Raw genomic sequence first — 72,089 nt, forward strand, 5'->3', positions numbered from 1 at the left:
CCATTTTTTATATGGTATTTCACCTTTCGGTTGGGGCTTCGACTTACCAAGCCGACCCATCGTTCAGTTGATTTTCCAACTCCTTCACGTCGGCCTATGGTGTGGAAGCACATGTGCAGGACCGCCCTCCCATATAAACTCGTCACCCGCCCAACACTTAGCCATTTTTGCAATCGGCTTTCGTTCGGTTGTTTCCTTAGTTCGTTCGGTGAGCTCGTCACGTCCTTGGCTCACCAGTTGAACCGCACCCAACTCGTCTCATCTTCATGTGCCCATGCCAAGTTGCTGATTAAATGCGTTCGGTTGGAGTATCCAACTCACCACATTGCAACAATGACTCATGAGCCTTACAATATTGGTCCTAATAGATATTAATCATCATCATATAACAAATTTCAAATTATATTTTATTCTACAATCATTATTCTTATTTATTACATTAAAGTATTTTTAAATTCTAAACTTTCCCATACTAACTCTAATATCTATAATAAAAAAAATTATAATTAAATTTTAAACCATTTTTTTAATTAAAATTAAATTTTAAATTGTATTGATCCATTTTTATTTTTCTAAATTTTAAAAACATTGTTTTTTATTAAAATTAAATTTTAAATTCTACCTATTAATATAAGAGACTTTTAAATATATAAATTTGAAATAAAATATGTATTTAAATGACTTTTAAATATATAAATTTGAAATAAAATATGTATTTAAATAATTAAAATTTAGATAAATAGGTTTGTAATTCCATAATGTTTGAAAACAAGAAAGCCTAGAGAAAACACACCAAAATATTATATGCTAAGTACGATAACTATTAGTCAATGGTATAAAAATCAATATCAAAAAATACTTGCTCACATACTAGTGAGCTCTGGAGCCATAGGTCCATGCGCCCTTAACTCTTCTCGTTGGTTTTCGGTTGAGCCATAATGACATAGGAGGGCACTAAACACAGAAGACCAGCCATCACAGATCAAAATGGAGAACGGACTTGGCAAATGAAAAAAACAAAAAACGAAATGTAAGCAACCCTTACATGTTACATAGTGATTTATATTGTGTATCCTATTAATCATATCAAGAAGCTATACCCAATCATTATTAGGCCGATAGGCCTTCCTTTGAAAGGGAACGGACGTTTCGTCGTCCTTTTCCTTCTGACGCTGACACCTGGCATTTTTTTTTCATCTTGCAGTTTCGCACTCTAAGGTTGACACTGGCATTTTTTTTCATCTTGCAGTTTCGCATTTAATTCCGGTTCTTCTTTGCAGTTGCAACCGATTACCGAATATCGGGAAACAGTAGTGTGGAGTGGGGTTTCTTTTGAAAATCAACCAAAAATGGCTCTGAGCAGCGCTACTGATTCTGATGGCTCCATACATTCAACCTTTGCCTCCAGATATGTTCAGGAATCCTTGCCTCGGTATGTATAAACTCTGGAGGGAAATCTAGGAACATAAACTGCTCTTATGAAAGCTTATTTCACTGGATGGGTTTGCTTCCGCTATTGTGCAATAGTATTTTCTTGAGGATAAACCCTCCGGACATTGGGATTTCCAATAAAATGGCCCTGAGCAGGGCTTCTGATTCGGTTTCCTTTGAATGTTTGTGTTGGCAGGTTTCAAATTCCGAGTAGGTCGATTCCCAAAGATGCTGCCTATCAGATCATCAGCGACGAGCTCATGTTGGATGGGAACCCCAGACTTAATCTTGCTTCTTTTGTCACCACATGGATGGAACCAGAATGTGATAAGCTCATCATGCAGGCAATCAACAAGAATTATGTCGACATGGATGAGTATCCTGTCACTACAGAATTGCAGGTAATGGCAGGGTTTGGGATACTAGATCTGAAGGCCCTTCTCAGATCCGTTTTGGGCGTTAATTTTATTTATTTTTCTTTGTTTTCTCAATTCTTTATCTGAAAGTGTTCAGTGCTTTCATGTGTCTGGATTTGGAAAAAGAATCGATGCGTGAACATAATAGCCAATCTGTTTAACGCCCCACTTGGCGATGGAGAGGAAGCTGTTGGTGTGGGCACGGTTGGATCTTCAGAGGCGATCATGTTGGCAGGCCTTGCATTCAAACGCAAATGGCAGAACAAGCGCAAGGCAGAGGGGAAGCCGTATGACAAGCCAAACATTGTGACAGGTGCAAATGTCCAGGTAAGATTAACGCAATTCGATTAGCCCAAGCCCATCTAAATTCTGATCTTATGTCAACATGGATTCTGTATATCAATTTGAAGCCCAAATTCATGGATGTTGTATATTAGTTAGATTAAATCAAATCCATCTAGATTCTGGTTTGATATGCATCTTAACCTTAAAACGAGCTTGATGAAGTCGAGGTTACATATCTGGAGTTCATAATCTATGCAAATAGAATCAGGGCTCTCTGTATTTCGCCAAATTCTGAAGAATTTAGATGGGTTTGACCTAGAAATATTCATTGCACCTAGTATTGTAGGGTGTATTGGTGATGGATAGATCGCCCCTGTATTACACCTCGTTTCTGTTTGCAGATGTAGGGAAAATTGGGAATTTTTGCTTAGCTTTGACAATTTTATTTACATAGGACTGTGCGCAACTATTGCAGGTGTGCTGGGAGAAATTTGCTCGTTATTTTGAAGTAGAGCTGAAGGAAGTTAAACTGAAGAAGGATTACTATATCATGGATCCTGTTAAGGCAGTTGAAATGGTGGACGAGAACACTATTTGTGTGGCAGCCATCTTGGGTTCCACTTACAATGGAGAGTTCGAAGATGTCAAGCTGGTGAACGATCTCCTTATCCAGAAAAACAAGGAAACAGGGTGCGTCTTCAAATCTCTTCAGATTTTTCAATATCCTTAGCCAGCAAATGTGTTTTTAACATCCGGACCACGATGACTGATAAAGACATTCGGAATCAATGGTAGATATTTGCAGGTCTTCCATTGAACACAACTGCAGGTAGGAAGGTAAACACAGAGTGATAGATTAAAAACTGCAAAGTAAGAATAATTAATTAATTGTTTATAGAATGAAGTGTATTTTTATGAAAAAAATATTTAGAATTATAAGCATAATTATAATGAGTTGCAGCTTTGAAATCCATTCCATCCTCAAACTGACAGGTGAACTAAAATTGTTAACATGTGTGTTGCACAAGCACTTTGCCTCTATAATCACGTAAACAGACAACAAGATAAGAAATGAAATTAAAGCAGAGCTTAGTCTTTTTGAACTCCAACCTGCAATTAAATTAGTGGTTGATATTTGAAAATGGAACCACAGAGTTAAATGTGATTGATTAAGCAATTACTATGGTCTTCAACATCCATCAAGAAGTAATATCACGAGTTTGTTGGTATCAACTCTTGGAAATAGCACATGTTATTCGATCAAAGGTAGTGATCGAAAAATAGTTGAAACATCGTACAAGTTCATTATTCCATGCAAATTTTGCAGTACTTCATTGCTTTTTTGTCAGGTAAATTTTTGTATAAACTAATTTTATATATTCAAAATCCTGAAAGAATAACATACAAATTTTGATCCTAATTTCACTATCTTAAACTATCTTACACATAGTTTGCAAAATTAAATTTTCTTTTCATCTTATTTTTCATACAATCCAAAATGCAATCACTTAACTTTTGATGTTTCAATCAAAACATTGTTTGTAACTTTGTACTTCACAATCCCTCTCTTCAAAAGCAAAGAGGAACACAGTAAATCATCCTTCAACCAAGGATATAGAGCTAGAGATTACCATCTCAAAGAAGCAAATGGTGGCTGTCATTCCGTTTTTCCATACAATCAAGTGGAGGATGTCATATTACACAAAAACCATGCATTAAATAGCAATCTTAAAACTCAAAGAAAGGGCTGGAAATGCAATTTGAGGCTTGAACAAAAAGCTGAAATTTTAAATTCAGGTGAGCTAGAACTATCTATTCAAGTTTGAGGAAAAGGAAGTTATAAATTAGATTCCCACATCAAGTCAAAATAGACTGGGAGATACAGTCTCAATATTGCACGTATGGGCTAAACTTTTCATTAATAACAACCTAAAGAAAAAATAAAATTGTACTCTTCAATAAGTGTGAAATTACATCCATGGATTTACAGGAGAATTGAAAATGCACTTTTAAGCCAAACTAAAATATATTTGTTTGAGCTTGGAGAAAAAAGTTTTCATTGCCAAGCATGCCCAAAAAAACAGCAAAAACCACCTTGCTGAGACTTAGAAAAGAGAGCTGAAAATGCATTCTAAATATCCAAATAGGGCAGCAAGCAATGAAGAATATTGAACAAGGCGAAAGAGGCGAAAAAATTTCACTTAGCAAACCCAACCTTATGGGCAAAGAATCCAGTGCCCACCCGAAAATTAAGGCTTATTTTTCTATAAAATCAATCATGCAGTCACTTCACTTTTAATGTGTCAATCAAAGCATAATTGGTATTTCACAGTCCCTCTTTTCAAAAACAAAAAAGAAGACGGTAACTCATCCTTCAAGTAAGCATATAGAGCTAGATATTACCATATCAAAGAAGCTAAATGGTGGTTGTAGTTTCGTTTTTATATACAATCAAATGGAGGATTTAATATTACACAAAAACTATTAAATAACAATGGTAAAACTCAAACAGAGAGCTGGAAATGCAATTTGAGGCTTGCAAAAGAAAGCGGTAATTTTAATATCAAGTGAGCTGGGAAAAAAACAAAAAAAAGATAAATTAAATGCAGTCAAACTCATAATATTTAAATAAATAAATAAACTTATGCAAATAATTATATGCAACCACTGCAAAAGTACATCCATTATACAATAAAAAAATTCGTCATACACCACTAAATAAGAAAAAAACAAATTTATAAAAAATATTAATTAGGCCGATAGGCCTTCCTTTGAAAGGGACCTTTCGTCGTCCTTCTCCTTCTCACGCTAACACCTGGTTATATGTTCTCATTGACAACTGTTCAGGGTAACTATCTCAGACTATTTCTCCTTCACCAAAACTGGTTATATGTTCTCATTGACAACTGTTCAGGGTAACTATCTCAGACTATTTCTCCTTCACCAAAACTTCTTTCCGATTTCTGCTCCTCGTGCTTTCCGCGTTCTGCTCTTCCACGACCTGCTGCCATAATGCTTCCCGTTCCACGACCTGCTGCCATAATACTTCCGGTTTCTGCTGTGCACGACCTGCCTTGCTGCCATAACAATGAATTTTGCTCTCCGTTATTCAGTGCTGATTCACTATCCTGCTATACCTGTTCTATTCTGCTATACCCTGTTCAGGTGCTCAGAGTTCTGTTCAAAGTTCAGTTCAGTGGTTAGTGCTTTCAAGACTGCGTTTTCTTTTGGGTTTAATTTATTCTGTGTGTGTTTTTAGTTTTTTTGGATGGCTTGTTCTCTTTTGGCTCTGGGTCAGACGTTGGCTGGTCGTTTTGAAACATAAAATAGGACGGAGGATGTTGTGGGTGGGTGGGTAATGGTAGAGGTGGACGGCTGTATTTGTTATTTAAAACTTTAAATGAGGATGTAAGTTATTAGTTGATGATTGTATTTGTATTTTTTATGTTAATTTTATTCTATTTTGTTGATGTTGATATTCTCAGTTGTTCGGTGGGTGAGTGCAGGCAGATTCACAGCTCCAGATGCTGCTCACCATAACCGCTGCAGCCAGTTTGGATTTCCATAATTAGAGGTGAGTTTTATGTTTGATTTTTTGTTTGGGGCTTCTTTCAGTTTTAGGTTCTATTTGTGTTTGGGTTATTTTTTTAATGTTAATATTCTAAGTTTTTTAGTCCTGGAATGCAGGCAGAATCACAGCTCCACGGGCTCCTCTGGCCAAATGACGGTTTGAGTTGCTTGAGTTTTGATGGCTTCGTATATGAACATGGTTAGAATTTTGGATAGCTGCTTTCTAGATTCATGAATTTGGTTATAATTGTAAAGTTGTAAAATCATGGGTTCAATATGTTGTATTTGCATCATATAGAAATTCATGACAAATTTCTTAATTTGAAGCATATAATTATTTAAGATATAAGTCATTTCTTTAAGTCATTTCTTAATTTGAAGCATATCATTATTTAAGATATAAGTCATTTCTTAATTTGAAGCATATCATTATTTAAGATGCCTAAAATTGACTGCTGGAATTAAGACCTTATAATCTGAAATTCTTGAAGAGGACAATGAATAGGTGTCCTTATGGTCGATATAAGAATAGGGTCAAACTGGAAATCACTTCTGATCAATGTAGTGACAAGCTTGTTAATGCTTTCACATATTGGAGCTTCTCCTTAATTATTTATTTCCAATCCTATAGACTATTATAGCAGCAAGGGAGCATGTAGTAGGAGTGATTAGAGACTCTAATGGATTGGTTAAAGAATAAGTCGAGTTATTGGAGACTCTAATGGATTGGTTAAAGAATAAGCCTTCCGAAGATATGTTCCAGGACATACTCCATTGTAGCATTCCGAAATTGAGTTTGAGGGAAATGTTAGCATAAGAAGACATTCATACAGATCTATTTATCCACATTATTTCCTGGCAGCATTATTCCCAAATCTCATGAAGTAAACGGGCCCACTACTTTTAATTTTTCTCATATTAAAGAAAGATCAAATCTAAATTTTGAATCCGGTGAAGGGACATTGCATAGTTAGTAACTTAGTACTTCCTGTAGTGAAGAGGATACTCTAAATGCTTTCCCAGTTCATTATCAACCTTTTATGCACTTAGATCTAACAATTGTTTGTCCTGTTTAAAGAACGCCCTGCCAAAAGGGATGGCAAGCAGTGCATTGGACATTGGCGGAAGAGAATTCAACTTTGAGGGTACATATGTTGAGGAAGTTTGCCTTGGGTTAAAATTGTGCAATTTTCTATCTTTTAAATGATGAGGAAATTGTAAAATTTCACTAACAAATGTTGTCAGGAACGCCACATAGAATAATCTTGAGTGCGATATTTCTTGAGGTTTGTTGTTTATGGTAACTTTCCCTTACAATACTATTGTTAGTGAAATTATAATTTTGGCCAAGGAATAGTGTTTTGGAACCCAATTAACAAATTTTCCAACAATTTTCCCAAATTTTCCCAGACTGTTTCTTGTTTTTTTTCCTCCCTATGCATTGTTCATACTGACCAAATTATTGGTTTTGTTGTGTCATTGAAAAATTGTAGAATCATGGCCCATGAAAACTGAATTTTTCATTTATATGATATTATGAGTTGAGTTGAGGCAACTCTGTAGCAATAATATATTTTAATTTGTGATATTAATGAAGAATAAGTCAAGATTATACACGATGAGGAACTGGGAACTAGAACCATTCCCTAGAAGGATTTTGAAAAGATACGAGGATACATAAGGAAATTGGACAAAAATTAGATCATTTGTCTAAGGAAGCTTGTCAATAAAATGCACGAGTGGAAGATTTATTGCATCTAATATTACCCTGAAGTAATAGTTTACGATTCCTTGAACCCCAAATTAGAATGCCTTCATTTGAGTTTCACTACAAGTATAGCCAGATCTACAATGAAGAAAGTGGGTTTGGTTTGGGACTCCAACATATGGTATGGTAGGATTGAGTTCTCTGGCCTCCTCCAACTTGCCTTTCTTACCAAAAAAAAAAAAAAACTATCAATAACAGCATTGTATGTGACCACAATGGGGCAAATGTTTTCGTTAGGCATTTCATAGAAGGGCTTCCTAGCCTCTCCCACCTTGCCTTTCTTGACCATCAATAAGCATTTTGGATGTAACAGCACCAAAACAAGCAGTTTGACATCACTGGCCTGAGATCTAAGAGAGGATGAAAAACCTGAACTCAGAATTTGGAGGTCCTCTATGGGATATTTTCCGGAGAGAGGATGTACCCAAATTGTGTGCTTATTTGGAGAAACACAAAAGAGAATTCAGGCACATTAACAATCAGTGTCTTGAAGAGGTTATTCATCTAATTCATGACCAGACTTTTTACCTGAACACTGAGCGTAGGAGGAAGCTGAAAGAGGAATATGGGGTAGAGGCATGGACATTGGAATCTGCCATGAAGGAGCTCGACACCTTGAACATGGTTACTGAGGAATCAACCAATGGAAAGGGTACAGGGTCGTAGAAAATGTGGATTCAAGCTGCTGCTGTAACGTTTTTGAGTAACCCACTTATCTTGATGATGTTTTTTGGTTTTGTCCAGATATTTTCCATGAACAGGATAAAAAGTTGCTATATTAATTTTTTATAAAAAGTTGCTATATTAATTTTTTAAAGAATTGTTAAATAAAATGCTATTGTACTCTATCCACCTGCCATGCACCTTAGTTTTTTAAATCTAACTTGTACTTGGATGTAACAGGCTGTAAATCAGAAGTGGAAGACAAAAGGATAGTGTGTGAAAAACTTGAAATACAGAAAACAGAAAACAAAAATAGAAGTAAATCAATTTTTCACATCATATGTAAAAAAAACTTATATTCAGATTTAATAGGCTGTAAACAGAATTGGAAGACAAAAGAATATTGGATGATGGCTATGATGGCTGTAAGACTGTGATTTGAGTTGGTAGAGGGAGACAGGTGGTATAGACTGTGGGGAATTAGGCCAATAGCATAGTCCTGTTCCCCACATTTCCTTGGAATAGAGGAGTTGCTGTTATGAAAGCTGGAAGATGCTGGACTGCTGGATGGAAAAGGACCTCCTGCAATAAGGTTTCTTTATGGTAAAATTATATTGATAATTTATTGGTTTTACTTTAAAAAGTTTGAAGGAATTTGAAGAGCAGGTATAGAATTGCTTTGTGGGATTTGATTCCAAAATCACTGATTTGTAAATACATACTCAATGAAATGTTAATTGGTTGAAACCCTGCATCTCATTAAACCCATGTCTATGGGTGCTTGAATTACATAGCTTCATGGAAGATGCTATCATCATGAAGGAGAAAGAAGAGGAAAGTGGTAATGAACTTGATGTTAGATGCATCACGGAGTACCATCTCAATGTGGAAAAACCCAGTAAGATTTGCAATGACGTTGTTATAATTATTGATGAATATCTCTTTCCCTCTTCTAGGATGGAGGAATCTACATTTTTCTATGACAATATGTAAGCCCACTCTTTTAGTTGGTTTATGACGTGATTTTCATTTAACTGAATAGGAGTCTTGCAGATTCGGATGCTGAATGCAATTTGTGAAGACAACTTTCAGTGACATATTTATATTGGAAAATATTAATTTAAATTCCATGCTGATCCATATTATTCTTTATTCTAAAAAGAATTTATGCATGTATTTACTGCAAAATGGAAATACCATTTCCTTGCACTGATTTTGTATGACTTCTTTATATTTTAGTAAGGAAAAATTTGATTATTTTGCAGAATTTAGGACATTGAAATGGAAAAGATTATGTATTTTTTTTTTAAGAAAACCATGCTGAAAATGTTTTACAAGTGTAAGACAATCAAGACAGGGTAAAGGAGGTGAATTGGGGCAATGATTGCATGCACTTGCTGAACTCTGTTTATATTCCTAACTCGATGATTTTACTTCTGATTTTATAAAACCTGATAAGGTACACGTGGATGTTTTTAAACCCTTAATTCAACCATAAATGAATGACGAGCACTACTCGATTGATTCCTCGTATCATTGTGTATAAAGTCTTATATGTATTTTATAATCTAATTTATATCTAAATTGTCATTAAAAAAACATTTCAAGAAGAAATTTGTGCTCTTCTAAAAGGAGTTATGAGATTATAGTAGCTCTGAAACCTCTCATACCTTTGGAAGAGAGTTTTAAAGGAAAAGCGTTCAAAAGTTGTTAAAAGTCTCTTATAATACTTATATATAGAGAATTAGGCTATTTATAATTGAATTTGAATAAAGATTGATGTTATTTTGTGTCTCAATTTAAAACAAAAACAAAAAACAGAAATTGCTGTACATATTAGGTTGCAGTTAAATTCATAAATTTCATAGAGTCTTGACTAACCATTGAAATTTAAAGACAAAAGAATAGAGGTATTGATTCCACTTTTTCTGAAATATGGGAAAAGAGGATTTATTAAAGAAATAAATTGTTTTAGGTAGTTTATTTATTTGATTTTTTAAAATTGGTTTAATTTTTACACAATATGTGTAAAAAATAAATATATTTAAAAAAAAACAGAAATTGCTGTACATATTACGTTGCAGTTAAATTCATAAATCTCATATTGAGTCTTGACTAACAATTGAAATTTAAAGACAAAAGAATAGAGGTATTGATTCCACTTTTTCTGAAATATGGGAAAAGAGGATTTATTAAAGAAATAAATTGTTTTGGTAGTTTATTTATTTGATTTTTTAAAATTGGTTTATTTTTTACCCAATATGTGTATTAAATAAATATATTTTTCTTTTGTATTTGTTGAATACAATGCATTTTTATTTCAAAGAGTAAATTATTTTTAATATAAATGTATTTTTATTTAAAATAGTAAAGTATCTTTAATATAATAAGTTTTTAGTTCAGTTTTTATCACTTAGAACTTAATTTTAACATATTTTATATAATTATTTATAGATTAAATTAATTCCCATGTTTTTTTTTGTTTGTTTGTTTGTTTAACACATTCTCTATAATTATTTATAGATTAAATTAATTCCCATGTTTTTTGTTTGTTTGTTTTTTTTATATTTATGGATGACTAAATATTTCTTAGAATTATTCATAGATTAAATTAATTCCCATGTTTGTTTTGTTTGTTATTTTTTTTATATTTATGGATGACTAAATATTTCTTAGAATTTTGTGACTAACTAAATTTAGTTGATGTAGTAATACTAATTGTTTGTTCAATAATTATACTCGGTACATTGATAATTGTTTAACTAATGAAATTAATATTATATTATATGCCCAAAAAATTATTAAACTCATAAATATAATTTTATTTTTTTATTATTTAACATTATAATTTTGAATAAAATGAATTAAAATCTACTAAAAAAAAAAATTGAAAATGACCAGAAATAAAAGAATAACGAAAATGACAAGAAATAAAAGAATTACAATTTTTTTATTCTTGCCTACCTTTTTTTTTTTTTCTCGGCAAAACTAAATCTATTAAGAGAAATCAATATGGTACAAACAGGAAAGGCACAAGACCGTCAGACTGGAAATGATAGATACATCAACCTCGGTCCCGGAAGAGAGATACAATCACAGAGCTACAAGAAAGACAAGAGACCGATAGACCGGAAATGATAAATTCGTCAACCTCGGTCTCGGAAGGAGGAATAACTCTGCTACACCTGAAGATTCGATAGCAAATACAAACTGTCAGGCTGTTACCCCAGCGGGACAGTGATTACACCACAATGTTTTTTCCCTTTCTTTTTGTTAACTTTTGTCCAGCCCTCAGGAGGAGTATGGGCAAGAACAACTTGGAGACTGGAGTTCTCTAGCATTGGGGACTCCTTCTCTGAATCTGAGGAGGAAGTCTCATGGGGACGCTTCTGCGAGTTTGCTGAGACATGGGTGTGCTCCATAATGTTCGTGGGCTGAACCATCGTCTGCGGCATCTGATCTGGTTCTGACTGATTTTCCTCCTTTTCCATACTTGGAACCTTCTCCATACTAGGGGGGCTGGAGCTTCTGGTTGGCGGCGGTGGGCAGGGGGCCCAACGCTTAGGCTTAGTTTGAGCAAAGAGGCCCTTTTTTGCTCTTGCTGACAGTGAAGGGCAAGAGATATGTAGGTGCCCTGTTTGGTTACAATGACGGCATCTGAAGGCAGTGTTCTCGTACTCTATATACTGGGTCCAGATAGCGTCCTTGATCTTGAGATTGATGTACTCTGGCAATCCCTTACTTAAATCAATCTCCACACAAACTCTGGCATATGTATAGAGACCCTGCCTCTCTCTCTCGTAGTCTCCCTTCCAAAAGCTACCCAGGGCATTGCCTATTTGCCTGTATACTTCTGTACGCCACAGGTGAACTGGGAGATTTGGAAGCCTGATCCATACCGGAGCCTTGGTGATGACTGCTGAAGCTGGGTCAAAGTCGGGAAACCAAGGAGTTAGGAAGAGACCAGCCGAACCCATGAACCAAGGGCCTTCGTCTAGGGCATTGTAGCAATGCTCTAGGTCATCGAACAACACTATGAAATACCCTTTAGCACGGAAATATACCTTACAACGATCAGTCCAGTTATCTTTGATCCAGTCATAAAGATCCTGTGAGCGCGGCCAAAGCCCATTGAATCTACAGATGATGGCTTTTTCAGCAAATTTCTGGGTTTCGTCTTCAAGCTCAGGGTAGGAGACTTCAACTGATGGGATCTCCTCCATTTTGTCAACCAAAAAGGGCTTGGGTGAAGTCTGTATTGGTGGCTCTGACTTTTCAGCCTGCTTGCCATGGACTGCATCTTTGTACGAGAAAGCCTTAGCTGAGGAAGACTCCCCCCCAGCTCCTCCTCTAAGACGGAGGGAAAGGATAATAGTTGCGTCTTTCTCAATGCCGTAAAAAGAAATAGGAAAGGGATCCTCAAGATGTTTACCTTGGTAAAGAAGCCGTTGGTCTGCCAAAGGGATTCCCAATTTGAAGTCCAAAGCATGCTTGAGAAGCCGCACTGGATCCGCCGTGCAAACCCATTGAAGCATAGTTTTCCCTGAAAGGAGCCTGATTTGGATCTGGAAAGCTGCGGATGATTCTGCAGGCCTTTTTCCCCAACTGATCTGAGGAGCGGGAAGGCTGATGCCTTGATAGAGTTTCAGATCTGCTGTAGAGGGATTTGTGGATTCTCTGTACAAACACTGCGTCAGCGTGTAAGAGGACCCGATCTGCACCGCCGAGGGCTGAGGAATCCTTGAAAATCGTGGATCAGATCCATGTTCCCTCCCCAAACCTGATCTTCGACCCTGTCATTTGAGATCAATCCTTGCTCGCGTGATCGGATCGTTTTCTTGCTAGGATGGGGCGTGGACATCAAGCACCTCTGTTCTCCATAGATGCAGACGGATCTGCCAGGCCTCTGCAATGCGTTTGCAGAGGGGAGCGCATTAGAACAGGTCTGGGCGATGGTCGGTTGTTTTAGAATGTGATCCCCTGGATGAGAGGCTGGTACTGCCGTGCGGTGTACGATCTGCGTCCAGAAGAATGGGTAGCCCGACGAAATCTTGCTGTGTGCTGAATCTTGTTTGATCGTCTCCTCAGCGAATCCGTCCCAAAGCAAGAGGGAAGATTCAGTCATGGCGTGACCAACATGCAAGCCTCTGGCCGTTCGGGAGCATGGCAGACCTACGGGAGCTGCGGCTGCGCTGTCTGCTGAAACCCTAGTGCTGAAAATCGCCATCCGTCTTCACCTTTCGTCTCTTGGTTATATTTCCGGACTTGCTCTCTTATTACAAAGCATAGAAAATAAATTTTAACTTGTATTCTTGCCTACCTTCACCATATATATAATTATCAATTATAAATAAATAAAATTATACTATGAAACTTAAATTGTGTATTAAAAAACTTTCATTTAATATATTGATTAAAAAAAAAAAAAACCATATTTTCAATTTATCAATCCTAACAGCTCTCTTTACACACGTTATAGGCTTTCTTTACACGTTACTTTTAAGATTACTTACAACATGTATGTGGTTTATAAAGTTTACATTTAATTCAATTATATACAACGGCAGTGATTTATAAAAATTACTTTAATATATTTAAGATCCTAATTCAGAATTCCACAAAAACAATTGTTGAACTTCACACTCTCTCAATCCCCTCTTAAGGTGATATGTGAGGAGATGCCAACCTGAAGGAAATATGCTACATGTCACTACGGGAATTGAAAAATGAAAAATTAGAAATGGAGTTTCTTGAAGAGTTTCATGAATTGATTTTCCCAATCAGTGGTGTAGGCTTCTCTAAATCTATGGATCTCATTTTCGGTGCAGTCAATTTTATGGAAAGACCATGTAAAGTTTATAGCATTTGCTTAAGAATTATTGCCTAGCTGTATGAATTATATAGTTTGTTAGAGCTTCATAGTGACAATGGTTTGCACTGCCCATTGTGAACAAATAATGAGTAGAAATATTAAAAAGATTTATGAATAATTAAGTAAATGAAATATCAAAATTGTATCTTATTGGGACAAGCATAGATAGATTTGATACAAACTGCTCATTTTTAAATAAATTCAAAACATATTAAAAATATATATTTATATATTAGAAAAATTTCTCAACCTTTCTTTAAAATATTTCTTATTGGAGTGCACTGGTGTGGCAGGTTTCACGAAGAATATAAATCAATGTTAGAGAAGAGTTGCAATTGTGGAAATATGTTTGTATAAAAGTTAACTAATACCCAAATTGACAATACAATTGAGATTTTAATTATGTGGTTTCCAATGTTCATTATTTTCTATTTTTAATAATTTTTTTAGAAAAATACCTGTACTTTTTAATCTTTTATAGAAATTCAACAATTCACTTGAGGGGTTATCATTATTAATTAAGGTGGTTTTATATATGGTATAAGTGGACAACAATTTTAGAAATAATTAATGAGTTTACAAGTTGAAGATAGAAATAGATTAGATAACGCGTGGTTATTTTAAAATATTAAATTACAATGTGGAAAAGCATATTACAATTACTTAATGTCTTCGTCGTATGTAAGTGGTTTGTTTTAATATTTGCAAATCACAAATTTCTCCGCTTTTCATTTATCATGTAAAACAGTGTAATTTATTTTTTATTTAAAAAAATAAAGTGTGTTGCCAATAATCTATTGAGTTTTTAGTATGAAGGCGTTTTAATATATTGATATGAATGGTTTGGTTTTGGTTTTGTTGTTTTAGTATGAAATCTGCTGGTACGGGATGGTCATGGTGGTTATTGTCTTGGTCACTAGCAAGCTTTGTATATGCTTGACTATCTGTAGAGGTTTCTTGCTTTTAATAATCCTATCGGCCTCTCTTTGTACCTTTTGGGACAATTGCTAGTAAGATAACAATGGCTAGTGTACGTACTGTGCATGCAAATATAGAAATGCAATCACGATTGTGGTGCATTGCACCTATAATTCCAAAGATATATCTAATTTTACTTTTTAAATTTATTTATTTTTTTATATTAAAATGATATTAATACTATTTATAAAATAAAATAAAATAAATATTTAATATTTTTTATTGGTATGTTAGTTTGAGTAGTGGGGATTTAGGTATATTTAATTAGTGATAGTATTTCGTTTAAACAATATCATTATTTCCTCTAAACAATATTAGGCTTTAGTTCGATTATATTTTTGCTCACAAAAATTTAAAAAATAATATTTTCACCACACAATGTTTTAACACTTTTTCACCACATCATATCTTAACATAACACCTTATTACGATGTATACTATATCTTCTAAACTTTATTCATTAAATTTTTATCAAAATTTTGAAACTAAATAAATTATTAACCTTTAAAAAATATCAAAATATTAAATTATTATTTTTATTAAAAATTATAATTTAATTTAGCTTTTTATTAAAAATATAATGTTGATAGCCATTTTAATAATAAACTGAAAATAACGATTGTAAAATTAATAATCTTACGCGCCTTCTAAACCATTAGAAATCTACATTCCGTAACTGCATTCAATATTTAGTATTTACAAAATGTCCTGAAAATTACACAAACAATATGACTGCAATTATGAAAACTCGATTAATATTTTAAAATATTTGTTAGGTAATGGATAACGTTAAAAAGTTAGAATGAAATAATGTATAATAATAATGATGTTCAAGAAATGTTTTTGGAGTTTTAAGTAATGTTTTTGGAGTTTTAAGTAGGAATTTGATGATTTTATTTTGCTAAGTTTTGATTTGTGTTGTTTAAATTGGGTTAGTGATTATATATAGATTTAGTACTTTGGAAAAAAATTAAAGCACTTGGATTGTGGGGAGTTGATAACTCAAATTTATAATTCCAATAATAAATTGAAAAAAAACTTCCAAAACACTTAAAATAAACTAAAATTATAGGAATTTACTTAACTTATTTCTAGAATAATTTATATTTATATGTAGTTATACTAATAAACTAAATATCTTTAAATCAAACAATACAATTTGTTGAGAAATTGTAATTTCTTTTTTTTTAAATAATTTTTAAATACTCAAATGAATTCAATATAAATGAAGACACTCAATCTATACACTAAAACTAATCTATGAACTAAAAATTATGATTTTTAAAAATCTACGCCATATTTTAGACAAAATTGATTTTAATAAGAAAAAAGTCATTTCATCAATAAAATGTTAAGCTCCATTAAATTTTTCCCAACTGTTGTCTACAATTATTGAAGTAAATTGCAATCATTTTCTTAATTTCTGGAAACCAACTGTAGTAATTTCCTTAAATTAAGAAAATCAACTGCAGTTAATTAATTTTCTTGTTGGGAGCTTCTGAAGTGGTCCATTACTCCATCTGAAGTTCTCTACCATGATCTGTGGAACACCTGACACATAGCCAACAGAAGCTTGACTATATATGTTTCTATTTGGTCCCCAAGTTTGCAACTCAATCCCCTTCAGTTTTACACCATCAAGCTAAAGTGAGCAGAGCTTGGAAGTGCCACACGGGTGAAAGAAAAGTTTGTAGGTTCCTTCTTCTTGGCCTTGTTTTGTTCCAATGCATGTTGCGTTATTGTTGGAGATGAAGAATCTGCTTGCACGAGGGTTTGAAGCTGCTCAATATTATTCACTGAAATATATGTGATTGCATGCCGTGGAAATTTGGTGAAAGAGCGGTTCCGATCAAAAGAATATATATGATAGTGTGCTTACACAGAACCATGTTTTGATTACTGAAACGTAAGCTTTTATATGTGGCGCAAAGAGGGATTTGAACAAAGAAAGAAATCGATTTTCATTATTCTTGAGGCTCAAGACCACCATTCAAAGAGGAACGAGTTTCTTTCCTTTTGGGACTGTGTGTAAGCTGTTTGTGGGTGTTGGATTGTTATTTTACCAACTGAACCTATGAATCTATTGCTGGAGAAAAGGTTACACTACCTCTGTGAGTATTCCTGAAGAATGAGATGAGACTCCATTTCTGGTATGAGCAGAACCAAGGTCGAGTTTACCCACCGTCTGTTATTTATTTAGAAATTCTACGTCAATAAATTATTGTAGAGGTGCATGCAATCATTTATGAGAAGCATCAATGGAGGTATTTATCTTGGGCATTAAAGATTTATTTTAGATTCTTTTTATTGAATTCTGCATATTAAAGAATCATTGTTTTAAGCTAACATTTGGTATCGGAGCAAAATTTTATCTCTGCCTTGGTGTTTTCCATTAAAATGAGGGTTTTCTGGAGTTTCTTAATTTCGTGTGTTTTACTTAATTGTACAATTTGTTTTTACTTAAGTAAAAAGAGGAATTATTACCATTGTTTATAGTAATGCTGACATTTATGAAGTTTATTTAAAATGTCATTTTGACTTATTCCTTTCAGGAAACATTATTTTTACTCTGGTTAAGATTTGTTTATAATTTTATAAGTAAATTTTTAAGTGTTTCGTCAGCGCGGTAATTGTTTCTGCTTTTCATATTTTTAAATTGCTTCATATTAAACCATGTATACGCCATTTCACTTAGCATGAAATGTGAAGTACTGTGTATAGTTTTGTTATGCAATTTATGTAAGAAATAATGTCTAGTGATCCATATAATTTTAATTAATTAAAAAATAACCACAACATCTCTAATTAAATAAAATTATATATTATGATTGGTTAGATCACATAAAGATTATTTAGACATTAAATTGTAATTAATTATACTAAATATAATAAATTTTATCCCACAGGAGTTTTTATTATATTTATGTAATTAATTAGGATAAAATATTCATAACTTACCCACAGGAATTATGAATTAACAGTTTTATCATAAAGTTCAAAACTATGAATAATTGAATCTGCTTGAATTGAAAATTTAGCCCACTGGCAATTTGTATGTCATTAGATTAATTTTTTAGCATGATTTACATTGGTAAAACATGAAATTTTATTTAGGCCTCAATTTTAACATAAGCATGTGATCTTTAATTTTGATGCAGTTGTACAACCTGCAAATTTCTTTGAAATTCGTTGTGATATCCCTGAACTTAAGGGAGATAACTATAAGGTTTGGAAGGAGAGGGTTCTCCTTCATTTGGGGTGGATGGACATAGATTATGCTATTAGGAATATGAACCACCGACACTCACTAATACCAGCACTGCAACAGACATCACGCTTTATGAACGATGGGAGCGATCCAATCGCCTAAGCATGATGTTCATTAAGACTAAAATTTCAGTTGATATTCGTGGTTCCATTGATCAGCATGAAAAGTTCTGAGACTTGCTAAAGGCCATTGATGATCAATTCGTCACTTCAAACAAGGCACTAACAAGCACCCTAATCATGAAGTTCTCATCCCTAAGGCTCACCGGTGTGAAAGGTGTGTGCGAGCACATCATGCAGATGAGGGACACTATGGCTCAATTGAAGAAACTCGAGGTTGAAATATCGGAGTCTTTCCTGGTGCACTACATCCTGAACACCCTTCCACAACAATACGGACCTTTCAAAATCTCATACAACACACATAAGGATAAATGGTCAATTAATGAACTCATGACCATGTGTGTTCAAGAGGAAGAGAGACGGTGATGGAATTGGGAGAAAGTGCAATGTTGGCAACGCGTGGAAAGGGAAAATCTCAAGCCAATCGGAAAGGGAAAGGTAAAGTACCTCCCCAAGCCGATATCAAGAAGGATTCCAAGTGTTTCTTCTGTAAAAAAGAAAAAAAAGAAAAAAGAAAAAAAAGGGACACATGAAGAAAGAATGCGCCAATTTTCAGAAATGGCTTGTGGATAAAGGTAATTTAATCTCGTTTGTTTGTTATGAATCTAATATGGTTAATGTTAATATTAACACATGGTGTATTGATACTGGATCAACAATTCACATTTCGAATTCTTTGCAGGGTTTGCAAAACCTAAGGAAGCCAGTGGGAAGTGAGCAAAGCATCTTATCAGGAAACACGATGGGCTCGCATGTGGAAGCTATAGGAACATGTTATTTAACTTTAAGTAGTGGTTTTGTTTTAGAATTAGAAAAGACTTTTTATGTTCCAAGTTTTTCTAGAAACTTGATTTCAGTTTCAAGGCTTGTACCTTTTGGATATTCCTTTAACTTTTCAGAAAAATCCTTCAGTCTATTTTATAAATCTGATTATGTTGGGAATGGTATTTTGTCTAATGGTCTTTACTGCATTAATTTACAAAAAAATGTCACTTATGATTCAATGCATGTTCACACTAGCACTAAAAGATGTGTTAGGAATGAAGATTCCTCTAAATTATGGCACCGAGACTAGGTCATATCTCCATAGAAAGAATTAAAATATTGGTAAATGAAGGGGTACTTAATACTCTGGATTTTACTGATTTTGAGACTTGTGTGGACTGCATAAAGGGAAAGCAAACCAACAAGTCAAAGATATGTGCCAATAGGAGTTCAGACATATTAGAGATCATACATACTGATATATGTAATCCAAACATGGACTCACATGGTCAGAGATACTTCATCTTCTTTATAGATGATTACTCACGATATATGTATCTCTACATGCTTCATAAAAAGAGAGAAGCATTAGATGCCTTTAAGATCTTTAAGGCTGAAGTAGAGAAACAATGTGCCAAGCAAATTAAGATCGTGAGATCAGATAGAGGTGCAGAATATTATGGTAGATACATAGAAGATGGACAAGCACCTGGGTCATTTGCAAAATTTATTCAAGAGCATGGGATTGTTGCCCAATACACCATGCCTAGTTCACCCAACCAGAATGATGTAGCAGAAAGAAGAAACTGAACATTATTGGACATGGTGCGGAGTATGCTTAGCAGTTCCAATCTTCCTAAATCCTTGTGGACTGAAGCACTTAAGACGACAATGTATATATTAAACCGAGTTGCAACCAAGGCTATTCCTAAAATGCCATTTGAATTATGGAAAGGTTGGAAACCGAGTTTGCGACATATGTGCGTTTGGGGATGCCCGTCTGAAGTGAGAATTTATAATCCACAAGAGAAGAAGCTGGACCCAAGGACCATTAGTGGGTATTCCATTGGATATGCTGAAAGGTCTAAAGGTTCCAAATTTTATTGTCCATCTCATAGCACTAGGATTGTGGAATCAAGAATGCAAAGTTTCTTGAAAATGACTTGATCAGTGGGAGCGATCAAACGAGGAACATAGTTTTTGAGAAGGATCATTTAGAGTTTCAACCTTCCACCTCAAGTGATAGATTGGTTATTGTTCATAGCACCCCTCAAGTACAAACTGGTGTTGAACAACCAATTGTTGAAGTTCCACAAGCTGCTGACGACATTCCAGTAGATCAGGTAGTTTAAGAGTTGCCAAGAACTTTTGAACAAGAAGTTGAACCACATACTTCTCAGGAAGATGATGCTACAACATTAAGAAGATCTACTAGACCAAAGAGATCAGCAATTCCTGATGATTATGTTGTGTATTTGCAAGAATCTGACTACAACATTGGAGCTGAAAATGATCCCGAGTCCTTTTCACAAGCCATAAGTTGCAAAGAATCAGAATTATGGTACAATGTCATGAAGGAAAGATGAATTCTATAAAAAGTAATGAAGTCTGGGATCTTGTTGAGTTTCCGAATGGTGCAAAAGCCATTGGATGTAAATGGGTCTTTAAGACAAAGAAAGACTCATTGGGCAACATTGAGAGATACAAGGCAAGACTTGTTGCTAAGGGATTCACTCAAAAAGAATGAATTGATTACACGGAGACTTTCTCTCCTGTATCTAAGAAAGATTCCTTGCACGTTATTATGGCATTAATAGCCCAATTTGACTTGGAGTTGCAACAAATGGATGTGAAAACGACTTTTCTTAATGGAGATCTAGAGGAGGAGGTTTACATGAAACAACTTGAAGGATTCCTCTCTAGTGATGGTGAGCAATTGGTTTGCAAGCTTAAGAAGTCATTATACGGTTTAAAACAAGCATCCCACCAATGGTATTTGAAATTCCATAATGTAATTTCTTCTTTCAGTTTTGTATAAAACATTATGAATCAATGTATATACCTGAAAGTTAGTGGGAGTAAAATTTGTTTTCTTGTTTTATATGTGGATGACATTTTGCTAGCAACCAATGATAATGGTTTGCTACATGAGGTGAAACAATTCCTCTCTAAAAATTTTGATATGAAGGATATGGGTGAGGCATCTTATGTCATTGGCATTAAAATTCATAGAGACAGATTTCGAGGCATCTTGGGTCTGTCACAGGAAACCTATATTAATAAAATTTTAGAGAGATTTCGGATGAAGGATTGTTCACCAAGTGTAGCTCCCATTGTGAAGGGTGATAGGTTCAATTTGAACCAATGCCTAAAGAATGACTTTGAAGGGGAACAAATGAAGAACATTCCATATGCCTCTGCTGTCGGAAGCCTAATGTATGCTCAAGTCTACACAAGACCTGACATTGCATTCGTTGTGGGAATGTTGGGACGATATCAGAGTAATCCAGGTTTACACCACTAGAGAGCTGCAAAGAAAGTAATGAGGTACCTTCAAGGAACCAAAGATTACATGCTTATGTATAGATGGACGAACAACTTGGAAGTAATTGGCTACCCAGATTCTGACTTTGCTGGATGTGTTGATTCATGCAAATCAACATCAGGATACATTTTTATGATGGCCGGTGGAGCTGTATCATGGAGGAGTCCCAAGCAGACCTTGATTGCCACTTCCACTATGGAAGCCAAGTTCGTCTCTTGTTTTGAGGCTACTTTACATGGTGTATGGCTTAAGAGTTTCATATCTGGGCTTAGAATTATGGATTCTATCTTTAAGCCATTGAGAATATATTGCGATAATTCAGCCGTTGTTTTTATGGCTAAAAACAACAAAAGTGGGAGTCGAAATAAACACATCGACATTAAGTATTTAGCTATAAGGGAACGTGTTAAAGAAAAGAAAGTGGTCATTGAGCACGTCAGCACTGAGTTGATGATTGTTGATCCTTTGACTAAGGGCATGCCACCGTTTAAATTCAAGGATCATGTAATGAATATGGGACTTGGTTCCATAATGTAGTTTCTCATTGTACGGACAATTTTATTTTAATGAAATTCTTAATTATTGTGATGTTTTTCTCATATTTATGTGCACCTTAATTTGATTTGAGAAAACTCGTTTGTGTACCAAGAATAAACATAAGGTTTATTCATTAAGAAATTGTTGCCACATAAATTATAATAAGAATAAATACATAATAATACATGGAAGATAATACTCGTCATTAGAGGACTTATCGCCATGATTCATGTATCTATTATTTAATACATATTATCAATGGGTTTTAAGATGAGACATTAGGTTTGGAAGTATGGACCAAGTGGAAGAATGTTAAGCTCCATTAAATTTTTCCCAACTGCTGCCTACAATTATGGAAGTAAACTGCAGTCATTTCCTTAATTTCTGGAAACCAACTGCAGTAATTTCCTTAAATTATGGAAATCAACTGCAGTTAATTAATTTTTTTGTTGGGAGCTTCTGAAGTGGTCCATTACTCCATCTGAAATTCTCTACCATGATCTGTGGAACACGTGACACATAGCCAACAAAAGCTTGATGGAAGCTTGGCTATATATGTTTATGTTTGGTCCCCAAGCTTGCAACTCAATCCCCTTCAGTTTTACACCATCAAGCTAGAGCAAGCAGAGCTTGGAAGTGCCACACGGGTGAAAGAAAAGTTTGCAGGTTCCTTATTGTTTGCCTTGTTTTGTTCCAGTGCAGGTTGCGTCACTGCTGGAGATGAAGAATCTGCTTGCACGAGGGTTTGAAGCTTCTCGGTATTATTCACTGAAATATATGTGATTGCATGCCGTGGAAATTTGGCAACAGAGCGGTTCCAATCAAACGAATATATATGATAGTGTGCTTACACAGAACCATGTTTTGATTACTGAAACGTAAGATTTTATATGTGGCGCAAAGAGGGATTTGAACAAAGAAAGAAATCGATTTTCATTATTCTTGAGGCTTAAGACCACCATTCAAAGAGGAACGAGTTTCTTTCCTTTTGGGACTGTGTGTAAGTTGTTTGTGGGTGTTGGATTGTTCTTTTACCAACTGAAAATACAAATCTGTTGCTGGAGAAAAGGTTACACTACCTCTGTGCGTATTTCTGAAGAATGAGTTGAGACTCCATTTGAGCAGAACCAAGGTGGAGTTTACCCACCGTCTGTTATTTATTTAGAACCATCTGTTATTTATTTAGAAATTCTAAGTCAATAAATTATTGTAGAGGTGCATGCAATCATTTATGAGAAGCATCAATGGCTGGAAGTATTTATCTTGATCATTAAAGTTTTATTTTAAATTCTTTTTATTGAATTCTGCATATTAAAGAATCATTGTTTTAAGCTAACATAAAATAACTACTAATTTATATTATTTAAATTTCCCATATATCTTATTCAAATTTCTGCAATACTGATGTACCGAAAGGGAGGAATAATACACTGATCTCAAATTATGTAAATGTACACAGATATCCTGAAATAAAGTGATGTAGATGTATTCCCTTCGAGATCTCCACAATGATTCCAAGAAATTGAAATAACCCTCCAATCGTTCCAGGTAATCGTAAATATTACAAAATAAATTGATTGAAATTGTAAAAATTGTGAGAATAATGTAGAAAATGAGTTAGTTATGAACAGTTACACAAGATGCAGTTGTGAGTAGTTAGAGTTGGTTACCAAAATTGGTTGTTAGTTTCCTATATAAATGAATATGTAATCGAGCAGAAGATTAATAAAGTTTTGTGAAGTTTATATTTTAAGTTGGTATCAGAGCTTTCTTTAGTAAACGCCTCTCTTCTTTTCGTGGGCAGGGAGAGACCTCCTGCCATTAGAGTGTGCGTGAAGACTGCTGTTGCTGCGTGTGGTGCAGCGTGAGAGCCGTGAGGCGGAGTGTGTTGCTGCGTGTGGTGCAGCGTGAGAGCCGTGAGGCGGAGTGTGTTGCTGCGTGTGGTGCAGCGTGAGAGACTGAGACCTGCGGGTGTTTCCAAGAAGACGGAGCAGTTAGTGGTGCGTTTGTGGACAGCAAATTGTGGACAGCATACGGTGCAGCAAATTCCACTCGAAGTTTTCAACGGCGTTGCAGCAAGAAGTGCCCTGAATCCGGTGCAGCAGGACGGGTATCGATTTTTTATTCTGAGCAAGAAAATCCGGAATGTGGACAAAACTTCTTACGTCTACAGTTGAGTTTGACCGGTGGTATGTATTACAATTGAATTTGATCGTTGGTGTGTGAGCAGACGGCAGCCCCTACCTGTAGACTTCTCACAAAGACTTGGACCAAACCTGCGGCCCTTTGCTGCATAATGTTCTTTGCCGAGAGCCACCGTTAGACGCCATCTATTTTTTTTTGAAATTCAAGTCATTGTATTCGATAAAGATTTGAAGGATTTTATTAAATTGCCGAATTTCCCAAAGTTATGATTTAAGATTAAGTCGAGTATTGGTCATGTACTTGTGCTGTTTTGGTTTAGTTTGCTGCCGAATCTTGTAATTGATTGATAGCAGAGGTTGTTCTGTGTTTTTAAAAAAAAGGATAGCAGAGTACAGAGATGGCTAATCCCCTTGCAGATTCCTATTTAAATGAGTCTTCAAAACTTGACGGAGACAACTATGTAAATTGGAAATTTAAGATCACCACAGTACTGGAGGCACACAATCTCTGGTCGATTGTAAAAGGTGACGAGACCAAGCCTCAACCTCCTACTAACCCTCAAGATTGGGAGAAGCGTGAAGTAAGAGCAAGGGTGCTGCTTCGTATGTCAGTGAAGGACAATATTATTCCTCACATTCGGGACTGTGACACTTCGAAGGCGACATGGGACACTCTTAAAAGTTTGTATGAGACTTCTAATGCTAATCGTATTTTATTTTTAAAAACAAAGCTGCTATCTATCAAAATGGATGCCAATGAAAGCATTAGTAACTTTGTTTCCCGAATTAAAGACTTTAGTGATAAGCTTGGTGACATTGGTGAAAAGGTTTCTAGTACAGACTTGGTAACTGTTACTTTAAAGGGGTTAGTCCCCGACTATAAAGTCTTTATTTCAGCTCTCTCAGCTAGACCGACACCTCCTACATTTGAAGAATTGGCTGGAATTCTTCTTCAAGAAGAAGAGCGCATGAAAACATTTGAACTGGAGTCAAATGGTTCTGATTTGGCTTTGACTGCAAGAGGCCAAAAACCATTCCGAGGGAGATCATGGGACAGAAACAGAGGCCATTTTCAAGCAAAGCAGAAAGGTAAGGCACCTCCTGATTCTTATGTTAAAAGGAATATTGTATGTCATTATTGTGGAAAACCTGGACATCTGGCAAAAGATTGCTATAGGAGAAAGAATAATGAATCAAATCAAAGACATAACAGGCATAATGGAAACTACATAAACAAAGACACCTCAGTGAATGATGGATTTAAAAATCTTAAGTTATTTCTTTCTGATGCTGCATTGTCTGCTGAAACTGATGATGAGAATACTTGGTTTATCGATTCTGGTGCATCGGCACACATGACTTGTAATAAAGAATGGTTTGATAAATATTTTGAGAAATCTGATGGTACACACATTTACTTAGGAGATGATAGGTCACTTAAAGTTCAAGGCTATGGCATAGTAAATGTGTACTTACCTAATGGACAAATGAGACAGATTCATAATGTGATGTATGTACCTGCTCTTAAAAAGAATCTGCTATCTGTTTCCGCCATCACTGATAATCATTTAAAAGTAGAATTTGGTAAATTGGGGTGTATAGTTAAAGATGTTCAGGACCACTACAAGGTTGTTTCTACAGGTACCAGGGTTGGAGGATTGTACAGATTGGATGTGACAGTCAAGCGCCATGTTGCATTGACATCTCAAGAGACATCGACAGCAGAATTATGGCATCACAGGTATGGGCACCTAAATTACAATGATTTATCGTTGTTACAAAGGAAAACAATGGTTGAAGGTCTTCCTGAGATGAAGTGTGAACATTTACCATGTGAAGCTTGTGCACTTGGTAAGCAGCATAGAGAAGAGTTTCCTACTCATACTGAGAAACGGAAGTATGATATTCTTGAATTAATTCACACTGATGTATGCGGACCTATGCAAACTAGGTCTCTTGGTGGTGCTTTATACTTTGTTATTTTTATTGATGATAGATCTAGATATACCTGGGTCTATTTTGTTAGAAGGAAAAGTGACATATTTGAGTATTTTAAAGAGTTTAGAAATATGGTTGAAAAACAAACAGGAAAGTGCATTAAAATACTCAGATCTGATCAAGGGGGTGAATATAAATCAAAGACATTTAACACCTATTGTAAATCTAATGGAATTCAACAACAGTTCACAGTGCCACATACCCCTCAGCAAAATGGTGTTGCTGAGCGATGGAATAGAACCTTGGTGGAATCTGCTCGTAGTATGCTGCAAGGTAAGAACATCTCTAATGGTTTCTGGGCAGAAGCCATTAACACTGCTGTTTATCTAAAGAATCGATGTCCCACTAAGCAATTAGTTTTTCAGACTCCTTTTGAGGTTCTTTATGGTTCTAAACCTGATGTGAGTCATTTCAAAGTCTTTGGATGTACTGCTTTTGCTCATATTCCTGAAGCTAACAGAAGAAAACTTGATGCCAAGTCCATCAAGTGTATTTTCATTGGATATTGTACGGATCAGAAAGCCTATAAATTGTTTGATCCAAGTTCCCATAAACTATTTGCAAGTCGTGATGTATTGTTTCATGAGCAGACTGATAAAAGTAATACAAAGAATGATACATGGCATATTTCTAATGATGATGCACATATCAAGCTTGATACTATGATTAAACAGGAACAGGAACAGGTCCAGGTACAGGTACAGGATCAGGATGATAGCAGCAGTACGAGCACATCTAGCAGCAGTGAGTCATCACAAGGGGGTGATACACCTCAAAGCCAACGAATCATGGATGGAACACCCACACCAAGAAGGTCATCCCGACAGACTCGGCCTCCTGCAAGGTATAGAGACTATGCCTTAATGTCTAATATAATGAATGTTGAAGAACCAATTGATTATGAGCAGGCTAAACAACATGAACCATGGATTAATGCTATGAATGATGAGTATGCTGCGATTATGAAAAATCAAACATGGGAATTAGTGGAACTTCCTGAAAATAAAGTTCCAATTGGCAGCAAATGGTTGTATAAAACAAAATTTAAAGCAGATGGTACAATTGATAAATTTAAGGCTAGATTAGTAGCAAAAGGATATGCTCAACAGGAGGGCATTGATTATGAAGACACTTTTGCACCAGTAGCTAAGTTGAATACAATTAGATTACTGATTGCCTTAGCCACCAAACATAACTGGAATATACATCAAATGGATGTCAAATCTGCTTTTCTAAATGGTGATTTACAGGAAGAAGTTTATTTGGTTCAACCTGAAGGGTTTGTCAAACAGGGACAGGAGCATCTGGTTTGCAGGTTACGAAAGGCCTTGTATGGTTTGAAACAGGCACCAAGATCATGGTATGTAAAGATTGATACTTTCTTTCTTCAGAATGGGTTTGTGAAAAGCAAAAATGATCCTAACTTGTATGTAAAGAAAGATGAAAAAGGACATGTTGCTTTAATATCTTTATATGTGGATGATCTCATTATAACAGGCAGTGCTCACAGGTTAATTGAAGAAATTAAAGTTCAGTTGTCACAGGTTTTTGAAATGAAAGATTTGGGTGAAATGCATTACTGTTTAGGCATTGAGGTATGGAGAGAAACTGGTAAAACATTGATCACTCAAAGCAAATATACGAAGGAGATTCTTAAAAAGTTCAATATGATAGATTGTAAAGCTATGTCAACTCCATTAGAACAGAATGCAAAGTTGTACAAAGAAGATGATTCGGAAGAGGCAAATGGAATTTTATATCGTCAGTTAGTGGGAAGTTTGAACTATCTCACCACTACCAGGCCAGACATTGCATACTCAGTCAGTATCCTTAGTCAATTCATGGCTAAGCCTTCAGGAAATCACTGGATTGCTGCAAAGAAAGTTCTTCGATACTTAAAGGGAACAGTGAATCTTGGTATTATGTATACTGATGTATCTGATGTTGTACTGACAGGTTTTTCTGATTCAGATTGGGCAGGAAATCCAGATGACAGACGATCTACCTCTGGCTATGCATTCCATATTGGATCAGGGGTCGTATCTTGGAGCAGTAAGAAACAGCCAACTGTTTCTTTATCATCAACAGAATCAGAGTACAAAGCTTTAACCAATGCCACCTGTGAAGCTATTTGGTTGCGGAGAGTTCTTGCTGATCTTGAAGAAGCGCAAAGTGGTGCAACATGTATTAATTGTGATAATCAGAGTGCTATCAAATTAGCACATAATCCAGTTTACCATGCTAGAACAAAACATGTTGAGTTACAGTACCACTTTGTACGTGAAAAAATTGAGTCCAAAGAAATTGAGTTGATATTTTGTAACACCAAGGATAATGTGGCTGATATATTTACTAAGCCCCTTGGTAAAATCAAATTTGAAGTTTTTAGAGATCAGTTAGGTATTGTAGAAAATCCATTTCTCCATTAAGGGAGGATGTGAGAATAATGTAGAAAATGAGTTAGTTATGAACAGTTACACAAGATGCAGTTGTGAGTAGTTAGAGTTGGTTACCAAAATTGGTTGTTAGTTTCCTATATAAATGAATATGTAATCGAGCAGAAGATTAATAAAGTTTTGTGAAGTTTATATTTTAAGTAAAATGACAAAACGATGGTAGTAGAAGAACATCTTCTGAAGAAAACTCACATAATAAAATTACATTACCACAGAATAAAGCGATATTTCAACCGATTTTGACTATCAGAGCAGGCGCTGAAAGCCTTAAACAATTTTCTTGGGAGACCTGAGAAAATCAGAGATTAAAGGTGATTTGTAAAGGGTTTGGAAAAATTGTTTGCGCCATCCCTAAGAAATAATTGTCCATTTAAGGTTTTCGCGGATTCAATGATAAGGATATCAGACCTTAACCATAATCTTTAATAAATAAACTTCCATTATTTAAGTTTTAAAGTGTTCGCCAACTTCCATTATTTAAGTTTTAAAGTGTTCGCCATTATCTAATTTTTTTTTCTTAGATATTTAAGTCTTGTTCTCAATCTTTACTAAAAGTTCTTCCCAAAATCCTGTATTTTGTAATCAAACTGTCAGAATGACCACAGTAAAAGCCAAATAGGAACACATATACAGCTGCAAGCCTAAAAAGGCTTAGTGACTCCTTGGGAAAAAGCATCAGCTAAACACAAAATGCCAGTGAATTTGAATGACATTTTGCGCAACCTTCCAAATATCTATTTCGACAAAAGCTGAATCCTACTGGAGTTCGCTGCCATGGCCATATCCCGCCACTTGTGCATGAAATTGAAATCTTGATTGTTTAAACTAGTTTTTTTTATTGTGTATATGGATTCAACCCCCTGAAAATCCCTTGGAGCATTTTGATTGTGCAGAGTTCACCCATCAAACTTGTGATTTCAATGAATCCTTGTAGGATTCTAAACAAATTAGATTGAAAAATAAACTAGAAAACTTTTCAAAAATTAGCATTGACAACTCGAAAGTTAATTATTTTAGATATTTATTTATTTTTTGCTATCATGATGATGATTAACATCCACTAAGACCATTGTGGTATATCAACCTTAATAAGAGATTAATTGCAATTGTTTAAAATTTTATTTCTATGATAAAAAAGGAGAGAAAGAAACACTCCAAGATCAATATAGTTCTCTTGACTTAACAAGTGAGGAAGCTTGGATTCTTGTCAAATGTTATGGAAATGAGAACAGATGTCTAATCTTTGTAATGTTCATTATCTTATTATACTGGTCAAAACAAAAACAGAGACATAATTTGGGTTAGCAAAAGTCGGATTGATCTCATCTTTATAAAACCTTAACTTCCTTTTCCCCTCTAACTCCTTATCATCCCACAATTTATCCTTAATTTATTTATTACATTTAAATTATTTCAACTATATTAAAAAATATAAAAACATATTCATTAAATTAATAAATTACTATAATTAATATTAATGAATGATCGATCATTACATTCCAACAAAAGGAATATACATTACGTAATTGCATTCGATGTCTATGAAACATTTAAAAATTGGGGGCAAAAAATTACAAATTACATTCCAACAAAAGGAATATACATTACGTAATTGCATTCGATGTCTATGAAACATTTAAAAATTGGGGGCAAAAAATTACAAGGACTTCAAACGGTACATCAAATCGAAAAACGGAAGCAGGGAATTGCAAAAAGTGACTGCAAAAGTCGGTAAAAAGATGAGACTGATTTCCCAGAAGAAAAACAAAGGTCGAAAAGAGCTCTGAATCTCCTGCAAAACAAGGAAAGTCGATCATGGAATGAAATTGAATTACTGTTTAATCTTTACCGAACCTTGTTTCAAAAATGCAGATATATCCTCAAGAACTCCAGGTAATCGTTGCCGAAGCCGTATCATCAGGCATCAGACGCGCAAGACAGGAAGTAAACTACAACGAATCACCGCATAAAATGGTAAATATTCTGAATTTAAGTCAAATTTGAAACGAAAGATCTATAACAACATTATGGCTGCAAAAAAAGATCTTCTGGGCACAAGTCACAAGAAAACTACATTCCGACCAAATGAAGGGATCTTGGCAGTTGAAAATCTTGTCTTTTTTCTTTCCAGTCCAAAAAAATCCATGAATTAGTTAGTTTGACCAGGCTTTATAAAACTAAAGTCGCAAGGTTTAGGTCGAAATCTAGAAGAGCATCGAAGATCTTGGCGAATTCTTTCCGGTACTGATACAGAATTTCAGTCTTTTACCACAATGTTTAATAAATAAACTCGTAGTTAAACAATTTTGTTTAAGCTTTAACGTTTTCGTCAGTTTTGAAGCTTTTTTCCATGACATTTAAGAAATCCACTAGCCGTTAAGGGTTTTTGTCCACAATCTTTGCCAAAACTACTTCAGAAAATCCAGTAATTTTCTCCAACTGTTCAAGGGATCATGGCAAGAGTCGAATCGTAGCGAGAAAGTAGAATTTCTATAACTCTCAAAGTTTGGCCGAAAGGCAGACGGAAGACAATTAGAAGACCCCGGCCTAGCGACTGGCTCGGGAAAAACTCCAGACGAACACAAAACACCTGTGCAATTTAACGCTATTTGCGCAAGCTTTACTAAATATCTGTCTCGAGAAACGCCTTAGCCTCCTGATTTCGCCTCCACAGGCAAACTCCTGGACGAACGCAAAAAGTTGAACCAAAATGCAAAAGGATTGTTGCTCTGAAAAATATAGCTTATGCCGAATTTCGAGCGGAAAAAAGGCACGATGTTGCTCTGAACGCCGCGGAAAAGGCCACACGGGGTCAAAATCTCACCATAATTCCAAAAACGACATCAAAATTTTGGAGAAGTTGCAGCAATCGGCATCCGAATTAGCAAATTACAGGACTAAAAATTCCCGAAGAAAACGATTGCTAGTTTCCCTGCCCCTGAGGTCGTTTTCTTGCGAGGGCATGAGAACAAACATGTCTAAAACCGAGCTCATCCTCCGCATTGGACGACCAAGATCGTCTGAACCGTTACCCGTCGTTCTCTTCCGTACGGTTGCCAACTGTTTGAGGACAAAATTCTTGCTTGGCGGACACGTGTAAAGAAGAAGGCTATGTGGTCCGACAGAGGAATGGACACGCTGGCGGAGTCGACCTCAGCGGGACCTATTCATCGCTTTGAGTTTACTCATGCGCTTAATGTCCTGTGCCTTGAGGAAAATCTGACGCGTCGGGAACAATCCTCGGCAACGAAAATGGATCGTAGCCGTTAGGTGCCTTAAAGTAACGGACGAAGGTGTCACTGTACATAAATCGGTGTAAATCGTTGGTTAAGGGGGCGGATAAGAAAAACAAATATCATTTTATTCTAATTGAAAAGAATCAACGGTCAGTATGGAAAGATTTTAAACATCAGACGGTCTAGATTTCTTCCAAGATCCTCTTCGAATATACGAGCAATGATGAATCATTCTTTCGGAGACCGGTAGAAAGCTGGGAGACTCCGGTTTCGGTGGAATAAATAAATTACATAAAAAAAAATTATATCGGTATCAATTGAACACGTGTAACTTAAACAACCGTTTGATACAATTAGTAGTGAAAGTTGCGGCAAATGAAAAAAGCAGCAATGGGGAAGCGGACTCGAACAAAGAATTTCGATTTCAAACTCTTAATAATGTCTTCACGAGCGTTCAAGACAAACTGAACTGAAATAATTTATTTTTAGCCCTGTTTTTACGAAAGTTGCAAGGGTTCCCTAGATTTATTTATTATTTATTTGTGTCTGTGTTTCAACATTTAGAAAGTATTCGCTGTCTATTTACTCGTCTACACGTGTAAGTATTAAGTATTAAATGTGTTTTGATTTCAATCACATTTATAAATTATTCGATGTCTATCTACTCTACACATGTAAGTATTAAATATTAAATTAGAAAAGAATCTTTGCATTAAGTATTGAAATATTTTTGCACTTTTCAAACTTGTCAGGTGACTTATTTAATCATCTGGAAAGCAATGGGAACAAATCTGTATATTAATGGTTTTTAACTACACATAAGACTCTGGCTTAATATCTGTTGAATAATGCAATGCTCAGGATTCGGACGTTGGCTTGGCCGGCAAACAATAATTGATAATTTCCATTTAGGAAGGAAATTTTTAAAAGGTTTTTAAGTTTTTGGATACGTAAAATATTGTTTTTCATATATATAATATTGATATTAACTTAAATTTTTTTTGTTGTTTTTTTTATATTGAGGTTTTGGGTTACAGTGTATTTGGAAAATAGTTTTGGAAGATTACGCTGATCCAAAAATAATATACAATCTACTACCTCAAGATTAAAGGAAATACTCCTTATCCTATCTTATTAGTTGAAGCTAGTCTTTCTTCATTGAAAGCATGGCTATGACTAGGTATCTCATGTATAATAAAAAGTTTTACGACATGGAAGCCAAGGGGTTCACTATTTCTAACTCCAGCCAAAACCCCTACCTCCATCTCAAGCTGGGATGACATAAAGATGTCTAGTGAGGCTAGACTATTGGGGGCTAAATGAGGAGATCATCTTGAAGAATTAGGATAATATTAAAGGTATTATCACTTTCAAATTTAAGGATAAATTGTGGGAAGATAGAGAGTTAGAGGGAAAAAGGAAGTTTGGGTATTATAAGGAGGTGATCAACCCCAATTTAGAAAACCATAATTATCTTTTTGTCTTGACCATTCTAAGAAAAAAATGATCATTTTTAAGATAATAACTAATTCTCATGAACTTCAAAGTGAAACCGAAGTTGGAAAAAAATGAACATTGTTAAGATAATAATTAATTCTCATGAATTTCAAAGTGAAATCGGAGTTGGCCTTGGATTTCCAAGTTTACTCACATCCATTCTAATTTTCAAAATTGTGATCTAGGAACACTTCTCTCCCTTCTTTTTTACTATAAAAATAAAATGCTAAAGAATCTTAAGTAATCTCTCACTTTCTTATGGTCTGCTAAACCAGATTGATCCTAGTACACATTAATCATCATCATCATATAACAAATTTCAAAAATATATTTTATTCTAAAATCATTATTCTTATTTACAAATATATTTTATTCTAAAATCATTATTCTTATTTATTACATTAAAATATTTTTAATTTCTAAACTTTCTCATACTAACTTTAACATTTCTAAAAAAACAAAACAAAAACAAAAAGAATTTTTAAACATTTTTTTAGTTAAAATTAAATTTTATTGATCAATTTTTATATCTCTTAATTTTAAAAATACTGTTTTTTTATTAAAATTATATTTTAAATTTTATCTATTAATAATAAATATTAATATAAGAGACTTTTAATTATATAAATTCAAAATAAAATATGTATTTAAATAATTATATCTGTAATTCCATAATGTTGGAAAGCAAGAAAGGCCAAGGAAAACACACCAAAATATTATATGCTAATTAAGATAACTATTAGTCAATGTTATAAAAATCAATATCAAAAAATGCTTGCTCACATACTAGTGAACTCTAGAGCCATAGGTCCCATGCACCCTTAATCAACCCCTCTCGTTGGTTTTCCGTTGAGCCATAATGACACAGGTGGGCACTAAATGCAGAAGACCAACCAGCACAGATCAAAATGGAGAATGGACTTAGGCAAATGAGAGAAACAAAAAACGAAATTGAAATAACCCTTACATGTTACAAAGTCATTTATATTATGTATCTTATTAATAATATCAAGAAACTATACCAATCATTATAGGATAGCAAATTGAAGCAATCCTTACATGTTACAAAGTCATTTATATTGTGTATCCTATTAATAATATCAAGAAGCTATACCCAATCATTATATGATAACAATGGCTAGTGTACTTATTGTGCATGCAAATATAGAAATGCAATCACGATTGTGGTGCAAGGAGGTGTTGCACAATCCTAATTTTAATTTGATGTCAATTTGAATAATAAACTGAAAATGATGATGGTAAAATTAATAACCTTACCCGACATCTAAACCATTAGAAATCTACATTCCTTAACTGCATTCAATATTTAGTATTTACAAAATGTTTTCAAAATTACACAAACAAATATCACTGAAATTATGAAAACTCGATTAATATTTTAAAATAATTTATTAGGTAATGGATTATGTTTTTTTTTTGTAAGCTACTGCATTTCTATTATCTGCATCAAATTTAAAAATACAAACTTAGGAACCTCAATCCGCCCAACTGGGAAACCGGATCTGTTGGTTCCTCTTCATCAGACGTTCAATACTGTTTTTCATTCTATATACTGTCAAAAAAACTTTGCAGGACATTAAACCCTTTCTCTCCAAATGTTTCCAAAACTATTCTTTCCAAGATCTGCTAAAAGACCTAACTTTACTACTACTGCTGTGGCATGCAAACTAATATCCAAAACCAGAGCAATATCATCTAAATTAAAAAAAAGACAGTTAACAGGCCTCTTAATTCTCCGCGTTTCCCCTTCTGGTTTCATTGCTGTCATTGGTCTTCACCAGCTCCTTCAGCATCTCTCGAATTTCCTTAAGTTGTTCGTTCTGTTGACGAAGCAGCCCTTCAACGTTCGCCACCTCCTTCTTCGCTGCCGCCGCTTCCTGAGCCATTTCCACCATCTCTTCCGCTACTTGCTCCATGGCCTTTGCCAAGAGATGCTTCAACACCCAGTATGTGTGAAGAGCTCGGCGGTAAAGAGTTAATCTGCCTCTGGTGTTGCCTGGGTCAGGCAGCTGAGATGTCCATTCTTCCATCTCCGAGTCGGACGGTTCCTCCAAGACTCTGTCTTCCATAACATCAATGATTTTCCTTATGTCTACATTTGTCTCCAGATTGTACGCCTGTTCTGCTTCATGCACCGCCATGCAAATCGATTTCTTCCCCCTTTTTCGCCTTCCCTACGGCTGATTCCCCTCCTCGCTGATGTTTGGTTGCCGGGGTCTACCTCTGCCTCTCTGTTCGCGAGCCTTCCTTCTTCCATCCTTTCTGCCTCGCTTAGTTCCTTTGCTGCTTTGACCTGTTTCAAAAGTCTTGCTCCTGAAACCTTCACCCTGGTTATTCTCCATTTCGTCTGAGCTTTCAATTTCAATTTTTACTCTACCCCGTTCGAAATGCCTATCGCTGAATGCCTCCCTCTCTGCCTGGACTGTCTTATCCCAGCTCTCAGCCATTTTGGTTCGGTTGAGGCGTTGATTTTGGTTCCTCTGCCAAGTCTCACCTTCCCTCGCCACCTTCTTCGACTTCTTGCTGTCTGTCATCCTTCTCCTGTTCCGCCTTATAGAATTCTCGCCACCTTTTCGATTATGATGGGTTTGCCCTCCACTTCCTTTCTCCCTTGCACCTTGAATGATGCTTTCTTCGGTGTTTTCCGGTTTTTGTTTTGGGCTGCGTACCTGCTGTTCTGAATTATCATTAAATGCTGATGTCAGGGAGGTGAGGCCGCCGTCCTTCTGTCCTGTCTTCGCTGCCGAATAAACCTGCCTTATTTTCCCTCTCCAGATCTTCACGATTTTTTGATTACCACTATGTTGTTTCATGGTTATCGTTGTCTATGAGCTGTTTTAAGCCGTCCCATCTTGTCATCGCTGCTTGATTAGTCCAGCTGTCATCCACTTTCGCCAATAATTCCTTACTTCCCCAATTGGCCAAGCAATCCGCAGGCTTATTTCCTTCTCTCCTGACATGCGAGGTGATTTTGTATTCGATACCTTTCAACGTTTCCTCGATTTCTTGGACTATACTCGCTGTTCTCCAGCTTTTAACAACCTGCTCCCATTGTTTCCCTTGTATTAATTTTCTTATGGTGGTTATGACCAGGGCTGAATCACCTTCGATCTCTATCTTCCTATATCCATTTCTTGTAGCAATTTTGAGACCCTGATAAGCTGCCATAAATTCTGTTTCGTTATTACTCATTGTTCCTCTGTGTTCTGCATAGATCCATTCTACCTCTCCTTGTCTATTTCTAAAGATTCCTCCATATCCTGCTGGACCTGGATTCCCCTTAGCTGCCCCATCAAAGTTAAGCTTGATAAACCCTTCATGTTGCTTACGATAGACTGCATGACTTTGGCCTGCGATAGGTTGGTGTTGCTTTGCTTTTTGTTGATAGATATTCCCTTGTTCCAGATTCAGCATTTTTAGGATTTCTGCTTCTTCCTCAGAGGTCTTCCAATCTTCTTCTGTCCAATTTTCTGCGAGGATTGATTCTCTGATTTGTCTTAGGGTTCTTTTCCAAACTTCTTCCGGATTTGATATTTTCCCCTTGAAGATTCGTCCATTTCTCTCTTTCCAAATATTCCACACATTGAAACCTGCCGCCATGTTCCAAGCTCTTCTTACCACCGGGCTTTTAAACTTTCCTTCTCCCCAGTTACATAGAGTTTGTATTATATCTTGTGGATTTCGTTCAGTTGTCGAGAATAAATTTTTAGTCTTTTCCCATTGGAACTGGGCCATGCTGCATCCATTGAGAAGGTGTTCCTGGTCTTCTTCGTCTTGATAACAGAGGCAACATCTTGATGGGCCTGAGAATCCTCTTTTTTGTATTTGATCCCAAGTTAGAATGCGTTTCCTCCCTACCAGCCATACAAACATCTTTATCTTCGGCCACCATTTATTTTTCCATAGCTTCCTCCATTTCTGCTCATCTTCCCCCTGCTCTTGCTGGATTTTTACATTATATGCTTCCTTAATGGTAAAAGTTCCTTTGGTTTCTTTACCCCATCGTAGAATATCACTGCCTCCTCTATTTTTTATTTTCCTGGAATCTAATTCCTTGCTGAACATTGTTTTTTGTTCCTCCGTTGCATTCCTGTTCCATTCTTCCATTGATTTCCATTCCCTCCATTCTTCGTTTCCTCTTTCTTCTATCCAATAATCTTTGACCCTAGTGAGATCTCTGTCCATACCTGTTCTGTAGATGTCCTGCATTCCTTGTAGGTTCAACATTTTCTCCCTTTGTTGCCATGCTTCCTCCCAAAATCTCGCATTCTGACCCCCTCTGATTTCCCAAAAAATATGTCCATCAACTAATTCTCTGCTTTGATTAGTCAGGTTCCATATATCTGATCCTCGTGGTGTTTCTTGTTTCCTTAATATTTCTTCAGGAGTTGATGGCATATTATATTTTGTTGTCCAGATTTCTTTCCACAGATCCTTCCCTCCTTGCATCCATCTCCATCTTAATTTGGCTGCTAGAACTTGATTTAGGATCGATGGGTCCCTTAGACCTAGACCTCCTTTTTCTTTTGGTTTGGTTAGGCTGTCCCATGAACAGAGAGCCCATTTCTTTTGTTGCTTAGGTCCTCCCCATAGGAATTTTTTGTATATCTCTATCAGCTTATTGCATATCCCTTTTGGTGCTGCCATTACTGATAAAGGATATATCGGGATCGCCTGAATGGTAGATTTAAGCAAAACGACCCTTGCAGCCAGGTTCAGAGTATGGAAGGACCAATTTTCCAGTCTTTTCATGATCTTTTCCAAGATGGATTTCCAGTTTCCTATTTTGAGGGATGAGGAGTCTAGCATAGTTCCTAAGTACTTTGTTGGGAGATCCCCTTTTCTATAACCCAAGATCCTGGTTAAATGATTTTTGATGGGTTCCACTGTATTAAAAAAGAATGTTCTTGATTTTTCATTATTTACCTCCATACCTGAACCTTCCATGAATACCTCTAAAATTCTCTTTATCCTTCTCACCTCATTCAAGGATGCTTTGCAGTATATCATGATGTCATCCACGAACTGTTGGTGGGTGACAATAGTTTGATTGCCCCATAGTCTCAGACCCTGGATTTTCCTTTCTCTTAATTCTTTTTTGAAGTATCTACCTAATCCTTCTGCTGCTATTATGAAGAGAAAGGGGGATAGGGGGTCCCCTTGTCGGAGTCCTCTTGTAGCATTAAAAGTAGCAGATGGGGCTCCATTTAGCAGGATGGAGAAATTCGGTGTGGAAATCATGCTTAAGACCCACTTCACCCATCTGTCGCAGAATCCAAAGGCTTGAAGGATGGTTTCTAGATATCTCCAGCTTAACCTATCATAGGCTTTTGACAGGTCTAATTTTATCAGCATTCCTTTTTCCTTCTTCATTTTCAAAGTGTGGATTACTTCCTGGGCCACCACTAATCCATCCAGAATCTGTCTTCCTTCTACAAACCCAGTTTGTTCTGGGGATATTATGCTTGGGAGAATCGATTTCAGCCTCTGTGCCACCACTGATGCCACTATCTTGTAGATGACGTTACATAAAGCTATGGGGCGAAAGCCTTCAGCTTGATCCGCTTGGGTAGTTTTAGGAATAAGAGTCAGCAGGGTTGAGTTTATACCTGGCCATATTCTTTGATTGATTCTAGCTTCCTCCACCACTTCTAGAACTTCTTCAGCAAGGAAATGCCATCCTGCTTGGTAGAATTCTACCGTATACCCATCTGGGCCGAGGGCTCTGTTCCTTTTCATGTTCCTGACTGTATCCTCCACTTCCTCCATTGTAACTTTCCTCATTAAAGCCAAATTCTGTTCTTTGGTTACCAGTTTAGGGATCTCCCTCCTTATCTTTGTTATAGCTTCTGATCTATTATCTCGAGTTTCCTTTAATAAGTTTTTGAAATGATTGACCAAAACTTTTTTGATTTCTTCACGCTGGAGGACTCTCTGGCCTTCTTGATTTTTTATTAAGAAGATGCGGTTTCTTTGTCTATGCTGTATCATTGCTTTATGGAAGAGCTTAGTATTATTTTCCCCTTCTCTAAGCCACTGAACCCTTGACTTTTGTTTCCATAAGATCTCTTCTTGTTTCCTTCTTTCTTCTAGCTGGTTTAATATAATTCCTTCTTCCTGTATGCCTTCTAGGATATCCATCTGCTGCAGCTCTTCCATTCTATGCTCCAGGCGCTTTTTCTCTTCCAATATATTTCCAAATTCTTCTTTATTCCACTTTTTTATTTTATCTTTCATCTCCTTTAATTTGAGTTGAAAGGTGTGCATTTTGTTTTTTCCTCTTTGTTCACTCTTCGTCCACCATTCTTCAAGTTTCTCTAACAGTCCCTCATTTCTTAACCAAAAAGCTTCAAATCTAAAAGGTTTGTTGTTTGTCTTTGCTTGAGATCTATTTCCATTTTTATCGACCAATGATCCGATCCTGCTACCGGAAGGATTGTGGCTTCTACAAAAACGTCTTTCATCATTATTTGTTCGGAAATTAAGAATCTACCAAGCCGAGATGCTATTTGATTAACTCCCCCTCTTCGGTTGTTCCAAGTGTGGTTTCCATTTATAGTTTGAATATCAATCAGTCTCTGCTCCCTTATCAAATCTCCAAATTGTTTCATTGTTTTATCCATTCCCCTTAGCCCTCCTCTTTTTTCCGCTGAGCTTTTAATCAGGTTGAAATCCCCTCCTACTATCCACTGCCTTCCAGGGATTAGACTTCTCAATGCTTTTAGATTTTGTAGAAAGTTTTCCTTTTCTCCTTGGGTATGGGGTCCATAAACCCCTGTTATAATAATCTCCTCCATTGTTCCTATTATCTTTGTTGTCCCTGTTAGAATTCTTGGAAAACTTATCCAATTGCTTAATTGAATTTCTTCAGGGTTCCAAATTATTACCAGACCTCCTGCGCTCCCAATCGCATCCTGTCCCATCATTTCATATCTATTCTTGTTTCTATTCAAAATGTCTCTCATTTTCTCAGTACTTATTTTTGTTTCTTGTACTATCATTATGTTGGGTTTTTCTTTTTTCAGTCTTTCATTTAAATACCTCTGTTTGCCTCTACTGTTGAGGCCTCTTATGTTCCAGCTTGTGATGATCATCGCAGAAGTTTCGGGGGGGTTTGGAATACCTCTGAGAGAGGTATAACTCTTCCTGAATTTACTAACATCTCTCCAACTTCTTGAATTGTTTCACTCATTGTTCTTCTACCTCTTTTTTTGCCTCCCTTGCCAATGCTGCTCATTCCTAGATTTTGTGTTTCCTGCTTCCCCATTTTCCCATCTTCTCTATCTTCCATTATTCCTTTTTTCTCTTTATATCTTTGAAAGGCTTCTTTGTACATCTGTTTCTGATCCTCTGGAATAAATCTTTCATCGAGCCTCTTCCATTCCTGCAGAAGCTTCGTCATTACTTGTTCTTCTTCTTCTCCTTTTGTTTTCTGTGGATCTATTTCCATTCCTCGTTGATCCTCTTGGTTTTCTGTTGGGCTCTCTATCCTCTCTTGATCTTTATCCATTTGATCTGTCTCTTTGTCTGCGTTTTCCTTTATGACTTCCATTCCTTCTATTTCCTCCTCCTCGTTCTCCTCTGTTTCTACTTCTTCATCTTGCAGTATTTGGAACTTGTTTTGGGATTCTATGTTATGTGTTCCTTTTTGTTTGCCCGTCTGAGTCTTGCTGATTCCTCTTTTTTTCTTCTTCTGCACTTCTCTGAAGTCCTCTTCCTCCTTTCCTGATTTCTTTGCTGCATTTCTCCTCTCATTTTCAGCTTCCTTTTCCTTTTCTGCTAGCGTGATAGGGCATTCTTGGTATAGATGGCCATACTCATGGCATCTTCTACAACGAAAGGGAATGTGTTCGTAGTCAATTGTTTGATGCCAGATCTCGTCATGATATTCCAATTCTATTGTATCTGGAAGTGGCTCTGTGATGTTCATGTACGCGCATATTCTTGCATATGTTGTATATCTTCCCCTCTTTGTCGATTCTCCCACTTTCACAAACGATCCTATTGCGTTACCTATACCCTCAAGTATCTCTGGGTCCCAGAATTCTGTTGGTAGGCCAAAGAGTCTGATCCATACCGGTGCTGCTAGCATTCTTTCCTTATCTGGGTTGTAACAGTCTACCCACTGCCTCATAAATAATCCAGCATTGTTCATGAAGTAGGGTCCTTCCTCAAAGATCCTTTCCCTGTCTTCTAGGTTGGAAAATATAACTGTAAAAAATCCCTTCGCCCCCAACTTTACTTCCACATGTCCTTTTGGTTTCCACCTTTGCTGGATCCATGTAAGAAGGTCTTTCTCTGCTGGCCAGTATCCTACAAACTTACAGATCAAAGCATAATCCTTCATGTAACTTCTATATTTCTCTAATCTGTTATGCAGAATTACAAACCTGGGTTTGTTCGTCGCCCTCGGCAGACATTTGCTTGTTGCTCCCATTCTCCTTTGCGCTCCCGCTGCTGAGGTTTCTCCTTCATTTGTTCTGTCTCCTTCCTTCTGCCGTTCCTTTCTCGCTTCCCCCGTTATCACTGCTTTGAAGGAGGGGATCTCTCCCCTCCCCTGCTCCATTCCCATTTCTTTTTCTCAGATCATGAGTTTCTGTTTATCCCCTAATCCTTAGGTTTTCGTCTTTTCCTTGCTTTCTTATGCTTTTGGATCTCGCACCCGGGATCTGTCCTGGTGCGTTGCTTCCGCACTCAACAATCCTTCTTCCCTTCCTTTGACGAAACCCTCGTCTCTAGGTAATGGATTATGTTAAAAAGTTACAATGAAATAATATAACATGTAATAATAATGGTGTTGTTTAAATGTTCTTAGAGTTTTTTTATAGGAATGATTTTTTTTTTTTTTTTTGTTAAAAGTTGATTTGTGTTGTTTAAATGGAGTTTTTGATTATATATATAGATTTAATATTTTGAAAAAATTTAAGGCTTTTGCATTGTGGGGAGTTGACAACTCAAATTTATAATTCCAATAATAAATTGGAAAAACACTTTCAAAATATTTAAAGATATACTAAGACTATAAGAATGTTATTTAACTTCATTTTAGAATAATTTATATTTAAGTATAATTTTACTAATAGACTAAATGTCTTTAAATCAGAGAATAGAATTTGTTGAGAAATTGTGATTTTTGTTTTTTAAAATATATTTTTGAATACTCAAATAAATTGGATATAAATAAAGACACTCAATCTATGCACTCAAACTAATATGTGACCTAAAACTTATTATTTTTAAAATCTATATCATATTTTAAACAAAATTGATTTTATTGAAAAAAAATCATTTCATCAATAAAATAGCTACTAATTTATATTTATATTATTTAACAATATATATTATTTAAATCTCCCATATATCTTATTCAAATTTCTGCAATAATGATGTACGGAAAAGGGAGATATAATACACGGATCTCAAATTATGTAAATATACACAGAGTTCCGCCTGATTATAGTAAAGTGATGTAAATGCATTCCTTTCGAGATCTCTATACTTATTCCAAGAAATTCAAATAACCCTCCAATACTTCCAGGTAATCGTAAATATTACAAAATTGATTGAAATTTTAAAAATGACAAAACGATGGTAGTAGAAGAACATCTTCTGAAGAAAACTCACATAAGAAAATTACGTTACCACAGAATAAAGCGACATTTCAACAGATTTTGACTATCAGAGCAGGCGCTGAAAGCCTTATACAGTTTTCTTGGCAGACCTGAGAAAATCAGAGACTAAAGGTAATTTGAAAAGGGTTTGGAAAAATTGTTTGCGCCATCCCTAAGAATTAAATGTCCATTTAAGGTTTTCGCGGATTCAATGATACGGATATCAGACCTTAACCATAATCTTTGATAAATAAATTTCCATTATTTAAGTTTTAAAGTGTTCGCCATTATCTAAATTTTCTTCCTAGATATTTAAGTCTTGTTCTCAATCTTTACTAAAAGTTCTTCCGAAAATCCTGTATTTTGTAATCAAACTGTCAGAATGCCAAATAGCAGCGAGAAAGTAGAAATTCTAAACTTTCGAAGTTCGAAACAGAAAAGAACATATATACACCTGCTATCAGCTGAACACAAAATGCCAGTGAATTTGAATGACATTTTGCGCAACCTTCCAAATATTTATTTCGACAAAAGCTGAATCCTCCTGGAGTTCGCTGCCATGGCCATATCTCGCCACGTATGGACGAAATTGAAGAAAACGAGTAGAAAATGTACTTTATTTCGAATTTTTGGCGGAACAAGAGCTGCAATGGTCCTCTAAACGCCAAGGAAAAAGCACGCCAAGTCAAAATCTTGCCAAATTGCCAATACTATTCAAAATTTGGAGACATTTTGGCAATCGGTGTAAGAAATTTGTTGTAGGAATACATGCTTCGAGGTGTATATTGTTCGCCATTATCCTGTGAAGGAATAAGTAAAGACCTACAACAAATGTCATTCTCCAAATTGGACGGTGCATATCGTGTTAACGTTCTGTCCCTGGTCTCCGCCGTCTGATTGCTGACTATGCGAGTTCTAAAATGCGTGGCAAACAGCTTAATGGAAATAAGGCTATTCGGTAACGGTAACGCTACGTCATCAAAAACTCGACACAGTTGAGCACGTCATTCAGTCTTGTTTTTTAAAGAATCGACCATGAAACGGGAATACTTGCCACGTAAGCAGAATGGACAAAATACCGTAACTTTTCAAACGTTTGCTTTTTAATTTATTTATGAAGTTTTAGAATGGACAAAATACTGTAAATTTACTTATGAGATCGAGTTGCACTAACACTTTTTTGGTATATCAACCTTAATAAGGGATTAATTGTGATCGTTTAAAATTTTATTTTTACCATCAAAAATTTTATTTATAAGATAAAAAAGGAGAGAGAAACACTTTAAGATGAATACAGTTTTATTGATTTAATAAGTAAGGAAAGTTGGATGCTGGTTAAATGTTATAGAAATGAAAACAGATGTAAATAAGAGAATATATAATTTAACAAAAAATGTTTTTCATCTACAATCTTTTTAGTATAATCTTTTTAATTTTCATTATCTTCTTATATGAGTCAAAACATAGAGATAGTTCGAGTTAGGAAGGGTCCAGTTGATCTCATCTTTCTTATACCTTTAAAAACAAAATTAGTTGTAATCTTTGTAATTTTTATTATCTTCTTATATGAGTCAAAACATAGAGATAATTCGAATTAGGAAGGGTCGAGTTGATCTCATCTTTGTAATATCTTAACTTCCTTTTACCTTTTACCTTCTAGCTCCTTATCATCCCATAATTTATCCATAAATTACATCAAGTTAATTTTTCTTAAATTCAATTATTTATTACATTTAAATTATTCAATAATATTAAATTATATTAAAAACTATAAAAACATATTAATTATATTAATTAAATTAATAAATTAATTTAAATTACTATAATTAATATTAATGAATGCTCGCTCATTACATCCAAACAAAAGGAATCTACATTACCAAATTGCATTCGATGTCTATGAAATATTTAAAAATTGGCGGCAAAAAATTACGAGGACTTCAAACGCTAAATCAGATCAGAAAACGGAAGCAAGGGAATTGCAAAAAATGACTGCAAAAGTCGGGAAAAAGATGAGACTGATTTCCCAGAAGAAAAACAAATGTCGAAAAGAGCTCTGAATCTCCTGCAAAACAAGGAAAGTCGATCATGGAATGAAATTGAATTACTGTTTAATCTTTACCGAACCTTGTTTTAAAAAGGCAGATATATCCTCAAGAACTCCATGTAATCGTTGCCGAAGCCGTATCGTCAGGCATCAGACGCGCAAGACAGGAAGTAAACTACAACGAATCACCGCATAAAATGGTAAATATTCTGAATTTAATTTAAATTTGAAATCAAAGATCTATAACAACATTATGGCGGCAAAAAAAATGATCTTCCGCGCACAAGTCACAAGAAAACTACATTCCGACCAAATGAAGGGATCCTGGCAGTTGAAAACGTTGTCTTTTTTCTTTCCAGTCCAAAGAAATCCACGAATTAGTTAGTTTGACCAGGCTTTATAAAACTAAAGTCGCAAGGTTTAGGTCGAAATCTAGAAGAGAATCGAATGTTTTGGCGAATTCTTTACGCTACTGATACGGAATTTCAGACTGTTACCACATGTTTAATAAATAAACTCGTATTTAAACAATTTTGTGTAAGATTTAACGTTTTAGTCAGTTTTCAAGCCTTTTTCTATGGCATTTAACAAATCCACTACCAGTTAAAGGTTTTTGTCCACAATCTTTGCCAAAACTACTTCCGAAAATCCAGTAATTTTCTCCAATTGTCCAAGGGATCATGGCAAGAGTCGAATCGTAGCGAGAAAGTAGAATTTCTATAACCTTCAAAGTTCGGCCAAAAGGTAGACTGAAGACAGCTTGAATCCTCCGGGCTAGCGACTCGCTCGGGAAAAACTCCAGAGGAACACAAAACGGTAGTGAAATTTAACGGTATTTGCCCAAGCTTTACTAAAAATCTGTCTCGAGAAACGCCTTAGTCTCCTGATTTTCCCCGCCACAGGCAAACTCCTGGACGAACGCACAAAATTGAACCAAAAGGCAAAACGATTGTGCAAAACGAGAAGAAAAATATAGCTTACACCGAATTTCGAATGGAAAAAGAGGCACGATGTTGCTCTGAACGCCGCGTAAAAGGCCACACGGTTCAAAATCTCACCATAATTCCAAAAACGGCGCCAAAATTTTGGAGAAGTTGCGGCAATCTGTCTCCAAATCAGCAAATTACATGATTAAAAATTCCCGAAGAAAACCATTGCCAGTTTCCCTGCCCCTGAGGTCGTTTTCTTGCGAGGGCATGAGAACAAACAGGTCTAGAACCGAGTTCATCCTCCGCATTCGACGACCAAGATCGTCTGAACCGTTACCCGTCGTTCTCTTTCGTACGGTTGCCAACTGTTTGAGGGCAAAATTCTTGCTTGGCGGACACGTGTAAAGAATAATTGATCATTTCCATTTAGCAATAGATTTAATTTTTATTTTTTTTTTCCCTTTCATTTTTTTAAAAGGTAATTTTTTTTTTTTTTTTTTTTTTTTTTTTGCTATTTTATATAGATATAAGGGTTTGGGTTGCAGTTTATTTAGAGAATGATGGAGGAAGATGGAGCTAATCCAAAAATAATATACAATCTACAACCTCAAGATTAAAGGAAATACTCCCTACCATATCCTATTGATTGAAGCTAGTCTTTCCCCATTGAAAACATGACTATGACTAGGTATCTAATGTATAAGAAGACGCTTTACAACATGGAAGCCAAAGAGGTTTTCAACTTCTAACTCTAGTCAAACCCCCACCTCCACCTCAAGAAGGATGGCATAAGGATGCCTAGTCTTGGCTAAACTATTGGGAGCTAAAAGAGGAGATCATATTGAAGAATAAGGATAATATGAAAAATATTATTACTTCTAAGTTTAAGGATAAATTGTGGGAAGATAGGGAGTTAGAGCAAAAAATGAGCTTTGGGTATTATAAGGAGGTGATCAACCCCAATTTAGAAAACCATAATTATCTTTCCGTCTTGACCAATGCTAATAAGAAAATGAGTAGTGTTAAGATACTAATTAATTCTCATGAACTTATAGGTGAAAGATGGAGCTGGTCAAATCCCAAAACACATTGGGAGGAAAGACTCTGTCACCTTTGAGATACTAAGAGGGTTGAAGATGAAAACCACTTTCTCTTGGATTGCCCAACTCTTACTTACACCCATTCTAATTTTCAAAATCTTTGCCACACTACCAACCTTCTTGAAGGTGATCTAGAAACACTTCTCTACTTCCTTTTCGACAATATAAATAAAATGTTAAAAAATCTTAAACAATCTCCTACTTTCTTAAGATCATTTTAATCAAATAACAAATTTCCAAATATATTTAATTCTAAAACCATTATTTTTATTAACTATTATAATTATTTTTAAATTTTAAAAATATCTCTGAATTTTAAAAATATTTGTTTTATTAGACATTATAAGATATGTATTTAAATAATTAACATTTAGATAAGTATGTTTGTTATTCCATAATCTTTGAAAGCAAAAAAGCCCAAGAAAAACACACGAAAATATTATATGCTATGTCATCAAAAACTCGAGCCACGTCAAGGAGATCGGTACTCGAATGTGATAACTGTCCTTCAGTACTGTTTTTCACTCCGCGTTTTCTCTCGTGGTAAATTAGTTCATTTTAAAGAATCGACCATAGAACGGGAACACTTGCCACGTAAGCAGAATGGACAAAATATTGTAACTTTTAAAACGTTTGCTTTTTTATTTATTTATGAAGTTTTAGCATGGACAAAATACTGGAACTTTACTTATGAGATCGACTTGCACGCCCCCTTCGCGTTTCGGGTGTCTCCAACATCTGTTCGTCTAACGAACATATTCACATCTTTTAAATCGTAGGAAATGTCAAAGGTGATATTGATGATTTCTTTTGTTTTATTTTATTTTATTTTTTAAATAAAATGGTAAGTTAAGTTAAAATGATATTGGTTCAGAAATTTTATTATTTATTTATTTAGTATTATTAATTTTAAAATATATTGGTATGATAATTTATATATATTTTTTATTTCGATAAAAAATAAAAAATATATTTTTTTAATAAAAAATTGAATTAAATATTTTAATAAATTAAAATAAATTTTGAAGTAAATATAAAATGGAATTTTATAAAGATTAATAAAAAGTATTTTACATTCAAATTTATTAAAAGAAATCAAATTATTTAATTTTCTTTTTCTTTTGTAATTTAATTACATTAATTGTATGTTATTTATTATTGTTAAAGATTTAAAAATTGTATTTTTAGAAATTTAATTCTTCTTAATATTTGATACATTCAAGTTTGATTTATATTTTTTTATTTTTTGTATGTTGTCATATGCATATATAGATACATAGTTATTGGAGTTGTGAGTTTTTGAAGTTTCTCAAAGCCTTTATAACGCTTTGATTGTATAGAGTTCACCCATTAAACTTGTGATTTAAAGGAATCCTTATAGGATTCTAGACAAATTAGATCGAAAAATAAATTGAAAAACTTTTCAAAAAGTAACACTCAAAGACAACTGGATAGTTATTTGTTTTAGATATTTACATAATAATTTATTTATTTTTTGTTATCGTGATGATGATGATTAACATCCAATAAGAATAATGTTGTATATCAGACCTTAATAAGGGATTAATTGTGATTGTTTAAAATTTTATTTCTATGATAAAAATGGAGAGATAGAAACACTTCAAGATCATTATAGTTCTATTGACTTAACAAGTCAGGAAGGTTGGATGTGTGACAAACGTTATGGAAATGAGAACATATGTGAGTAAGAGTCGGGCAATCTAAAAAAAATGATTTTACTCTTCAACCCTCTCAGTATCGCAAAGGTGGTAGGTTTTTGCATCCTAGGGTGTTTTAGGGACATTCCAACGCCCGATTTGACTATGAAGCTCATGAAAATTACTTCTAATCTTTGCAATGTTCATTATCTTCTTATACTGGTCAAGATAGAGAGATAATTTGTGTTAGCAAGGGTGGGGTTGATCTCATCCTTGTAATATCTTAGCTTCCTTTTCCCCTCTAGCTCCTTATCATCCCACAATTTATCCTTAAATTTGGAGGTAATAGTATTTTTAATACTATCCTTATTCCCCAAGATGATCTCCTCCTTTATCCCCCAATGGTTGAGCCAAGATTGGGCATCCTTATGCCATCCACACTTGAGACGGAGGTGGGGTTTTTGGCTAGAGTTGGAAGCAATTTTGGGAAACCTCTTGGCTTCCATGTTGTACATTAAGTACCTAAACACAACCGTGCTTTCAGTGGGGGAAAGGCTAGCTTCGATTAGGAGGATATCATAGGGAATGTTCCCTTTAATCTTGAGGTTGTAGGATATAAATTGCTTTTGAATCATCTCGATCTTCCTCCATGAATCTCTAGATATAATGCAACTCCAAACCTCACATTCATATAAAATAACAGGGTTGATGAGAGTCCCAAAGTGATCCATAAACTATCATGGATATTCCACTAGACAGTTCGTCACAACAGATCTGATAATATTATATTAAAATTTTGAAATTCTACACTAGTACCCCTTTATTAAACTTCAAGGTTTACAGATTTAACTGTAATTAGTGCATGCATGTGAATGGAAATTATGCAGAAACATAGAAAACGACAAAATAAGCTCACGCACACATATAAGACACAAAATATGCTCTGGGAAACCATTTCGGGAGAAAACCCAGTTGGAAGATGAGGTCACTTCGCTCCGTTTCTTTGTCTAGAAATATGGCTGCAATTACAAAGAAGTAAGACCTATGGTCCATGGACTGCTATGGTGCAAAAATCCTTTGTGTGCTCTACCTCCTATCCCCCTTGGCTATCTTTACCTAACTATGGAACAAAATGCTCTCGAAAGAATGGAATGTCTCTCCTCCTAGTGGCTCAGTTATAACACAACCCGATAACCTATTAGTGGTTAAGTTTGACTACATCAACTCTTAACTAGAGTTACAATAAATACCCTTCTAGAGTCTTTTACATCACAAACATGTGCATAGCCCATTTTCCATTAATAATGGGGGTTGATGCGATATCCTCTCGAACCATGGTGTTGAAAACATGAAAGTCAACTTCTGAGTGGCATAATTTTTCATACAGACTCTGATTGATGTGCTTCTTTCACTGTTTGAAATATATTTGTGTGTAGAATAACATTAAAGGGTGTGATGCTTTTGTGGTAAAGTTTTACCCCCAACAAACAAAGTTTGATGCCTCAAAATTCTCTTAGAAGGTTTTAGACCTTGTTTTGCCAAACTGGGTCCCACAAATAAAAACGGTCCTGTGAGCCGATTCCTCCATTTTTTCCACTCTGAATCCATCAAGATGAATGAAAAGCAATATAAGGATCTAATTTAGATCACACCTCCCCATTTTGTAAGGATTTTGGTCCCCAAAAGATTCTAATGAATGAGGTGAGGAAAAGTTTCTTCTACCTTCTCTTCAGTGTACCATTTAGCTTTGCCTAGAAGTTGTCCCTTCAACACAATCTACCACGGGTCATGCTACGCCTGTCTTGTAGTTCTGGACCTTTTCTGCAAAATTGTATCTTCTATCAACTATGCCTGAGCATCGGATGCCAAATTCTCAACAGAAGGTAGGACCTATTCCTCTTCATGGTCTAGCATGGAAGCCTCATAGAGTTTCAAATTCTCTACATTCACAATTGAGTAAATGTGCATATATGGTGGTAGAATGAGTAAATACGAATTATTACCCACCTTTTTCAGTATCTCAAAGGGACCATACATTAGAGCCTTCATTTTCTTACTAGACCCCTTTAGCCTCTCCTTGTTCAATTGTAGTCATACTCTGTCCCCCACCTTGAACGATTTCTTTTTTCTGTGTTGATCATGCCTAGCCTTATGCTTCTCCTGTGAATTCTGCAGTATTTCTTACCTTTAGTTGGATCTACTTGATCTTCTCTATAATTTTTTCAGGCCTTAGAGCATCTCTTGTAAAATCTTCTGTTACTCCTCCTTACTTCCCATATGTAATATCCAAAGGTGAAGGTGGAAAATATACAAAAAAAGTCTCAGATGGGGACTTTCTTGTAGAAATGTGGATTGCTCTGGCGTAAGAATGTTGTATATATATTATATTTTCATCCCAGGTCTTCGAATGCTTTTGGTTGTATCCACTCAAAAGCTACACCAAAGTCATGCTGACTACTTTTGTCTACCCATGTGTCTATGGATGGAATGTTGTAGATCTATTCAACTTTGTGTCCATCTTCTCCCACAATTTAGTCCAGAATGCATTAAGAAATCTTATATATTTGTTTGAAATGATGCTCCTTGGTATCCCAAAATGCACTCAGACCTGTCCAAAGAACAAGTTTGCTGCTTCTTTCCCACTGGTGGTATTTTTACAGGGCATCAGAACGCACATCTTGCTAAACTTTTCAACTACCACGAAAATCTAGTCATGTCCCTTCCTGGTTGTCAATAAACCTCCCACAAATTCTATGGAAATTCTTTCCCAATGACGAGTAGGTACAGGTGAGGAATGATATAGACCCTATTTCCTGTTTCTAGGCTTATTGGTACAACAAAGCATGCATCCTCTTATGAACCTAGCTACCTGCTCTTGCATCTTGGGACAACACACATACCTCTGCAAGTTAGCCACAGTCTTCCCTACACCAAAGTACCCTGCAACCTGGGAGGTGTGGGCCTCTCTAATCAACTACAAACACTCACCTTTAGGAACACATAGCTTATCCAACTTGTACAGTAACCCATCATAGAGATGGTAGCCAACAATGTTGTCGCCATCGTGCACATGACTTTGACTCTGCCACCACTAATACAACTCCTTGAAGTCCTCATCCTCTAAAGATTCCTCTTTGTATGCATCATGGGTGAATGTATCCATGTGAATAGGAGTCCCCAAAGCTATGATATTTGATGTGGGTGGACTTGAAAGCATATCAGCCAACTTGTTTGTGTTGCCCTTCTTATACTTGATCACCAAATGAAACTGTTGTAAAAACCCCATCCACTTGTAATTCCTGGTCTGTTGTAGCTTACTCTAGGTCTACAAGTACTATAATGACCGATGATCTATGTGGATTATTGTATCCTTTCCCATTAGATAATTCTTCCACTTCTTCACAACTTGCACCATGGCACAAAGCTCCTTGTCATAGGTAGGGTACTTAAGAACTGCCCGACCAAATACTTCAGAATGGTAGCATACAAGCCTTCCACCCTGCATAAACAAAACTCCCATAACATACCCACTCGCATCTGTCTCCACTTCGAAGGGTCGTTGTAAGTTTGGTAATGCCATAACTGGTCCTTGATTGATCTTCTTCTTTATCTCCTCGAAAGCCTTATTCTGACCTTTTCCCCACTAGAAACTCTTGCCACTTGCTATTATGGCATGGAGTCATGTTGTTACCATTGAAAATGTGGGTATGAATTTCCTCAGGTATTATGGTGCCCCAATGAAACTCCTGACCTTGAAAACATTAGTAGGCACTAACCATTTCATGATGTCTTCCATCTTGGAAGGATCTATCTTCAGTTCTCCTCCACCAATCACATACCCCAAATACACGAAAGATTGTTGTGCAACATCACACTTCTTGAGATTTTCTAGAACCTGGTGCTTCTTCAATGTTTCCAAAACCTACATCAAATGTGAAATATGCTCCTCCTAGGTAGAAATATATACTGGTATATCATCCAAATAGAAAATAACAAATGAATTTATAAAAGAGCGTAGTACATCATTCATTAATCACATAAATGTAGCTGGTGCATTACATAGGCCAAATGGCATGACTAACGACTCATACAAACCTTGTCTGGTTTTGAAAGTGGTCTTCTAGGTGTCTTCGTATTTGACTCAAACTTGGTGATATCTAGTCTTCAAGTCTAGATTTTTTTCAATCCCTTGTAATCTATACACATCTACCAAGTCCCATCGTTCTTTGGCACAATGATGATGGGTGACCCACATGGTGATGTACTTGGTTGAATGACACCCTATTCTAGTAGTTGCTGCATTTGTTTCTTCACCTCACTTGCTTCTATAATAGACTACTTATATAGCCCAAGATTATGTAATGTGTATTTTGGCAATAGCGGGATCTCGTGCTCCACTTCTCTCTTAGGTGGTAACCCTTTAGGATCTTGTAAGACATCCCTATATGTATGTAAAAACTCCTCCAATTGTTGCTTCAGTTCTTAGTACACCCCTCTAGGGATGTATTTCCTCTTATTGACCCCTTTATAGACTGACTTTCTCCTAAAAACAATAAAACATACTTCTTGTTGGAACTGATCAATTTCTTGGCTTGGTTGACACTTACCAATGAATATTTTTACTTACCAATGTGTGCATTGATGATGGTCGATTTTCCATCCTTGAGGATCTGATACTGGTTAACTCTCATCATGAATATTTCATCTTGCTTTTACATGTATGGACTCCCAAACATGACTCCACACACATCAAGGGGAACCACATCCAGATCTACTTCATCAATAAAGTCAACAGTGATAGCAAATCTAATTTTGCACTATTTTGTTACCTTCAACTCTACATCCTTATTTACCCATCCTAGTGGATATGGGTTTGTATGATCACGAAATTCTAACCCCAACTCCTTGACCAGCTCTGCTGTAATGAGATTCACCTGTGATCCTGAGTTAAACAAAGCATCAATATTTTTCTTCTTGACCTGTATCTTTATATGGGAGAGTTTGGTCATTTCTTTCTCTTTTTATTATTGAAGGTTACTCAGATTCACCTCATTTTTCAATGATGCACAAACAATATTCTCATCCAAATTTGAGATGCTTTCAACTTGGTTGATCGAATAAGTGTCCAATATATTCTTCTTCTTATTATCTTTCTTCTTGTTCTTCAGGTTTAGCTCTATATGCAAATTTCGACACTTCTTCTCTGTATGGCCATCTATGTTGCAGTGGTTGCTAGGGTATTTTCACTTGTGTGTTGTGGTTGTCGTCTTTTTAGATCTTCCCCATTTGTTATTCTTCTTCCCTCCTTATACGCATCATGTTGTTCCTTCTACTTCGATCCACTTGGTTGAGCATTTTTCAGGCCTATGTTCTCTAGATATTGTGCTTGTACACAAGCCTCGTCCACCGATTTAGGCTTGAACAACATCACTTTCTCACACAGATAGTAGTGCAGACCCCCCAAATACTTGAGGAGTACATTTGGGTTCTTTGGTGAGATACCAAACATTATATCCATCATTCTAAATTTTGTGGTGTACTCCTGTAGACTTTTTCCCAAATTTTGCCTGAAATAATGCCACTGGATCCATTGGTTTTCCACGTACCCAATGGGATATAATTGTGAATTAATGAGAATTGTAAAGTCCTCCCACTTAGTCACTAGAGGTTCTACCTCCAACCTTAGGGTTTTTTTGTGACTCTCCCACCAAGTTAGTGCATGGCCCTCCCTTTTCAGCCACACAAATGAGATCTTCTATCCTTCCTCAATTTGATGGATGTTGAAATAAAATTCTAGTTGTTGAAACCATTGGTTCAACTTCAGAGCATCAATCTCACCATGGCATGGCTTGAAATCAACTTTTTCTTCCATTTTAAAAAAGGATTGATTCACAACACTCTAACCAGGTTGACCTTTTCCCAGTTATTTCTTCGGCTAGTTCTCAGTTTCTTCCCAATCTCCTGATCCCCCTTCTTATTTGTCCTCTGCATTTGAACCCCCATATTCTCCAAATATCCCAAGCTTATTTCTTAGGGCTTCCATGAGGAGGTTTAAATTGGGATTTATATCTATGAATTGTTGTTCCAGCAGCAAAAACCTCACCTTTGCAGGTGTTGAAAAATGTGCAACAAGAAATGTTAAATTTAGAATGTGCTAAAAATAGACTTGCTAAAAATAACATGTCTAAAAATAGCAGTTTGGCCAGTGAGGTCATTGGCAACATTGGGTGAGAGGTGAAACTGCTAAAAATAGAGAGTTCTAAAAATAGCATTTCTGGGCCCCTTCCTATTTATAGCAATCCCTAGTCTATCTATAGGAAGTAAAATTAATTTTGGTCTTAACAGCAGTTGGAAATATTAATTAATTAATTCAATTGAGTTAATTAGTTAAGGAAATTCGAATGTGAAGTCTTTGTGAGCATGCACATGAGTTGTCCCATTGATTGAGGAATTTATCCTTAATTTCCTCCACTGATTGAGGGAATAAGTATGAGTTTTATAATGAGAGAATCAATTGACTTAGTTTTAACTAGTCAAGCCTAGTTAGATTATTTTAACAAGTGGTTAAAATAATAAAATATAGTTTGTTAATGCTTGCATGCATGAGACAACTATTATTTTTAATAACTAAGAATTCACTCATGGATAATTGTTGCATGTCAGTTCTATCAGAGACCCAATTGAGATCAGATGTGGGACAATGTACTATCAGATGCTTGGATATTTCTAGCAAGTATTCCTTGCATGGAGAAGGATCTATTATAGGAGATTGGAGGAATTGTGGCCTATATATTGAGGCCTAGGTAGTCCATGTTTTTCATCTTCTGAATGAAGATCATCAAGATCTTTTGATTACAGAGAGAGCAAGATAGCTATTGAGCTGATTCTTTTTGTATGTTGTTGAGGATCTACACTTGATTGATAATACATGGTTGGGGTTTTATGCTGGTGCTTTCCCCTGGATATATCTTGTGTTATGTGTGATTATTTCTCTTGATCAGTTATGCATGTTTCTACTTGATGTTTCTTATGAATTCGATTATGCTTCCGCTTAATGTTTTGTAGAAGTAGAACAAGTATTATGCTTTAGGACATTGCATATATCGGTTTGTTCTACAAGTGAAATTTCTACATGGTATCAGAGCACAGGTGATCAAGCAAGAACAATATACTAGTAGGAGAAATTCGAAGTTTATTATTCGGATATAGATCTCAAGTTCTTATCACATATATTTCATCGATGGCGTTCTATGGTTTGAGGCTTCAGTATGCCCTTGATGGCAGCTCAAACTATATAGCTTGGAAGGATCGCATGGAGGTAGTTTTGGAAGATAATGGCCTTAAGGATTTCATTGATCAAGAAATTCCTAAGCCTACTGACAAGACTGAGCAGGTGGAATGGAGGAAGTGTGTGGCTAGAGATAGGAGAATTATCTTGGAGGGAGTGTGAGATCACATTGTTTTGAGCCTCCATGGGAAGGAGACTCCGCATGCAATGTGGAAAACATTGAAATATTTATATCAGAATAGCAGTGATCAGAGGAAGTTGGCACTGAAGGACAAACTTTGAAAGATCAAGTGTGAAAGGGATGAGACGGTCTCTATGTATCTTACCAAACTCATCACATGTAAGGATGAGCTTGGAAGTGTAGGGGTCATGACATCAGATGAGGATATGGTGAGTCTAACACTCCTTGGCCTTCCTAAGAGCTGGCATAGCTACCAGGACTCAGTGAATGGAAGGGAGAAACTGCCAGATTGGAACAAATATGGTCGGATTTGATGCAGGAGGAGATCAGACGGAGCACCAGAGACAGTTATTCATCCATGCATGATGAGGAGAACTATGCCTTAGTGAGTAGGGCGAAGAAGTGGAAGGAGAAGGTTTCTCTTTCCGAATACAGTTCTTCCAATGATGGGAAGAAGGTTGACAAATCGAAAGTGCGATGCTTTCGTTGTCATGAGGTGGGCCATTATGCTGCAAATTGTCCACGGAGGAAATCCAAGAAGGGTTCTAGGGAAGGATCTGAAGGTGAGGCACTTGCTTCACAGTTTGAGTTGGATTTCACACTCTTCGCATGCATGGTTTCATCCATGGTGGGAAGTGGTTGGTTTCTTGACAGTGGAACTTCTTTCCACATGACCGGCAACAAGAGTTTGTTCAGTACTTTGGAGGAGAAAGATCTCCAGATACTCATAGCGATGGGTAATGATAAGAAGTATAGTGTCTTAGGTGTAGGCATGGTTATTTTTCAGAAGGAGCATGGAGCTCGCCTTACCTTGACTAATGTCAAGTATGTACCAGGACTGAAGAGAAACTTGGTGTTGATCGTGATGCTGGAAGACAGAGGCTATGATGTAGTCTTCAGTAAGGGCAAGGTTTTCCTTAGACACATCATCACTAGACAGGTGAAGTATATTGGTTCGCGGGTCAAGAACCTGTATGCTCTTGAGGTTCAAGATGCATGCAAAGCCTTGAGTAGCAAAGCAACTAATGGAGATTTGGTGGTTGAGAGGGAGGGTATATTACCTCTCAACATGTAGAGCCAGAAGAAGTCTTAGACGATTGTGGAGGAGCCACAATTGGTGCAACAGCTTCAGGAGGTTATGGAGCAGCCACAACAGGGGAAGCTGAGTGGAGATCGAGTAGAGACATTTACTCATGCAGAGACCTCCAGTAGGGGGAAACTTCGAGCCAGGTGGGTTGAGGGATCACATGCAGCCATACCTCCAGGTAGGAGGTGGGGCGATATAGAGTGATCGTCCCAAGGAGGAGGGGCAGGATCCTTGAGGTACCCAACTTCTTGGATGAGACCTTGCTACAGGAGCCCTGATGTGGAGTAGCAGGAACTGATTGATTGGGTAGAGACAGATGCGGATGGAGCGGCAGAGAGAGCGACAGTGTAGGGAATCCCAGGACACCGCATAGCTAGCAGGCTGCAGCAATGCGAGAGGCACAAGTGTTTTTCACAATGCTAGGTGGCATAGAGAGGTGTGCAATGGTGCGAGATGCATGGAGATTTTGCAGTAGCGTAGATGTCAGAGAGGGAGCACTTGCCAGCAGCAGGTAGAGCTTCAGCATCAGAGTATGTTCCTAGCCCAATAGAGTGGTCAGTTGGGAGTGCTTTTTTTCCAAGTGTTGTTGGAGCAAGTGGACTGCGTAGATGTGTTGCATGCAGAACATACCAATGTTACAGGATCAGGTTCGAGAGAAAACCTTTCTTATTGAGAGGGAGTGTTGAAAAATGTGCAACAAGAAATGTTAAATTTAGAATGTGCTAAAAATAGACCTACTAAAAATAACATGTCTAAAAATAACAGTTTGGCTAGTGAGGTCATTGGCCACATTGGGTGAGAGGTGAAACTACTAAAAGTAGAAAGTTCTAAAAATAAAGTTTCTGGGTCCCTTCCTATTTATAGAAGTCCCTAGTCTATCTATAGGAAGTAAAATTAATTTTGGTCTTAACAGCAGTTGGAAATATTAATTAATTAATTCAGTTGAGTTAATTAGTTAAGGAAATTCGAATTTGAAGTCTTTGTGAGCATGCACATGAGTTGTCCCATTGATTGAGGAATTTATCCTTAATTTCCTCCATTGATTGAGGGAATAAGTATGAGTTCTATAATGAGAGAATCAATTGACTTAGTTCTAACTAGTCAAGTCTAGTTAGATTATTTTAACAAGTTGTTAAAATAATAAAATATAGTTTGTTAATGCTTGCATGCATGTGACAACTATTATTTTAGATAACTGAGAATTCACTCATGGATAACTGTTGCATGTCAGTTCTGTCAGAGACCCAGTTGAGATCAGATGTGGGACAGTGTACTATCAGATGCTTGGATATTTCTAGTAAGTATTCCTTGCATGGAGAAGGATCTATTATAGGAGATTGGAGGACTTGTGGCCTATATATTGAGGCCTAGGTAGTCCATGATTTTCATCTTCTGATTGAAGATCATCAGGATCTTTTGATTACAGAGAGAGCAAGATAGCTATTGAGCTGATTCTTTTTGTATGTTGTTGAGGATCTACACTTGATTGATAATACATGGTTGGGGTTTTATGCTGGTGCTTTCCCCTAGATATATCTTGTGTTATGTGTGATTATTTCTCTTGATCAGTTATGCATGTTTCTACTTGATGTTGCTCATGAATTCGATTATGCTTTCGCTTAATGTTTTGTAGAAGTAGAACAAGTATTATGCTTTAGGACATTGCATATATTGGTTTGTTCTATAGGTGAACTTTCTACAGTAGGATCATGAAGGTCATTTACAGATTCGTCGACCATGATTAGGGTTTTATGATTTTCGACCCAGCTGACCTAGATCCCTTGTAAAATTCAAAATATACCCAAATAAACTTGATCTAATACCAATATGATTCGTAAACTATCGTGGATATTCCACTAGACAATCTGTCACAACAAATTTTATAATATTATATTAAAAATATGAAATTCTACATTATTGCAGCAGTATTAAACTTCAAGATCTATAGCTTTAACTATAATTAGTGCATGCATGCGAATGGAAATTATGCAGAAAAATAGAGAACAAAAAATAAACTCACATACACACATAAGACACAAAATACACTCTAGAAAACCCTTTCGGGAGAAAACCCAACTGGAAGGTGAGGTTGCTTCACTCTCTTTCTTTGTATAGAAATATGGATGCAGGTACAAATAAGTAAGGCTTGTGGCATGTGGGATTGCTATAGTGCACAAATCCTCTCTGTGTCCTCTACCTCCTATCCCTCTTAGCTATCTTTGCTAAACTACGGAACAAAATGCTCTCGAAAGAATGGAATGTCTCTTCCTCCTAGTGACTTGGTTATAACATAGCCCAATAGCCTACTAGTGGTTAGTACATCAACTCTTAGCTAGAGCTACAATATAGAATAATATAGAGTCTTCTACATCAAAAACACGTGGCTAGCCCCTTTTCCATGAATAATGGGGGCTGACGCGACATCCTCTCGAACCATGGTGGTGAAAACATGAAGGTCAACTTTTGATTGGGATATCTTTTGCATACAAACTTTGATTGACATGCTTCTTGTGATGTTGGAAAGATATGTGTGTAGAATAGCATGAAAAGGTGTGGTGCTAAAGAGACAAACTTTTACCCCCAAAAAATGTCATTTGATGCCTCATAACGCTCTCGGAAGGTTCCAGATCATGTTTTTCCAAATTTGGTCCCGCCGATAAAACGGTCCTGTGAGTTGATTCCTCCACTTTTTCCACTATGAACGCATCGAAATGGATGAAAAACAATATAATGATCCAATATGGATTACAAAGAGAACCCTTTTTTAGCCCCAAGTCCATATATTAGCCAACTTACAATTGTTTTCAAGCTCATAATAAGCTTTATAACCTACAATAATCCTTTTTTCAATGTTATAATTCTAGTTAAGTTGATGATGAATATCAATACCTAAATATTTGTAGGAAGAAACCTGCCCCAAGTGATTGTTATCATAGATGAAATTACCATGGTTGATCTTTTTGGATTTAATTATCATGACTTTAGTCTTGTCGGTATTAACTGTCATAACCATCTTGGAGTAGTAATCATGGAGGGTCTTAACCTACATGTCAAGATTATCAAAGCTTCTATCTAGAAGAACAAAATCATCAGCATAAAGGAGAAGAGTAATGACCATACCAGCGAGCTCGGGCCACTACAACCTGCAATTTCCAAACACTCTTCTAACTTATCAATGTAAATTCCAAAAAGGGTGGGTGATATGGGACACCCCTGCTTAACCCTAATATTGCATTTAAGTTCTTTAAAACACCCCTTGTTGGTTTTAAGCTTGGAAACAACATTCTTGTAGAGTCGAATTATAACAATTCTTAACTCGGGAGGAACCATTATCTCTTCAAGTCTTTTCCATAGCTTATCCCGAGGAACATTATCGAAAGCTTTTATAATGTTAACAAAATAGAAAAAGAGACCAGTTTTACTATAATGACACTCCTCAACAATGATCTTAAATGTAACAAGATGATCAATGGTCGAGTGATGTCTCCTAAAACTAGATTTCCCTTTAGATATTTTATCATGCCTTTCAAGCTAGAGTCTAATATTCCTTTCCAATATGAGCCCATATAGTTTGGCTAAAATATTTCTAATCATAATGATCCTCTAGTTAGAGGGAACACTTTTGTCCCCACTTTTAAAGATAGGCACAATAAGGCTTTGTGTCCAAATTTTAGGGAAGTCTTTATTTACTGCTAGATTGAGAAGATTGTGGATATGGGGGATGAGGATAGACCTTCCCAATTTGAAGATTTCAGCTTGGTATCCTTTAATGTCCCTAGCTTTCCCATTAACAAGTTTCTTAATCCTGAACTCCACATCTTCCAAAGAAAAGATATCCTCCTTTATAGGAGTGTTTAAATCAATGTCCATAGTGGTTGGAGAGTCATAAATCTTCTTAAGATACATATCCCAGTTCTTTAAGGGGATCGAATGATTGTATTTAGTTTTGCGAGAAAGTACATTCCACCAAAACTTTCTAGGCTCATGTTTAGAAAGGTCAATAAGATGCTCCTATCTCTTATTAATCTAGGGCCTTTTATTCCTTTGGATAAGATATTTCTATATACTAATGTTTTTGATCTTAATAGTCTCATTAGGAGTGTATCTAATCGCTTTCCTAGTAATTTTACAGTCCTTATCATACTAAGGGTCGGAAGTGTTTTTTTTTTGTTTTGTTTTGTTTTGTTTTTTTTTTGTTTTTTTTTATAGGACACCTCAGTAGTGAATTTGTTAATGGTTTTGGAAAGGGTTGTAGTAAAATTGTATTATATTTCATCCATGTTATTATTATATGTTGGGGAGCCTAAACCCCTCTCTAAATCCTTTAAGAAGAGATCTATGCTACTTCTATCAAATGGGTGTGCACTTGACTCTCACAGATATTTTCAGTCAATTTAATGTTCTTAAATTGTAAGCATAAATTATCGACCAGGGCAGGTAAACTGATGAAGTGCAAGTGCACTGTATGTGATAGAAGTCTTTTGTGTCATTAAGGTGATTATGTTATCTAAGTTAATTTCAAACTCTAGAATTAGTGTTGAAGTGATGTTATTATCTATACTAGGATGTTATTCCTAAGTTTTATTTGATTATCCTACATGTTATTTCTAGAATTAGTTCTGATCGAATTGAGTTTTTAGAATGATTGAATAATGATTTTAACTCTTTTCAATAGATGTGTTACGTTAATCTTCCTTTCAAATTATCAATTGCTTTTGGATTTTTATGCTGCAACTTAAACAAAGCTAACTATGAAAGTATGAAATGAAATAAAGAAAATCCTAATTTATCAACTTGGAAATGAAATGTGCTTGAATTCAGAAGCTGAGAAACACTGCCACTCTTATCTACTATGATTTTATTTTAATGCAAAAAGAAAAATAGAAATGAAATTACTTAGTTTATGCTTGGTATTAAGCAAATGAAATGAACGATATAGAAAGCAATCAAATGAACCTAGTCACAATTTTCATTGAACTGCGACATCCATGAATTAAATCTATGACATAGAAATTGAAAAGGAAAATCTAATTACTATGAATCAGAGACCTAATCTGCGTGCAGGGGCCCTCCATGAGGCATTCAGGCGCCTTAGATAAAAAAAACATAAAATATATGAAATAAGAACTTTTCATTAAGAAAAAAAGAGTTCTACAGGATGCTCAAACTACATACGGTGGCACACGCATTACACAGAGCTGCCAATGTTTTTATAGAGTTATTTCTAACAATGCAAGAAATTTAAGCCTATAGGACTTCACTATAGTCCTTATCAAATCTAGATCATATCACTTATTTGTATATTTGCTATTGAAAAAGAAAATTGATGGAATATCTTAAAATTCAGACTCTGTTCCAGCACGCTATCCTGCTGTTGAACACCATGGTTGACTGTGTTATAGTGCAAATCTCCTGGTGAATTAGCTCGAGTAAATATGAAGAAATCCATGAGAGGATCATTCCCTATCTACCCATATACTCCTTTTCTAAGTTGGCGTACTCGAATCCTATCAACAATGGAAGTGGCTGCAGATCTGTGGATTAGTTGCAGAATCAGATCAATTCTATAGTTGCATGTAAACTTTAATAGAACAATAAGGCATATTGACAAAATATGAAAAAGAGGACGCATGAATGTTTACCTTTTTAAAACCTTATGTTTTCTGCATTTATTTGGATGACAGTGGTAGGAAAAAGGAGGTAAATATGGACAAAAAGGATGTCAAGATAAAGCAGTTCTGGGACTCTACAGAAAGGTAAAGAAGATGCTCTTGTCTCTTATTAATATAGGACCTTTTCTTCCTCTGGATAATATATTTCTATACACTTATTTTTCTGATCTTAATATTCTCATTAGGAGTGTTTCTAATCGCTTTCCTAGTAATTTTATAGTCCTTATTATACTAAGGGTCGAAAATTTTATTTTATTTTTATAGGACACCTCAGTAGAGAATTTTTTAATGGTGGTGGAAAGGGTTGTAGTAAAATTGTATTATATTTCATCAATGTTATTATTATATGTTAGGGAACCTAAACCCCTCTCTAAATCCTTTAAGAAGAGATCTATGCTATCAAATGGGTGTGCACTTGACTCTCACACATATTTTTAGTCAATTTAATGTTCTTAAATTGTAAGCATAAATTATCGACCAGGGCAGGTAAATTGATGAAGTGCAAGTGCACTGTATGTGCTAGAAGTATTTTATGTCGTTAACATGATTATTTATGTAAGTTAATGTCAAAATCTATTAGTGTTGAGGTGATGTTATTATCTATACTAGGATGTTATTCCTAAAATTTAATTGATTATCCTAAATGTTATTTCTAGAATTAGTTCTGATTGAATTGAGTTTTTAGAATGATTGAATAATGATTTTAACTCTTTTCAATAGATGTGTTACATTAATCTTCCTTTCAACTTATCAATTGTTTTTGGATTTTTATGTTGCAGCTTAAACAAAGCTAACTATGAAAGTATGAAATGACATAAAGAAAATCCTAATTTATCAACTTGGAAATGAAATGTGCTTGAATTTAGAAGCTAAGAAAGATTGCCACTCTTATCTACTGCAACTTTATTTAAATGCAAAAAACAAAATAGAAATGAAATTACTGATTTTATCCTAGGTATTAAGCAAATGAAATGAACGATATAGAAATCAATCAAGTGAACCTAGTCCCAATCTTCATTGAACTACAACATCGATGAATTAAATATATGAAATAACAATTGAAAAGGAAAATCTAATTAATGTGACTCAGAGACCTGATCTGCACGCAAGGGCACTCCACAAGGTAGTCAACCGCCTTAGATCAACAACACATAAAATATATGAAATAAGAACTTTTAATTAAGAGAAAAAGAGTTCTACATGATGTTCAAACTACATACGGTGGCACACACATTACACGGAGTTTCCAATATTTTTATAGAGTTTTTTTTAACATTATAAGAAATTTAAGCCTACAGGACTTCATTATAGTCCTTATCAAAACTAGATCATATCACTTATTTTTTGATTTTCTGTTAAAAAAGAAAATCAATGAAATCGACTCTATTCCAGTTCATTGTCCTTCTGTTCACCGCCATGGTTGACCGTGTTATAATGCAGATCTCCTAGTGAGTTAGCTTGAGTAAATAGGAAGAAATCCATGAGAGGATAATTCCCTATCTACCCCTATACTCCTTTGTTGAGTTGGCGCACTCGAACCCTGTCAACAATGGAAGTGGCTGCAGATCTATGGATTAGCTGCAGAATAATATCAATTTTGTAGCTGCATGTAAACTTTAATAGAAAAATAAGGCATATTGACAAAATATGAAAAATAGGACATATGAATGTTTACCTTTTCAAAACCTTATGTTTGCTGCATTTATTTGGATGATAGCGGTAGGAAACATGAGGTAAATATGGACAAGAAGGTTGTCAAGATAAATCAGTTCTAGGACTCTACAGAAAGGTAAAGAAGATGCTCTTATATCTTATTAATATAGGACCTTTTCTTCCTTTGGATAAGATATTTCTATACACTTATGTTTTTGATCTTAATAGTCTCATTAGGAGTGTCTCTAATCGCTTTCCTAGTAATTTTACAGTCCTTATCATACTAAGGGTAGTGGTAGTGGAAAGGGTTGTAGTAAAATTGTATTATATTTCATCAATGTTATTATTATATGTTAGGGAGCCTATACCCCTCTCTAAATCCTTTAAGAAGAGATGTACGCTACTTCTTATCAAAATGGGTGTGCACTCGACTCTCACAGATATTTTGCATGTGGCTTGTATGCATGACAAGGTTGAGAGTTAATGATACATGTATGTGGTCAGGGTTGGGTTCGTGATCTTTTAGCAGTTCAAAGTTGTCAGACCAGGAGGTAACTCCTCAAATCCAATCTTGTTATTCATTCAGGTTGTTCATTACCATATACAAGAGGGAGTGACTATTCAGTTCATCTCCTGATGACTCTCCATCTTCTCTATTATTTATTTACACTAATTATAGTTGTTCACCCAATCCCTATGATTAGGTGTCAACATTCCTCCCCCCTTAGTCTGAAGGGATGTTGGTAAGTCCAAGCATCGTTTTGAATCTTTCAAGATTTTCTCTTCCAAGCGCTTTCGTGAAGATGTCTGCAATTTGCTCATTAGTAGAACAATGGCAGAGATGGATTGTTTTGGCCTCAACATGATGTTGAATCAGATGATATTTAGTATTGATGTGCTTCGTTCGATCATGGAACTTTGGTTCTTGGCCGTCTTTATTTCCGAGGTATTGTCAATCATGAGTGGAGTCGATTGTACTTGTTTTACTTGCAAATCTTCAAGAACTTTCCTGAGCCACATAATCTCTTTTGTTGCCTCAGCTGCTGCCACATATTCCGCCTTTGTTGCGGAATCTGCTGGAACTGATTGTTTGTGTGACCTCCAGGAGACAGCTCCTGATCCAAGACTCATAGCATAACCTGAAGTAGATACCCCAGTTTCTTTGTCTCCATCGAAGTTTGAATCAGAGTATCCAATTAAGCTGAAGTCGCCCACCTGTGTATACTTGATTCCAAAGTCTTGAGTTCCCTTCAAGTACTTTAGTACTCTTTTTGCAGTAGACCAATGTTCCTCACAAGGCTTTTGCATAAACTTGGAGAGGATTCCAACATCAAACAAAATGTCTGGTCTGGTAGTAGTTAAGTAGTTGAGACTTCCTACAAGCTGTCTATACTTTGTTGCATCCTCAAATTCTTTTCCTTCAATGGATGTGAGCTTTAAGTTTTGTTCCATTGGAGTAGTCAGAGGATTGCATTCAGTCATGCCAAACCTGTTCAACAGATCTCCAATGTACTTCTTTTGAGAAAGGAATATGGACTTCGGATGTTGAGTTACTTCAATACCAAGATAGTAATGAACATAGCCCAAATCGGTCATTTCAAAACCTTTCCTCAATTCCTTCTTTATGGATGCAATGTAGCTCTCATTGTTCCCTTTCATCAAAGATCATCTACATATACCACAAGATATACAACTATTTTGCCAACCTTCTTGACAAGCAAAGTTGCGTCATCAAGATCATAATGTTTGAAATTGAGTTTCAGAAGATGCTCAGTTAGTTTTTCATACCAAGCTCGCGGTGCTTGTTTGAGGCCATACAAGGATTTCACAATTTTGCATACTTTATATTCATGTCCTTTCACAACAAATCCTTTAGGTTGGGACATAAAAACATTCTCTTTTAGATCTCCATTCAAGAAAGCAGTTTTTACATCCATTTGATGGACTTTCCAACCATTCTGAGATGCTAGGGCAAAGAGTGTTCGAATGGTAGCCCATTTTTCTATGGGGGAAAAAGTCTCCTCATAATCGACCCCTTCCTTCTGTGAAAAACCTTTTGCCACAAGCATGGCTTTGTTCTTGTGAAGTGAGCCATCAGCTTTATACTTGTTTTTGTAGACCCACTTGCAACCAATTGGTTTGGTTCCCACTGGAGGATCGACCAGCTTCCAAGTGCCATTCTTTATTAAGGCATCATACTCCTTTTGCATTGCTTCTTTCCATTCATCATGAGAAGAAGCTTCTTTGAAGGAAGTTGGTTCAAAATCTGTAGACAAATTCAATTCACAATCATAAGAAACATCCATATCAATAGGTGAATCAGAGTCATCTACATCACCTCCATTTTGTCGGTTTGAATTTCTAGTTCCTGTCTTTCCAACCTCATCAGGATGAACACTTTCAAGTGTCTTTGTCAGCCACTTTGGGGGACCTTTCTCAGATGGTCCAGGCTGCTCCGTTGATTGAGTTGGGACTGAATCAAGATTGAGTCTCCTAATTCTGTCAATCACATCACTCAAAGTATCATGCAGGGGAGAGAGTGCTTTAGAAGAAGATTCCATAGGTTGATCTAATATAGGAATCCCCCCTTCAAGATGTGGAATCTGATTATAAAATTCTTGAAATGGTTGCATTTGCGAATCTATCCAAGCATTCTAGTTGTCGCTTAACAACATTGTTAGTTTTGGATGATTCAAGAAAGATTACATCTCTAGATACAACAAACTTTTTATTGACTTCATCATAGAGATGGTATGCTTTGGAGGTGTTTGAATACCCCAGGAAGATACACTTACGACTTCTTGCACCAAGTTTGTTTTTATGTATCTTTGGTATCAAGGCATAACATGTGGAACCAAAGACCATGAGATGCTTTACCGAAGGAATGTGCCCATACCACATTTCATAAGGAGTCTTGTTTCTATTAGCATTAGATGGACATCTATTCTTTACATATACAACACATAGAACTGCATCAACCCAAAACATCAATTTTACATTTTTGAAAAACATCATGGAGCGTACCATATTAAAGCTTGTCCTATTCATTCTTTCAACTACTCTGTTTTTTTGGGGATTATAAGGCACAATTGTTTGAACTTTGATCCCATGTTGACGAAGATAGTTTTCAAATTCATTTGAAGTGTATTCCTTTCCATTATCAGTGCAAATAGAGCCAATATGAGATTGTGCATCATTTTCAATCCATGTATGAAAGTTCTTGAATGTTTGAAAAGCATTAAATTTGTTCTTCAATAAATAAACCCAACAAATTCTGGTGTAGTCATCAATAAATGTCACCATATATTTATTTCCATTTGCAGAAGGAACAGGCATTGGACCACATAAATCTGAATGAATGAGTTCAAGTTTTCTATGTGCTCTTGAATGTGAATCATGAAAAGACTGTTTTCCATGCTTTCCTAGAATGCAAGCATCACATTGCTTAAGTTTCCTAGGAATTGTAGGCAAACCAGTAACACCATTTTTCTTAGATAAGTGGAGGTTGTCATAGTTCAAGTGTACAAATCTAGCATGCCATAATAAAATTGATGGAAATGTACCTTCTTCATAATGAGAATTGTATGAGAGATTTTGTGCACGAGTAGAGGTACCCTGCAGTTTGAGAAGCCTTTCTTCTTCTATACCCATCATGACAAGTGAGTGGTTTGATGCTTTTCTTACCTCAAGCTTGCCATCAAACATATGAATGGAGTGTCCTTGCTGGCAGATGTGGACCAAGGACAACAAGATTCTCCTCAGCTGTGGGAGATATAGAACATGATGCAGAACAAAGTCTGGAAGACCAGGCAATTTAAGCCTGATTGTGCCAAGCCTTGATGGCTTTAGTTTTGACTTGTCTGCAAAGTATACTTCTCCATCAACATTGTCAGTAAATTCTTCAAAAAAATCTATTCTAAAAGTCATGTGGCAAGTTGCTCCTGAATCAAGAAATCAATCATTTTTCCAAGATGCAAGTGAAGCATTAAATAAGCCTTCATTTACTCCAATATTACAGTGTGCCACAACATAGTGAGCAGATTCAGGTGCTTTACTTTTCTCTTTGTCATTAGCTTTACCTTTGGGTTGGTTTATTTCCTACTCAATTCTGTCCCAAGGCAACTTACATGTGGATGCATCATGTGATCCATCTCTTTTGCAGCATATGCAGTGCAAATCTGACTTTTCTCCTTGAGAGTGTCTGCCCTCCCTGCCTCTGAAATTTCTTCCTCTTCCTCTTCGACCACCTCTTCCTCTGGAAGAATCTTGAGCAAGATTCTTTTCTCTATGATCAAGGCACATAGCCTCTTCATAAGATTCAGGAGCTATCTTCTTCAATATTTCTCTCTTTTAGCAAATATTTTCACAAGGGAGTCAAAAGTAATATCTTTGAGATTTCCATTTGCTTGCAATGACTCAAGATAATTTGAGTAAGTGGAATAAAGTGCATTGAGAAAAGCTATCAAAGGAATATCCAGTTCAACATTAATGACTTTGATATCATGCATTGTATATTTTACTTTTGATGCAAGAGCAAGAGGATCGTTATTTTGTAATTCAAGGGTGAAGAGTTTAATCATGAGTTGAACAACTTCAAGTGCAGAGTGTGAGTCATAGAGTTCCTTAAGTTTTTATAAGGCTTCGAAAGAATTTGAAAATGACGAAATATGGCGACTCACCTTTTCATTTATTGATGTTGCAATCAATGCTTAAGCCTTGCTGTTCTTATTTTCCCAAATGGCGAATTCATTGTCTGAAGTAGGTTGTTCTGGCTCTTTGTCTTCGTTTCCAACACACACTCCTTTCCACAGCTCATTAAAAATGAGGGTGTGTTTTATTTTGCATGACCATTCTGGGTAATTCTCCTTGCCGGTGAGAACCACTCCCATAATAGATATCAATGAATTAATTTTTAAAAAACTGTGTACTGTAAAAAAAATGTACTTCTGGTGGAAAAAAAATGCAGTTCTAGTGGTTGGAATGCAAAAAAAAATATAATATGATATTTATGGCAATGGTATTGTTGGGTTTTGAAAATGTCATTCATTTCCATTACACTTTCACTATTATGTCCATTATATCACCTCCATATTACCTCCATTTCACTACTATGTCACTACATTCATCCCACTTTCATTATCATTGGGCCACATTTATGTTTTTCCAAACTTTATTAATTCTTAGCCTTTTTAAGTGAATTTGTGGTTAAACATTAGAAAATAATGTGCATATGCTTATACCTAACAAATGGGTTGAGATTGTTGACATGGGTAGGTCAAAAGGAGTCTTCTAGAAGACCCTTATGTGGCACTCTAAGGCCAAATTCGAATTTGAGTGGAAAGAATCATGGGATCATGAGGATATGTGTCACATCTCCTAATTGTATTGAAACTCTAAGAAGACATGTGTCTTATCAGTTCCTATTTTGATTAGGACTCTAGAGGTAAAGGGAGAGACTCATGGACTCTCATTAATGAGATGGCTTCTCATCTTTTTGTATAAATAGGAGATATCTCTCCTTCATTTGTTAGTTTAGAGCTTGTTAACTTGTTAGTCTTAGCTTAGCTTGGAGTTTATAGTTCTTCCTTGATAGCTTTTGAAAGCTTTAGAGAGCTTTGTTGTACTTTGTAATTTTGAAGAATTCGAATAAAGCTTTGATGTTCTCAACATGGAAGGAGATGTGAAGTAGATGTCATGGAGCATATTAGAATGTAAGGTAGAGTAGATTTTGCTTTGTAATTTTACTTTGATTTCATTCAAGTGTGTCATTTTATTGCTTTCAAGTTTGATAGATTAGATTTTCCATTCTCGCAATTTTAATTCATGCAAGTGTGTTCAACTGGTTGATTGTAGATTAGTTTTTCTTTACATGTTTTTGCATCAAATAGTGACATGAGATTTGCCTCTTTGCTGAACTTTTTCTTAAGCTTTTCAATTGCAGTTATGCTTTAATTTCAGTCTTATTTATTTGCTTTTGTTAGTTAGTTTAGATATCAAATTCTTCATGTCATTTGACGTTATCTCTAGAGCCATGGCTTAACCCCGAAAAGCTACTTGGTGAGCTATCGGATTATGAGTGAAGTGATTTGATTTTACTTTCATCTCTGCAATTAGATATCAGGTTGTTCATGTTATTGACATTATCTCCAGAGCCATGGCTTAACCCCGAAAAGCTACTTGGCGAGCTATTGGATTATAAGTGAAGTAATTTGATTTTGCTTCCATTAATCGGCAAGTAGGTAATTTAGATATCAAATTCTTCATGTCATTTGACATTATCTCCAGAGCCATGGCTTAACCCCGAAAAGCTACTTGGCGAGCTATCAGATTATGAGTGAAGTAATTTGATTTTGCTTTCATTTAGATATCAATTCTTCATGTTATTTGATGTTATCTCCAAAGCCATGGCTTAACCTGGAAAAGCTACTTGGCGAGCTATCGGATTATAAGTGAAGTAAATTGATCTTGCTTTCATTAGTTTTCAATTTTTGGTTTGTTTGAGTGAAATAGTTTAGATTTTATTTCTGTAATTAGATGGGCAGCAGAGACAGTGATTTCATGATCAATATTTCATCTTTTGTTTGATTTAAGTAGCTACATATTTACATTCATGTTCAAGTATTAATTTTATCAATAGCATGTTTTGAGATCTTTTGAAGTGCTAAGTTTTAGAAGCTACCATAAGGGACATAAACCTTGTCTTGAAATCTACATCCATACTTGACCTTTAAAAGTATTCTTAAGACCTTAGAATAGGATTTCCATTTGCATTAAACACTTTAGGAAACCAACAAGAAAAAAACCCCAAAAACAACATAAACTATAAAACAACGAAGTAAGAAAAATGTTAACTAAGCACATATGGTGCACCACACTTCATCAGTTTACGATACCCAGATTGATAATTCATGTAGAGTAATTTAAGACGTTAAATTGACTAGACAGGTATACCAACCAGGCGTGCCAGCATCCACTATTATGAGTCCACGAAGGGTGGTTTGCAATGATGGGGGCAACGTATCACTTAAACAGTGGCGCTGGGAGGTATTTTATGACAGTATGTATAGGGGACAATGATAGCGTAATGGGAAAATGTATTATATGAATGGGAGCAATATTACAAACAAAGCGATAGTATGATGCCATTGCTCGAGTATTTAACTATGTTGTCAATGGGGAGTCTCTCCATTATGTTGGACACACACACGACCAAGAAGTGTGGTATCGCACACAATAACACAATGACACAGTGGAGTGGGATTAATGGGTTTGGTGGTATGCTTCAGGCAGT

At 35.7% G+C, this 72,089-nt stretch overlaps 1 protein-coding gene across 3 annotated transcripts; it reads left to right on the top strand.

Moving 5' to 3' along the window:
- The first annotated feature begins 1,243 nt into the window (after nucleotides 1-1,243).
- On the top strand, nucleotides 1,244-5,969 carry LOC149213059 (glutamate decarboxylase 4-like). 3 transcript variants are annotated; one of them, XM_089391950.1, is made up of 6 exons: nucleotides 1,244-1,432; nucleotides 1,628-1,832; nucleotides 1,974-2,174; nucleotides 2,608-2,822; nucleotides 5,639-5,706; nucleotides 5,820-5,969. In XM_089391950.1, the coding sequence occupies exons 1-5, from the start codon at nucleotides 1,350-1,352 to the stop codon at nucleotides 5,670-5,672; spliced, it is 738 nt and encodes a 245-aa protein (XP_089248076.1). In that variant the 5' UTR covers nucleotides 1,244-1,349; the 3' UTR covers nucleotides 5,673-5,706; nucleotides 5,820-5,969. The 3 variants fall into 3 exon arrangements, with proteins under 3 accessions (XP_089248076.1, XP_089248077.1, XP_089248075.1); XM_089391951.1 differs by lacking the exons at nucleotides 5,639-5,706; nucleotides 5,820-5,969 and adding an exon at nucleotides 2,928-2,961; XM_089391949.1 differs by lacking the exons at nucleotides 5,639-5,706; nucleotides 5,820-5,969 and having other exon boundaries at nucleotides 2,608-2,905.
- Nucleotides 5,970-72,089: the final 66,120 nt, after the last annotated feature.

Source organism: Pinus tabuliformis, chromosome 1_1 (genome assembly GCF_031772625.1).
Source record: "Pinus tabuliformis cultivar Carrire ecotype Pingquan chromosome 1_1, CPIR1, whole genome shotgun sequence".
NCBI lineage: Eukaryota > Viridiplantae > Streptophyta > Pinopsida > Pinales > Pinaceae > Pinus > Pinus tabuliformis.

Excerpts from the sequence above, each read along its gene's own strand:
- LOC149213059 (XM_089391949.1), top strand. The coding sequence starts at position 1,350 with ATGGCTCTGAGCAGCGCTACTGATTCTGATGGCTCCATACATTCAACC. Across the intron at positions 1,433-1,627 it reads GTTCAGGAATCCTTGCCTCG|GTTTCAAATTCCGAGTAGGT; the intron begins GTATGTATAAAC and ends TTGTGTTGGCAG. Across the intron at positions 1,833-1,973 it reads CTGTCACTACAGAATTGCAG|AATCGATGCGTGAACATAAT; the intron begins GTAATGGCAGGG and ends ATTTGGAAAAAG.